This window comes from Archocentrus centrarchus, chromosome 21 (genome assembly GCF_007364275.1).
Source record: "Archocentrus centrarchus isolate MPI-CPG fArcCen1 chromosome 21, fArcCen1, whole genome shotgun sequence".
Lineage (NCBI taxonomy): Eukaryota > Metazoa > Chordata > Actinopteri > Cichliformes > Cichlidae > Archocentrus > Archocentrus centrarchus.
The window spans coordinates 2,729,099-2,801,187 of record NC_044366.1 but is presented as its reverse complement, the minus strand read 5'-3'; the positions used below and the strand labels follow the sequence as shown (position 1 = coordinate 2,801,187).

Genomic DNA, 72,089 nt, shown 5'->3' with positions numbered 1-72,089 from the left:
CACCGCCTCTGTACTCCCTGCAGGCGAGCATGTGGTTTGTTTAGGTTTGGTTCGGGGTTTGATTTTCTTTCTTTTAAAGATTTAAAGTTACTGTGTATTTATTCTGAGTTGAATTAAATACATTTTGGTCGTGGTAAACACAATCATCTGTGTGGTCTCCCAGTTTTGTCTGAACTTTGTCTTTTGTCTGGCGCGGATGCAGGAGTCTGCAGTAAGATGCATGATGGGAAGAAAAAAAAGGCAGAAACATGAAAATGTAACTGATTTTGTTCTGGGAGGATTTTTTTTATGCTTTTTGTGTGTGCGCATTTTTATGCTGGATAAATGAAAGTTTGGAGAAAAACGTGTGTGGATGTAAAACAGAAAAACCCTGTAAGCACAGTTTGAGTGTAACTTTATGAGCCTGGGTTCATATACAGCAGCAGCACCATTGTGCTAATCTTCCTCAGTGGTCACTTGTGGTTTTGCCCAAAGCCCCAAAAGTAGTTTCCTCTCAGACCGTCATTATAAAAGCGCTCAGAGGGGACTTCCTGCTGCAAACAGGGCGGGTCTGAAACCGTTCATACTTGTGAAAGCGCCTCAGTGACGGGAAAAGCCTGATTTATGTTCGAGACGTAATTGCAGCAGAGAATTTAACATTACAGCGCTCTTTCACAAGTGGAGACAAGTGACACAGCCGGCACATAAACTCTTTAATCATTAAAGTCCATTTGTCATGTGTAAATAATTTCAAAGCCTTATTCCTCTCGCTGCTTGTGGGGGGGCTCTCACAACATCCATGAAATGATCTTTGTGAAAACCACACGTTAGATCACGGAGAAAAATGGACGTCAGAAGGCTGAAATGAGCCTGAAGTGTCTTTAACCACATATACACAGTTTTTCCCTCATGTGTTATAGTTATAGTTATAATGTAGAAGCCAGAAAAATGTGGCTGCCGTGCGGCTGAAGATGCAGAGCGGCCCGATGGCGCGGATGCATTCACTCGGTAACTCGTGCGTCTTTATTCTTTTGCTTTAAACCAAACTTGGAGCAGCAGCTCCAAAGAGCGGCACCACCTCCTGAAAAAGATTTCCCCTCACTGACCTCATGACAGACAACAATAATTAGAGCCAATTAAACGCTGTGAGTGGCATTTTAATCACACCCCACACATTTGTTACACTCCTCCGGCCGCTTGAGGTGGAAAATATTGCTCTTGTCTTCCATCCCCACTGCAACTAATGCAGTTTTAATTAAAGTTTTTCTTTCCACAGAAGCTCGCTCTGCTTTGTCCTTGGAAGGTAACAAGTCCAGGCGTGTACTGTAGGTATCGCATGAAGCTGCCAACATGGTAACAAACAGCTCTGCGGTGATCGTGACTCAGCCAGCAGTTATCTCTGGTATCCACTTAACTGCAACGGCAAACAAGTAGCAAACCACAAACTATGTTGCTCACTTATGAAAGTCGGTGTTTAGATTGCGCGACACACCCAGAGCTGCTTTGAATGCGGGGGGGGGGGGGGGGGGGGGGGGGGGGGGGGGGTGTTAATTTAGTGAGGAATGTGTTTCTGTAAGATCACTGCTGCTTCGTCACGCCGATCGCATCCCCATGTGAACACAGACGGGTTTATCTCAGTGCCTATAAGGTGTCACGGAGCAGATGTCAGTCACTGAGCTTACAGTAAATCTCAGTGATTCACTTCACATGTGTCACAGCAGACGGCTCTCCGGGGCTCGCCTCAATAACACGAAACACATTTTGACCCGTTTGGTTTTTACGTGAAAGCTTCGGCCTGCGGCCTCCATCGGGCTCTGACCTCATGTGAGGGCCACATGTTGGTGTTTGGCACCGAAAAAGTTTGAAAACGGGTCTTAATGAAGTGTTTCTTTAGATGGGAGAAGATGCAGCAGCAAAATACCTTTAGAGTTTGGCCAAACTGCTGCTACCTCACACCTGCTCGGCCTCACCTGCACGAGCAAGGAAGCGGTTAGCCAAACAAAGATTTTGGCAGTTTTTTGCTGATATGCACCTGAAATATGTGCACATACGAAATATACACTGTATATCCTCATCTTAGACTGCACGCCTGCAGAAAACCCGCCTTCTATCCCCTCACAGCCGAGGACGCACTCGTGTAAACCAGTTTTTGCTGTCCTTGTTAGCGATTAGCTCACTCATGCTTCTAAACAAAGAGCAGCAGCAGTGTGGGAAAGTTTTTTGGGTTTCAATCATACAGCAGACGCTAAAAATACTCAACAGTTGTCTTAAAGACTTCTCCCATTGATTACTGGCAGGAAGAGCTCGATATGAGCCATGAATTCTGCCTGCATATTTTTAAAATGCCACTAATACTTTGCTTGAGAGCAGCTTGGGTTTGGCTGCATATTAAACACAAAGGGTTAGAGCCGCTGAAAGAAAACGTCTGTTCATTTATTTTGATTTGCTCACATATTTCTCTCACTGATTTTTAGACCTATTTTTGCAGGATGTTTGAAATAAAATAATTATTCATACCTAGGTCCTCCAGATCTGCCTCCACAGTGCAGGTGCAGAAAAATCTTACCCACATTCACAAAGATACACACTGCCCACTGTCCTGCTCCCTGGACGCCTGGTGCAGCAGCTTTGGGCTTGTTTTTATCCCACGTCACAACAAAAGCTCCTCAGCAGCTGCTCCATGATTACAGCAAAGAGCTCAGACCACCGACACCAAACTCCTCACGTCACAGCTGACTCAGACCCCAACCTGCATCCCAGCAGCCCCAAACATCTGGTTTACTGTCTCCCATTCATTTATTTAAGCAGTTTTAGGTTTAATAATAGAAACATTAATAACCATCATGGTTATAAAATGTTTAATATGGACTTATTTTGATTTGATGGATGAAGCTGTGTCAGTGTTGTGAGCAGTTATTTTTCCCCTTTTTGTCCTCGTTGAGCTTTTTCACCTTGTTTTGTGTCATTTTATTATTGTTGCATATTTATTTACTTTGTACATATTTTCATAAACTTGCCGTTTCCTCCTTGCAGGTCTTTACTGCAGCTGCTGCTTGTTTGTGTGTCTCTGCCTTCGGTAACCTGCTCTCACAGGTCGAGGTCAGGTGACTCAGCCAATTTCTACTGATTAGCTCACCTTGTTATTCCTTTGCCTTTAATCTCAGAGTTTAACTGAGTGCTACACCTTTTACTTAAGGCAGCATATTTAAATCTAACTGTACATAAAGGTAAAATGTGATCAACCAGCAGCTCCTTCGTGGCTCAGGTGGCAGAGGAGATTTATTCTGGCCCTCGTGAAAGTCGCTGCACAACAGATGATGTCATAGCTGCTGCTGCAGGTTGCGCCCCGCTCAACTTTTGTACCCTCCCTCACACAGGTTGAAGACAGCGTGCAGGACTCAGTGTTGACCACCATGTTAATGATCCATCAGCGCAGAAGCTCAGAGATTCATGGACTGTACAGAGGGAGGTGCTGCCACGGCCTGATGCTGATGTGGAGTTTTTGTCTGATTGGCGACACCTATGATGCTGCACCGTTTTTACACACTTGCCTAAAAAGCAAAAAAAGTCCCCAGTTCAAGACCAGGAGGACACACACAGTTCCCACTGTGGCTGTCAGGGTCTGCTGTGGCAGCCCACTGTGAAAAAAGCAGCTTTACTTTGTACATTTTGGTCTTTTTCGTTCCTTTTTTGCATCCCCATTCTTTCACTTTGTCATCTGAAAGGTTTATACTTACACCCAATTAACCAAACTTTATATTTTACACTATACAAGTACCCAAGGTAAATATACCATCTGACAGGGATTTAACTGCTGTGGTTCAAGAGAAAGCTGCCAGAATGAGTCAGGGTGGGTCTCGTGTTTGTAGCGTGCACTGCAGTTCTTCTAGTGTTATTTAGACTTCATCCACCAGTGACAGGCCTTGCACGGTTTATTCTTACTTCAGCAGAAAGGTCAGTGACTAATGAGATGAAAGTTTCTGCAGGATCTGTGCGAACTCATACAACAAGGTGCCCTTCAGCATAACTGCTGCAGGGACGCTGTGCTGAGAGGAGAGGTAAAAAAAGAAATGGTTATTGGCCATGGAAGTCCTGTTAGTTTGAGTAATGTCATATTAATAATGTATCTGCACAGCCTCAGCACCAGAGCTGGTATTCATAAAATACTTTGCTCTTTAAGAACTGATCAAGGATCAGTTACATAACCGCACAGGACGAACTTCGCGGTGTCTCAGAGGAGCAGGAAATAATAGCTCAGGTTATATTAAGTAATTCAACCTTTATTTGTGCAGGGACGTGTTTGCGGAGCGAGCGTGCTCTTTTGGAACGAGGCGCTGCTTGACATTCACACCTGGGAGCTACCTGGTACAGATAGAGGAGTCTGGGCTCTGACCGAGATAGACGTTTGTTTTTTTTGAAGGTTGTTACTTCTGCTGGAATAAATGTTCTGGAAAATCCTCCTGATGGTTTTATCACCACTTAAAAACGTGTGATCTTTACAGGATACGAATGCAGCCTGGCTCGAAAAGGTTTGAGGGCTTCGGGTGTTACAGAAACTGTTTCAGCGTTCTCGCTCTGCTTGGCGCAGCATGCACTCAGACCAATGGGAAAAGCCGTCTTTACCACCAGCTTGATGAGATGATTGGATCATGGCCTAAAGGGATGATAGGTTTCCTCATTGTCTGAGTATCTTCAAACATTAAAGCTTTAACCAGCAGCTCCATAAGGCTCGCCAAATTAATGGTTGACTCATTTTGGGTTCTGAAGCTCTGAACTGTTGAATAAAAGTCTGAGTTTATTATTTCTGTCAGCTTCTGCAAGGACATAACCTGCAGTTAAAGTAAAACTCTCCTAACCTCACATGTTTAACTCTGGTCTCTCCTCAGTGAAGCTTCGAAACCACAGACGGCATCAAACATGGACGCAGCTTCGAGGTCTGAAATGTGAAGCCAATTTATTCCTTAAAAAAAAAAGATAAAAATCAATAAAGCAAATAAAATACTTCCACCAGATGAGGAGTGAATCACATGACTGTACTGTGGGGCCAGGGTAACAGCACATGGCTGATTAGCATTAGATGAGGCACCTCACCAAAGCTGTGACTCATCTGATATTCATCATTTCCTTTGAAAGCGTGGCCTCTAAACTCACATCCAGTTTCCCTGTTATGGAGTGTTTCTCCTCAGCATCCATCTGTAGGATGTGATCCCTGCTCTGAGTTTTCACTGTGGGGAGCGATGAGGTCAGAGCCTGAAAACCAGGTACACATTTCTACCTTCACTTAATCTATTCCACGTGCGCTGAGCGCCCGAACCACCTCTTCCACAGCGAGATAAGATGGATTAGGGCTTTCCTGCAGCATTAAAGGACACACACCCATACAATTAAAAGCGAACACAGGCTCATACATGCACACCCGCTGAGCATCTAATGGCCGCAGGCAGGAGCTGCATCATGCACGATCTGGCATCCGATTTCTGATAAGAAGTTTCAAAGAGGACGACGAGAGCTGAGAGGCCGTCTGCGTGCGGGAAATCAAAGGCAGGTAATCTGACTTGCAGAGGAACAGCTGAGGTGAAACGAGCTGCGGTGGCGGTCTCTGATCTTATAAAGTGACGGATATCTGCCACCCACTGAGTCCACGTCGGTCCGACTGCAAAGAGATATCCCTCCCGGTGAAATCCACCATCTAAGAGTTCCTCGGCAGCTCTTCCCTGTCTGGATTTCAGTAACACACGTTTGCTCTCATTTGAAGGTAACACACAAACCACCTAAGACAATGTTTCAGTAGCACAACCCGTTCCCAAAACCAGCAGACCTTATGGAGATGGATTGGTATTTCTCCAGTCTTACTGACTACTCAAACAACTTTCTGTTTTATTCGATACACTCGAAGCACTTTGTCTGCCCCACATCCACGGCCAGTTTAGACTCCCCAGTTAAATGGACTGGTTTTTATACAGCGCTCATTCACCCATTCACACCAGCCCTGTTTATCAAGCCAAGTGCTTTCTAACATTCACACACCAATGAAAGCATCGGAGAGCAACCTCAGGTTTAGTATCTTGCCCACGGGTACTTTGGCATGCTGATTGGAACAGCCAAGAATTGAACCACCAACCTTATTAGTAGATTGCTTCTCTACTTCCTGAGCTACAGCCACCCAAAGACGTGCATGTTAACTGAGCAGGCACGTCTCTGGGCTGTAGGAAGCTGGAGTACCTGGAGAGAACCCATCAGGCAAAGAGAGAACATGCAAGCTCCACACAGAGAGGCCTCAGTGGCCAGTGGATTCAAACCAGGAACCTTAGAAGGCTAGTCGGTAACTCAGCTAACTGGAGTCCCTGAAGTGGACCTCTGGACTGTGTTTGTGCTGTTGGAGCATTTTTAATGCAATTATCTGACCAATAACATGACTGCTGTGGCTTCACTGGACTAACAGACCATCCAAGAAGGCGGAGCTCCAGTTTTGGTTATTTAGCAGCTAACTGCATCTGTGTTGCTTTCATATGCTCCATGGATGCAGCTTGCAAACTAAGCTAGCTCCTGCTGATAACTCATAACGCCATCCTGTCATAGAAATGTAGAAACTTCTGCCTCAAAAACAAACATTAACAAACAATGTTAAAGCTTCAAAATACAGATTAGAAAAGCAAAGTGTGGCTGCGTGCGTTTTACACCATCTGTAGGTGTGTGCGTCATCCACACCCACTGAGGATGTAGGACCAAGAAAGGTTCCTCTGGGTCAAAGTCAGCTTACAGCTACCTCATCTGTCAGACTGCCTCTGTGCACTGATGCTTAGCTCAGTGACGCAGGTTTCTTGTTAATAAATTAAGTTCCATTATTTTCAGCTTCAAGCGCTCTCTGGTTACAGCTTTTTACCAGCTTTGTAATAACTTGCATAATGAATTTGTTAGTGATGGAGAACCTTGCTGCACTGGCTCAGCTCCCAAACTTCATTCTGCGATGCATGAGAGCATCCTGAGTACGTCTGCAGGGGCTCTACTTCAGTCTGCGATAACTGGTTATATGTGTCCACTTGGGGGCAGGAGAAACATGCCAGGACAACTTTAGGGTTATATGTGTTTATTTACACATCCGGCAGTTATGGACTAAATTAGCATTCATTTGGAGTCGTGTGTCTCTCTCTTTCAGGCAGTTTGGTGGATCTAAGTTCAATATTCACTCTCTTTTATCTCTGCTTTTAGTTTCCACCAGCTCCTGAGGGAAATCTCTGACTCTGGCTGCTGAATGCTTTCTTTCACCAGCTAATCGCTAACTATCTCTGTCTGCTGTGCAGTGCTGTGCAGGTAATGTGCAGTGGCGTTTTAGACTTTTAGGGGTCTGTAATGTCAGAAAACAAGACTGAGTACGTGTGTTTAAACTGCAGGGCTGAAGGTTTGACAGGTAAACAACAAGCTGAAAAACACCATAAAGCTCCATGAAGCTAAGCAGCTAATAACTGCTGTAACTGCAATCTCATCTCTGAGTCATCTTCTTCTGATAGCCTCTTCTTTCAAATATATCAATAATTTGGATTCAACTGCAGATTTAATTAGACAGCGGTAACAAAAAGGAGCCTCTGCTGCTGCTTCAGTGCTCGATGATGGGTGAGTCTGATGTTTTGAGGGTATCTTGGTTGGATCAGTCATCAGAACAACCAAGAACTGAGCATTTAGCCTGTGACTGACTTTATTCACGTACCGCAGGGTGATTATTCACCAAAATCTCTTCTTTCACAGACTGGCAGCTGCGCTGGATCACACAAATAACCACAGTTAGATTGGCTTAAGTTTAGGTTTTCAGTACAGCAAACAGCCCGTCCAGCTCAGTGAGCATGGCGCACAGACGTGCACAGGCAGCCTTACTCTCTAAAGGAGCATCTCTAAAGGAAGCAGTTAGCAGGGATGTGGCAGCCAGAGACCTGAGAAAGAACATTCAGTGATTACGGGCGAAATTATCGCTGGCGACACAAAGCGGGCGGGTTAAACTTTCCTTAGCGTCGAGGCGAGCGACTGAAGTGACTGCCAGTGATGGCAAAGGACTGACACGTGAAACGGCGGTAAATACACGAGAGGGTTACCGAGGCGTCCAGAGCCGGGAATGTCAGCGACATCCCAGAACTAGCACCAACGCAATAACCATAGAAACCCCAGAAACCGTACAGCGTGAATAAAAATGGCAAAATGACTGCTGTATATAAACTTTGAGGCAACTGATTGAAGCAACTACCAACTGGAACAACAGATGCTACTTATTGATGCTGCAGCAGGGTTACCGAGGCATCCAGAGCCTTCAGCGTTCACTGGCGTCAGCGTACGTATGAATGGAGCTTTAGTCACAGGAGCATCTGAAAATGATGCTTTTTAAAGGACGATGTCTCCAGAACATCAAGAGGGCAAAGACGACACCTGCACGGTTTTCTTTTTTCACCACTGAGAACAGCTGAGTGACCTCCACCCACCCCTCTGTTATCTGCTGTTGATGTAACAGGACCAGTACAGCACACTTTGGTATCAGTTCATCTCTGCAGAGCTGAGTGTTGCCTGTTTTCTTTCTCTCACTGAGATGTTTCCCAGCTTCCTCCTGGTCATAACTCATTTTCCCCAGGCTGAAACTACCCTTTGCAAACTAAAGCTAAAGCCATTCCCTTCACTCTATCGTCTTCTTAAGTTTGTCCCAAACATTTAGCTGAAGTCATCGTCTGCAGGCTGTCTTGGCAGTCTGCCCGGCACTCTCCTTTTATATTTTACAGTGGAGACACGTATACACACCCCAGTGGCAATGTGAATAATGAGAACATGTACTTGGGATGAGAAGAACAAATGGAGAACCAGCAGAGATAGAAAACAGGATAAAATAAAGATGACCTCCTGATGGTTTAAAGCTACCCACTCAGAAATAGAAAAGTCGGTTTCTGTCCCTGCATGTAAAATCTCCACAGAGCAACCTGCCACGACTCAGAGTTTCTTCTAGATTTGAAGCTGCAATATCAGGAGATCATCTGTGTTTGATCATCTATAAAAATAAATGAGGTGAAATATAATTTCTGCTCTTAGATATTAAGTTGATCGTGTTTCCTTCTTACTTTTCAGAAGAAACAAAAAATGTTCTGGTTCCTCCTCCTCCTCCTTCAGATCCTCCAGTTTCCTCCTACAGTCCAAATGTCAGATGGATAAAGTGTGGCAGGAGTTTATAAAGCATTGCTCTTATTTCCAATCAAATGAATAATAAAAACATCTAAAGGAAATTATTCTGGTACCAAATTTTGCATCTTTTTTAACCTCTAAACATCCAGCAGGTCACCAGCAACCCACTTTAGGGTTAGGGGGTAGGATCTGGGATCGGTTAAAATCAAACCCTTCTAATGAATTTTAGCCTTGCTTGGAAAAAAGGAAAAACTAATTCACCTCTGTGGGGACCAAAGCTTCTCCCAGCTGTTGTAGAGCAAGAGATGGGGTACACCCTGGGCAGGTCGCCAGTCTGGAAATACAGAATAAATACATGACATTTAATTTGAAAGGTAACATCTTCTACTACCTGTTTATTTACCTGTTTGGAATGTGGCTAAAATGAAATAAATCATCTTTAACACAAAATCCAGCTTAGGAATACCAGCTGTGAGTTTGCAGAAAGACTCCAGCGTGGACCCACCATCACTGTAACTGGGCTGCGGGTGACCCGGTGCAGGTTAGGAAGTTAAAGCTACCACAGGAGGCTGAAGATCGGCCTCTGTGAGGAACACACCAGCAGCAGTACCTTAGATGGTATCACCCTGCTGAAGGCAGCAGTGTAGATGTGCGTGTTCTCACAGACGACGGGGTTTATATTTACAAGTTCAGCCGAACTGCTTCATCCACTCACTGAGCCGTTCAGCTGAGGCGCGGGTGGCCCGCGGACCACGAGGGAAATTACAATTACCATTAGAAGTGGTGTAATGAGTGTTTGTGTAGGTGGGTGGGTATTGTATCTGCTTCCATTTGTGTCCTTTTCACCATCAGTAGCTGAGTAAGCAGAAGGTCCTTCCAGACCCTTCGGCAGAGGGATTCCTCGGGCTGACTGACAGGCCCGCACCGCCTCATTACCATCCAACACAGAGATAAGAACCGATTACAAACAACATGAAAAAGGCTGCATCAGGACTAATTAATCAGACTGCACAGACCCACTCTCACACACATGCCAGGAGAAAGACAAACCCTGTCCAAACTCATTTCAAACAGGCCTTTTATGTGTACTCTTAATTGGTCAGCACTATTGGTAACGCAAGCCACCCTCAGCCACATGCTTTGTTAGCGTGCCAGCATGGACGCAGGGCTCGCGGTGCCCATAATCAGCAGGCCGCTCTTTGAGGATCCACATAATAGAGGACCTTCTCTCCATGAGCTGCAATCAGCGGTTCAGTGTATGTTTATTTTCTGCAAAGACGGGACAGAATATAATACTTTGTCCCGCTCGGCGTCTCTGCTCCGAGGACTGATTGGGAGAAACCCCCCCATCCCTGAAGGAACTGAGCTATGAAATTGATATCCTTTGTTTAATTGTGTGGGTCGCTCGAGATGCAGAAGCCCCCTCAGGACTCATCCTCAAACACCGGAAAGGCCCAGAAATAATTCACGAATTCCAGAGTTTTTCCTGGAGCGCCGCAGCCGCCGCACGCTTTGTGCTGAGTAAACAGCAGCGGTTGCGCCGCGGCCACAGGAGCGAGGCAGTCCGCCATTTTGTTGGTCCTGTAGGCCGGCGCCGTTACGAGGAAGCGTGGTGACAAACAGCACAGCTCAGCGGCTCGACTAACAGAAGGATTCACAGTGAGGGTCCCCTCGTCCTACACGACGCCTCGGTATCATTTTTTGGTTCATTTTGTGTGTTTTGAATTCTCCTGCAGACAATTCGAGCCAGGCAACCTTGTCATCACTGCCATGCGCCCAACCCCAGTCCTTTTAAACAAACCCTTGGCTGCTGTTAGCTGCAGGGGTGGAAGCTTGCAATATTCTGCCCAGTTGTTGCGTTTACACAGAGGAGGCACGGGAATTGTGTGCCTCTCTCCTGTGTACTTAAGGCAATGCCACCCAATCCCAACGAAAATCATAATATCCATGGTCAGAAAAGGGTAAATACACAGAGGGAAATCTGTTAGGCGTGATCGGGGTAAAGATAACAAGGAAGGAGCAAACATCATGGGGCTGACTGCTGCATGCATAAACAGTCTGATAATGACTCCAATGGCCTGTTTGATACACGTGGAGCGTGCTGTAAAAATAAGACTCAGGGAAATGTTAGGAATAGATGAAATTGTCCATGACTGTCACTCAACATGCTGCTGGAGCTGCGACGCCTCTCGTTTCCCCTCTAATCCATTATACTAACAGCTTTTCTCCATCCTCACTTCCTTTGTGTACCTTTAATCTTCACTCCAACACCTCCACTCACCCAAGTTGTGTTTTTGCACATACAGTATCCCGGCGTTCTCCGACAGCAGAAGCGTTTTCCCAGTGTGTTTTCTCACCTATCCCCACTCTTTTTTCTTGCATCCACCTCTCAGCTTCTCTTTCATTATGCACTTTTCATGAGCTTTTATTTCCTCCAGCTGAGAATAGGATTCTTTGCATATTTGTGATCTTTCAATGCAGTTTTTTTTGTTTGTTTGTTTGAAACTGAATGATGCAGCTTCTGTCTAAATGTGCACACTTCCCCTGAGTCAAAGCTCGGGCAGTCCACAGTTCAGGCCCAGTGGCTCTAAACTAATGATATCATCTATATCTGCATAACTTGCCTGAATAAAAGAAAGTGCCCTTTAATGTGAGGTGTTCCCTTACATTCGAGCTCAGTTAAAGTGGAGCTATTCCTTCTTTCCCATCATGCATCTCCTGTCCCACCCGCGGATGTTTATAGCAAATAATAAGGCCACTGTATGCAGAGTCAATAGCTCAGGGAGTTTTTTCTACTCTTGGATCCGTATGATGTCATCCACAGCAGATGAGTGAAGTGAGAGGAGCTTGTTTCAGACAGGATGGACTGAAGTTTCAGATAAAGAGGGATTATTTTGATCTGTAAATTGTGCAGAGCTACTTTATTGGAGCCCTCGAATGAAAATGTGCAGCTGGAAATGAGTGGGATCAGTTCACTTTGAATAAAAGGCAACAAAATAAAGAAAACATTAAAAATTTCTACTTTGAATACTTAGAAAAACTGTCCTCGGAGACGTACAGTCAGCCCTAAAACAAAATATGACTGTTCTAAAGCGTCACAAACCCTCATAAAATTACACAGAGTACAAAACAGTACAGCGAGCTGAGCTGTTAAATGAGCTTATTAAACATTAACTTTTAAAACTGAGATCTATTAGAAATAATCTACATTCAGCCTGACATGCCTGGGCTCTTTCTGAAGTGCCCTTTTCTAACCTTCTGCCCCTTTTCTCTGCACATTATCCTCCTCTTCAGACCACTTTTAGCCGCACTGACAGTGTAGCTCGAGGCAGTGTCGGCCCTCCACTTTGACCCATGCTGAAATATCTCGGGGACTAATAAACTGCCATCGAGTTTCATTCAGACTTCCACTGTTCTCTCTGCTGACAACTTTGTGATCTCCTGACTTTTCATTTAGCACCAACCAAGATTCAAACCGCATCCACGGCCTTAAACCTTCACACAGTGCATCACCTCTGCCTGCACCACACAGAAAACCACCAGATGTGACAAACTGACTTCAGGGAGGTCTTATCTGCTGCAGCACCTTCAGGGCGACATCTGTACTTTCAGGTCAAATGTCTCAACAGCTTAACGTAGACTGGGATGGAGTGCTAAGCCATCAACTCCACAGTACTAATTATCTGTCTGAATTACAGCCACACAGTGCTCAGTAACATCTAGATCAGGGGTCTCAAACTCCAGGCCTCGAGGGCCGGTGTCCTGCAGGTTTTAGATGTGTCCCTGATCCAACACACCTGAATCAAATGGCTGAATTACCTCCTCAGTATCCAGTCAAGTTCTCCAGAGTCCTGCTAATGACTTCTGTATTTGACTCAGGTGTGCTGAAGCAGAGACACATCTAAAACCTGCAGGATAGCGGCCCTCGAGGCCTGGAGTTTGAGACCCCTGATCTAGACCAAATCAAACACTGGAGCTCTGCCTTCTTGGACAGTCTGTTAGTACAGCAGCCGCATTATTGGCCAGATAACTGCATTCAAAATGCTTCAACAGGTGTGCAGAAACACAGAGAACCTACAAAATGTGTCTGTACATGAAAACGGCATCACATTAACACTGTGTGTGTGTGTGTGTGTGTGTGTGTGTAAGAAGCCAGCAGCTGTGACCAAACGTGAGGATTTGGAATTCCTACTTCCGCTGCATACGGTCAGATTAAAGTCTCAAACCCTCAGAGACGTGAGCTGGTTTTAGCAACTACACTTTAAATGACAGACATAAAACTGCTTTACCAGCGTCCACGCAGGGACGCCCTAATAACACCTTCATATGCCGAATATAATTCCTGCTTTTTTGAGACGGAGCTCAGTTCTACAGCAAACTAAAGCGGCATCCAGACAGGAAGTGATCAGCAGCAGCGTGGTGACCCGAGATCGATTCAGCTGGCGATGTGACGTGGTCGGGAGTCGAGGTGGAGGTAAGTGATTGCAGCAACAACCAATGAGAATGAAGGATATTGTTGACTGACACGTGACGGATGACGGGGTGCATTAGAGAGTTACCTGGGTGACCCGAGCCTTGACTGACCTTAACCGTCAGCTCCAAACATGCACTTTGGTAACACTTTGGCAAACTCTGCAGACTCAAACCCTGCAAAGTGTCGCATTTCGCCGGCAAACCTGCGACGATGGTGACATTAGGATTAATTAGGATTCAGCTGAAATAATTACTGAGCCTCAGCTCGTGCTCTCAGAGCCGCGGCCTCGTTCTCTTTCAGTCCGTCTGCTTTTCTGAAGCTGGAACTTCACACAGCTCGGCTTTCATTTCTGTCCGGCTCTCCTTCACATCTCAAACTTCTGTCCCTGTTTCATCCCTCTCAGGCTCCTCTCCTATGCAGTTTCTAGTGAAAGATTCCCTCCTGGACACGCTCTCTGTACAGTTGGAGATACTGAGGCCCGTCCCCGCAGAATACTAATGCCCATTGATCTGCTGCAGACATAACATTTCAATCACAGGGATAGCATCCTCCGAGCCTCCAAATTTATGACGATCAATGTGCAATAACCATAAAAGCTATCGAGCTGAGGGTCGGGTGGGCGGGCGGGCGGGGGGCCGGGATTAACAATCCTGTACATTTAAATCAAAGGTTAGCACTCAGCAGCGTCGCCCGGTCACGGAGCCGAACTCGGCCGGTTCATTTCAGAGAGGAAACATGTTGTGTTCATCAGTGGGAGACAAAGGCTGCAAAACTTATTTCTCGCCGTCTCTGAGAGGAGAGCGGGAGTTAATTAAAGCGTGAGACACCTCTCTGAATATCTTTAGCACTGTTTCCAAGCAGGCTTTCCAACACCCAGGAGTAAAAGAAGGGATGGAGAGAGACCGAAACAGAGAGAGAAATGAGTTGGGGGGCGGCAGACGCAGCGCTATTTCAGCACGCAGATCTGACTCGACAGGCTGAAGCTGCAAATTGCTTTTAGCACTCAATTTCTCACCTTAATTAAAAGAGGAGAGAGCTCCAGTTACAGGCTACCTCACTTTCAGCATCTGCTTTCCATGACAAAAGTGGGACAATGGAAGGTGGTTTTTCCCCCCCCCCCTCTTGCTTTCTTTCTGCCTGCAGTCTTCTGCTGATAAAGCCCTGAGTGGTGTTGAGTCGGGTCAAACACTGATGCTTAACCTGCGGTGTCAGAGGCTTGAATGCCAATTAATTGTGCTTTTACCGGCTCGTCCTGTGAATAACACCACGCCGCACTTCTCTCTCCTCTTTCTTTGTTTATTCAGACATACAGCGGCTCCGCGGCTGCAGCAGCCATTGGTGGCCCGGTTAATTAAACTGGCAAATCATCCGTGTGGTTTTTTTCCTTTGATGTACGACTGAGTCCTTTTGTCCACACTGATTGCAGCTGGATAATGATGGCTTATAATGAATGCAGCAGGAGGTACTTCTACAATAACGATTAAATAAATATATCTTGTCACTCCGCAGCTTTTATCTGCTGCTCGATGTGACTTTAACGATGTTACACAAATGACTGCGTGCATATTCCAGGCTGTCGGTGCCTTTGTGATTTGTTATCTTACAAGGTTTAAAAATAATGCATGCACAGCAGAGGCAGAAGAAGGTGTGACAGAACCTCACAAATGTTGATGAGACCTTTAAATTAGTTTAAAACTTACTAAAGCAGCAGAAGTTGAGCAGGTAGTCAGCGCAAGCGTTCCTGGCACATCTGAACCCGTTTCCATTATCTGCTTGCTGATCATTAGACCACAGACCATATTTAACAATCTCAGCCAGTTTGCATTCCCAAGGCTTCAATTACTGCTGTATTTGCCACATTTATGCATACATTATGGTGCTGGCAGGCCTGCCGTGTGCTGGTGTGGGTGTCCCGGTGCTCTCCCCTTGACTCAGGTGACACCCCCTTTTTCCCCTGCTGCCACAGAACAGCTGACTCCAATTAGCAATTTGCCCTAAAGCAGCGGTTCTCAAACTTTTCACAATGAGTACCACCTCAGAAAATATTTGGCTATCCAAGCACCACCCTCATGACCGGTGCTGTGCCAGAAAACGATTCTTAAACTGTTGAAAATGACTTGTTGACCTATAATCTGTGAAACGTGACAAAAATATCTCATAAATTATATTAATTCATTTTGAGGGAGAAACAACATTCCTGCCACAGCTGGAAGCTGCAGCCACTTTTGGGCAAAGTGACTTTTATTTATTTATCAGGGTAAAAACTGTAACAATGTCTTTTTAAAGTGAAATCTGGACAAGAGGGAAATCACAGTAAATATAACATTAGTTAGATTTGAAATCTTTAATGTTTTGTTGTTGTAAGGTGCCAACAAATAGTTCATCATTATTACCCCACCTACCGACAGGTGGAGGGAGGTCATGTTTCCACCCTTTTGTTTGTGTGTCAGTAATAAATAACTCAAAATTATTGAAGCAAAATTGATTAAACTTTATGGAAATATTCCTTAGAGTATGTGGACGTATGTGCTCTGCTGAGTGTCCTCATAGCTATAATAATAATAATAACTTCATCATCACGGTTTAGATGTCTTCTTGAGGTTCTTGTTGTAAGTGTCCTTTTGCATTAACTCCCCAAATTTTGGAAGGTATTTATCGATGATGAGAAGTAACCCCACCCTTCACCTCTTCTGTCAGATTCTGCTAGCACACGGTCGGGGTCAGAGGGCTGACGGCCTCAGACATGGACAGACAGTCCACCTGAAGGGGTTCGTTACAGCGGGGTGTCCTTTGGATGAGACAACAAATTGCTCAGTGCTCAGACCCTAAAATGCTCACAGATGTGGATGACTGTATGAATTACAGACCCTCAAAGTGTTTTAATCTGAAGCCAAAAATCTTCTCACTGTGTTGTTATTTCTATAACTTTGAGCATTAATATCATATTTGGGATATTTTATATTTTCAATAAACTGCACCGATGTGATGTCGTAGCATTGGTACTCTGATCTGTTTTTACTGGAGAAATCTTTAAAGGATTATATCAGCGTGTGGGAAAGGTTAGTGCATATGAAAGGTCTCCTTTTTACTCATGTTTGGATACCAGACTCATCTTCTAGCTGCGATTCCCTCAGAATAAATATTTTATATAACCATATCTCAACCCTGAACATTTCATGTGGATATTTTTTCAGGTCTTATGAAGTTATGAGGGATCAAAAAATTCTGGAAAAATAATGCATATTTAAAAATTGGCAGATTTGGACCCACCCCTCACTACCTCAAGGGCCTGTAACTGAAAATACTCATAGTATGAAGGTAAAACTTTGCATGTCTTCATTAAAATGCACTGAAGTTATTGTGCCAACAAACCGTGACTCTGGGGGGGTCAGGTGGGAGGTGCTGATTGGTTTTCTTCGAACGATGATGCCGTTTTGTTGCGGTGTGAAGCGGTGATCTGTGGACCTCTTGGTGGGATCTGCGCTCACAGTTAAAAGCCTCGGAGGAAACGTCAGAGTCACCGTTACTGATAGAATCATTAACACAATCTCATAATTCCCACACAGATCAGGAGGTAATTTGACCGTACCCATAATCAGCAACTTAATCAAGTGGAGCCAGCGTCTGACAGCCGAGCATGATGGGAGAAAAGGAAGTTTCCCTGTTGGCAGCTGAGAAACAACATGGATGAATGTCAAAGGGAAACAGTCAATTATCCTAAGCGGGTTTACACAAGTGATTGCCCTGCTGATGGGGCGGGAGCGGGGGAGGGGCTGGAGGTCCGTTTGATTTGATGGGATTCGTTCTGATGGGCCCGGTTGACTTTTTCCTCTTCGTGGTGACGGTTAAGGAGGGCTCAACAAATTACTCCTTGTTGGCAGAGGCCAGTGTGGAAATCTGATGAGGGGAAATTACACGTCACATCTGCCCTCGTTTGGGGCAAAACGTGCTTAAATCCGAATTCGTCCAGCTTAACGACCCCCCCCCCCCAAAAAAAGCTGAATAAGTGCCTTTGTGAAGACGTTAGCGTACGTACTGTACGGCCTTCAGCCAGCTGTCCAGCGGCCATCGCTGATCAGCCCAACTGGATTATGGGAAGAGGGGACGCATTCCAGTCGTGCTCTCAGCTAATTAGGCAGTTTGTTCTTGCCCCATTTCCAGAGTCCAAGTAAATTGGGCGATCAAACTGTTTAAACCCCTGACCTTGGGCTGATTATTTCTGGGCAGGGGGAGAGGTGAGTTTAGAGGCTGACATGTGGCCGACGTCTGAAGGCTGCGGTTCAGCAGGAGGAGGTGAAGGAGAACGTGGAGGCCGGAGGGCAGAAAGTCTCCTGACGTCTCAGTTTCAGAGTGAAGGTCTGCGTCTGGAGGCTCGCTCCAGAGTTTAAACCGAAAAACAAAAGAAATAAAAAAGGTTTGCTGAGCCGTGCCGCTTAAGATTTGCAGCTTGATCTTGTTCCACCTCTGGAAGCATGTGAAACACTGAGGTGCTCCTTTGACTGCTGCATGCTGAACATCCTGTAGAGCGTAAGGTGCTGGCTCCAAGAGCCGCCGACCTTTAGCTCGATTACCATTTGAAAGGAAGGTTACACAGCTGCTGGGCACCGGTGGATATGCATCACATTCTGCAGGCAAACTGTCTTTGACCTCATGGATGGGAGTCAGCATTAATAATTTACAATCAAACAGAAACCGGGTTCCATGTCGACGCTGCATGCATTTTATGTGTTTCCCTTCATACCTGTGCCACAGATCATAAAACCAGACCGAGCACTGACAGCACCTGGGAGGAAGACACGGCGGCCAGAAAGGCTCCATAAAAGTGTGCCTGTGGGTTACCTTTAAAAGTCTTTAAAAATGGTTTATTGTTAGTTGATGTCAACTTGTTTTTGATTACATCCAGAAAGCCTGAGGCAGGAAACGGCAACCTTTACGACAAAAGAGCCACTTTCAGGTTTCCAGAGAGGGCGATACAGCCTGTTAGGACCGACATTACCAACAGGTGTAAACATGAATAATTACTTTCCCATTCAAATCATCACATTTATCACACGTGACTGCTGTGAGCTGTTTATGATAATCTCCTGTTGTTGCATTGATGGACTTATGGTGCCTCTACTCAATCTGAGCACACAAACCACTTTCTTACTACAAGTGTCACCCACACAACCTCCTAAGGGCTTTGTATACAACACACACACACACACACACACACACACACACACACACACACACACACACACACACACACACACAGTCTGATGGTTGCATGGAGGGCAACTTGGGGTTCACTATCTTGCCCAAGGATGCTACATTTACTTTATCTCCACACCCACTTCAGAGTCACCGTTGAAGCTCTCTGGACTACATGCAGACTTCACACAGGAAGAACCGACTGGGGTTCAGACCAGGAACCTTCTTGCTGCGAGGCATCAGTACTAACCACTGCAGCACCGTGTCACCTGATGGTAGCTCCGTCTACACCCACAGGCCTAACTAGTACCTCGTGTATCTGTGAGGGTTACATCCCAAACATTTCACACATGCTTTCGGCCGCCTGATGGCTTCACCTTCAGCCACCACAGCCAGCTGCTCTACACACATGGAGGTTTCAGCCCTAACGTCTGTTAGAGTTACAGTTTGGAAACGGGCACCACGAGGGAGGAAATCCTTATCTGACCAATCAGCACACAGAAGGGAATGTGAGAGTTTCATGAGCAGAATCAGCTTGACTGTAAGAAAAATGAAATAAATTTACTGATGTTGTATTTGTGAATCCTAAACAACAGTCTGGGTATTTTTTTTTCAAGCCCTGAGCGCTCTGAGAACAGCCTCAGGAGCGCCCCCTGCAGCCAGTTCCTGTACAGCGGGGTTAACAGGAAGCTGAAAGGCTCTTCTGGGTTGTACAACACAGAAACCACATTTTTTTTTCCATAGTGGCTACATTTGAGTTATTGACTTTGTTCCTTTTCCAGCTGTCAGTCTTTATTTCCTTCACTTGTCCTCATTTGACATCTTCATGTTGATTCTGCAGAAAAGTCAAAATGCAGAAACAGACGAAAACCAGGCAGAGCCACAACAAGCGAAGCACAAACGAAGACGGGAGGAGGACAGATAGATGACTGAATAGGCAGAGACACATGCAGCAGAAAGCAGGGCTTTAAAAGAATGTGGTGAAAAATCGGCCGGCGGGCAGATCAAACGGGCAGCGTGAGCCCACAGAGCAGCGAAAGGAAGTAAAACAGAGATAAGCTGAAGGAGAACACAATGAGAGATAAAGAGATGTGAAAATAAACTGGTCCTGTAGGTCAGCGCAGAGATATCACAGTGAGGGAGGTTTGAGAAGATACAGATGTAGAGAAATAGGCAAATAAAATGAGAGAGCAACAGCAGCAGTTCAGAAAGGCTCACAGAGAGTTTCTGAGAGTAAAAAAAAACTTTATTTAGACTATGGAACAGATTTAAAATAGAGGTCAGAGAAGATAGAAACAACCTTGGGCTCTACTGGAACAGCTTTGGTGAGTCACAGTTCAAAATAATCTTTATTGCAGCCCCCCCCACCCCACCCCAAAAACAAATTTCCTCTGGTTAAAGAAAACTTTGTTTAGACCAGCTGTTTTTAAACTTGGTTATAAATAAATATGACTTTGACTAAAAAACAAGAATGCACAGGAAAGAGGCTGAAGGCCTCGAGGGAAACATAAAGACGAGCAAAGACACCGATTACATAATGAGGCTCAGGTGGGTACAGGTGGAGTCAACAGGTGAAGACAAAAAAGGTGGAGCAGATAATAACAAAAACAGGAAGTAAAAACTGAAAAGATACAGGAAAAAAACAACTTTCAAAGTAAAACAGGAGAAAAGAGAAGAACAGTTCCTCCAACAGAGACAGTAACAAACAAAACAGGAAATAAAATTAAATACTATTTAACTGTAATTCATGCATTTATTACTTCTAGGCTGGACTATTGTAATTCATTATTATCAGCTGACTCTGAACCCTCCCTTAGTTATGCTGCTACAGGCCTGGGCTGCTGGGGGGTTCCCATGATGCACTGAGTGTTTCTTTTCATTCACCTCTTTTTACTTTGTTTATACTCCACTCTGTTTAATCATTAGTTATCATTAATCTCTGTCTCTCCCCCCTCAGCAGATGACCCCCCCTCCCTGAGCCTGGTTCTGCTGGAGGTTTCTTCCTGTTAAAGGGAGTTTTTCCTTCCCACTGTCACCAAGTGCTGCTCATAGGGGGTCGTTTTGACTGTTGGGTTTTCTCTGTATTATTGTAGGGTCTTTACCCACAATACAAAGCGCCTTGAGGCGACTGTTTGTTGTGATTTGGTGCTATATAAATAAAATTGAACTGAATTAAGCAAGAACTCGGGATTGTGGCAGAGCAGCAGATTTTTACTACATCATCATCTGGACCTTTGAGCATGTTTAACATGAATATCCACTAACTGTGGATGTGATGTGAAAAAGATCTTTATGTGAATTATTTTTTCACACAGGGCGATGAAGATTTGATAATTAAATCCTCATTTAAAAACTGCATTTTGTATTTACTTAGGTTATTTTTGTCTAATATTAAAATGTGTTTGATCTGAAGCATAAAAGTGTGACAAATACACAAAAACCTAAGAAATCAGGGAGGAGGCAGACACTTTTTTACTGCACTGTAAATGACAGGAAATAAAGCAGAGCAGGGTCAGTTTACAGTATGAGACTCAGAGGGCATCATGCAGGGGTTTGGTGTGTAAATGAGTCTGAAAACACGTTCCTGTGGGAACTTCTCTTTATTAATAGTCTCATTTTGGCCTCATGGCTCTCATACAGTTTGTTTCCTTTCCTAATTTCTCCCGGTTTTCCTCCCTTCTCTTTGTGTCCCACTCCTATTCCTCCCTGTAATGCCAGGATGTGAGACCTGTGTGGGTCTGCTGGGAGCTAAAAGATTGTGCCAGCTCTTTAGCCAAAGGCCTCGCTCTGGTTTTGTCACTCTGCCCAGCCTGCAGCAGGGCTGGAGGGGTTGGACGGGCACACGGGGTCCTCAGAGAGGATGGAGGTCTGGCTGGAGGGCACGTGGCAGAAAGAAGAGGGAAGGTGAGGGCGGAGGTGGAGGGTGGGGGGTTGGAACTGAAACATGGGTTTGGCTGAGCAGCGTGGAGAGAAGCCAGAGCGGCAACCTGCATCAGAGGTCACCCCGCCTCCACCCTCTGCCACGGCCAACCACAACCCCAAATCGTCCACCGGAGAGTCCGGAGCGACCCTGCGCCGCATCGGAGCGTTCAGCTGGCAGGAAAACGGTGGCACGCAGGCAGCAGAAATCCTGTTTTCGGTTTTATTCCCTCCAAACTTTGGAGTCTGTGTTTATCAAGCAGCTCAGAGTCACTCAAAGGAATCACTCTGAAAGTTAACCTAAGGCTACAAACACTCGAGCAGAATTTGAGGCTTTTATGAAGTTTCCAACAGTGGTGGGAGAGAAAGCGTTTGAACACTCACAGCCACAGATGGCAGGTTTTCAGCAGCTCAGTCGCTGCCACATTTTTCTGAAATACCTCCACAACTGTGCGCTTTAACCATCACCCCTTCAGCCTCTGCAGACTCCACCGTCCATGTGTATTTATAAAAACAAACATTATTTCCATCTGCAGTCATTTATGCGTGGTGGCATGCTCTGATCTGTGACCTGCTCATAAATGAAAAATAAACTGCATGTTTCTGGCATGCCTGACATCACAGCCAACAGAGAAAGCTCCAACAGAACTTTAGAAACAGCCTCTCTGCTGTCTTCATCGATAAAACACGTCATGCATACGTCCGCTTTAAATGTGCCGACTGTGCAAAAACACACAGCCTCCAATATGACAGTCAGCTGTGACCCTGCAGCCTGATCCCATCACCTCATAACAGCAGCCATGATGGTGCTGCACAGCGAGTCCCTGCACTGCAGCACTCAGTGTCGTTTCCACTGCCTCGTGTTGGGAAATATAACATAATGACATGTAAATAATGTATCCTGTGCATATCTCTTATTACTCTGTGATTTACATTTTTAAAATGAACGCTTTGCGTGATTGCAGCTTGTTTTCCCAGAACTACACTCAAACCGAATTAGTCTGAATTATCTCAAAGCTGTAGTGGTGCTTAAATTATTGCCGGCTCGCCGTCATCACTGAACGTCTCTGCTGTCGATCACAGAACCACGTTCAGTCGCTTCAGGAAGTATCCAGACCCCTTCAAGCACACTTAAATCATTTATTGGGAATTTTTCACCATGAAGAACTGAAGTGACCCAGATAGAGTTTGGGTTTATATTTTTCCTGTATTTATTCGAATGGAAAAGCTTTTAACAGAGAAACTATTTGAAGGGAGCATCTTGTAGTTTTTGGGGCTTAAACAAACCTGGTCCCACCTCTAATCCTAGATGGGCTGCTGGTGACCAGGTGGATGTTAAGGGATTAAAGATCAAAAACTGAAATCTCTTCTCTTTAGAAGTTTTCCGACATTTTCCCGTGGCTGCAGACGGTGGTCAGGTGCATCCCGTTTGCTTTTATTCTCCTTGAGATGGGCAAAGAGCTCGTTTGAATCCCACCTGTGGCAAATTAAATGGACCCATCTGTGCAGCTGAGGTCCAACATTTCACCGCGCATTAAATCCAAGGATCTGTCTGCATCCCTCGGTGAGAAAACTGTGGCAATCCAGGCAGGTCAGCATGAACCAAGCAGTAAAACATCTCCGACGCTCCGAGTATTCCTGAGGGGAGAGCCGCCTCAACAACTGGGAAATGGAAGAACTTCCAGTTCCTAGAGTTTGCCCAAAACTCATGTACTACACAATTAAGTACATAAAGTACAGAGTGTACTTCATGAACGTGTACTAAGAGAAGCACATGAACAGTATGAGCTACTCAGTGAGAAGGGCCTCAGACAGGAAGGAGACAAAGTTAGCTTCTCGTCCCTGAAGCTAACTTTACTGCGCGGCAGGTGTCAGATTTCACCTCTCAGCATGCTGCAGGGCTAAAGCTGCATTTTGCTATAGTAAAATTTCACAGACTAGAAGATGTTTTCAAATCATTTTTCTCACACACACTCTCTCATGACAAAATCTCATAAAAAGGGGTCAACGTGAACCGAACCCTGACCCCAGCCGAGCTCACCAGCAGCCAGGTGGACGTCAGGAGGTTAAACAGGAAGTTTGTGTCTCCCCTAAACGGGCTACAACAATCATTGATATTAGTAAAACGTTATCAATGCGAGAAGTGATTTTTTTGTCTGCAGGCTTCACAGTGCAGACAGCATCGTTCGATCCAGTGCCTGCTCCACGCTGCGCCTGCTATGATCTCTTCTGCCCCTGCGTGGGGACCGTCGCCCGGTGGCTCCAAACACGCCCGAACACCTCGAGAGTTCTCGTGAACGTCAGAGGAGCTGAAAGGAGCTCCTCATTTTTAGCTTAAAAGCAGGTTTGAAGCTGAAAACTGACTGAAACATTTGATTGTGCTGTTTGTAAAACAATTTGATAAAATCACATCAGGTGATAATTTTATTTTTCAGCCCGAGGGTCGCCGACTCTCTGCTGCATCCTTTAACCTTCACCTGCCCTCCTCCTGACCAAACAGGCCGACTCAGCATTCAGACGACTGCGTCGCCCCAGGTCACCGGCACTTAATGAAATAAATACCATCTGCCTCAGAGTCCCTGTGACCTTTGACCTGTCAAGTAAGCAGGGGTGCGGTGGTGTTGCGTCTCTGAACTGGCCGCGCTTCCTCATAACAATCCTGAGTTCACATTCCCGCCCAGCTGATAGCATCTGCAGGCCTTCACGTCACCTGTTTGCTGCTCGATGCTGCAGCCAGCAGAGCGTCAGACGGTCGGCGTGCTGCTCGTCTGTCAGCACGCCGTGATGAGCTCTGATGAGCTCACAGCGCTCTGCTCTGCACTCATTTAGGAGGCGCTGATTGTTAAACACCACAGGCGTCACGCTCACAGATAACAGGAAGGTCTTACTCTGCTGCTTTCACCACATTTCTCAATACCCCCCCCCCCCCACCCCCCCAGACTAATACACACCTTTTTTCATGTTTGACCTCATAAAACAAAACTTTTTAATCTGATTTCATATTTTCTCTAATTTCAGACAAACGCTGCAGTCTGAATGGAAACATTTCAGATCAGCTGAAAGTTTTAAAGGCATAAAGTTTAATGAACAGATAATAATCAGATCCATTCATAATTCTCAACTTTCCGGAGCATACCTCCGCTCAGGTGTAGGAAAGCGTGCAGTAGTCTGGGCATCCTGTTACTGCAGTTAGTACACACAGAGAAAAAAATATACCTCTTTAGTTAACGGGAAATATTTCTGATATTTATTTCTGATGCAAACTGATCTCAGATCCACACCGACAATCGTCCTTTTTTCAGCGTTCGGAGCCGTTTCAGGTTCGTGCAGCTCCTCCGACTCCTTTCTCCAACGAGTCAAACTGGAAAACATTTCAGGAAGAGGTCGGAGCGACACGCCAGGAGACGAGCGGGAGAGATTTCAGAGCCGAAACGTGCTTTCTGTCCACAAGGACGAGATAATAAAAATGAACCCCAAAAGCTGAAAATAAGTCCTACAATAAATGATCCACACACATATATTAAACTCATCAGTACCAAATACTACTAATACTGCTAATACTGCTAATACTACTGTGAAGCCTGTAATGAGTGTTTGCTGTTTCACAGCTGAGGAGCATCAGTGTTACCGGCCGTCTCACCCTCAGAGCTCACATCAGATCATTTTGACCTTTTGAAGCTTTTACAGAATAAATTTTAGGATTTTTGTTTCCACGTGCAGATTTCAAACAACTCGTTTTTAAAGGTTTATTCAGATTTCTGTAAATCGTGTGTTTGGTTTTTTGAATCTGTTTATTTTTCTCTGCAGACGACTTTGGAACATTTTCCCTCTGAGAGCGGAAATATTTAAAATCTCTGCTTAAAGCATCCTTTCATTAATCTTTGATTTTAATGTTTTTGGCTCTTTTTTATTTAAGATTGTTTAAATATATTTTTCATTTTTGTGAAGCACTTTGTAACTTTGTTAAGAAAAATGCTTTATAAATAAAGTTTATGAATCATGTTTTTGTGTGTGTGTGTTTTTAGTGTGAATATTTAACACACACACACACACACACACACACACACACACACACACACACACACACACACACACACACACACACACACACACACACTCTCTAAATTTGACCTTAATTTAAAGCAAAGGTGGAATTTTTCCCTGTAATAGAAGCTTCACAGTTTAAAGCTACACAAACACACAGTACAACACTCAGTGTCCAAACATCAAATATGACAACCAGCATCTGTGAGCTGTGAGACACCATCATCATCATCATCATCATCACCATGACAGACTCAGGATCCAGTGTGCAGGCTCTGAGTACGTCTGTAAGGCTGATCAGCCTTCATGATGCTCTTTATCTTCTATTGATGTCACCGTAACAGCATCAGTGGGAGGGAGAGGCAATCAGCTCTTATTGTCTACTTAATTAAGCTTCATTTGACGGAGATGATGGTTTCTAATCAGCGCCTCAACCTGCAGTGATGTGCCAAGCACAGAGCTGCAGTTACAAATGAAACTCCCGGCTCTGGAGACGACACATCGGATGCTCATCACTTTTCATATTGATCAATTATTCCAAAACATCACAAGGAATTTTTCTACTTTTACTCCCTAACATATATCTGACACCTGAAGCAGCGGGATGAATGTTAGCCAAACCATAATTACTCAAAGGGTCGCTGCTCATATTCAGGCCACAGAGACCTCATTATCATTCACACATAAAACCTGTTACAGAGGACAAAACCACAGATTTTAGGAGTCAGGGTTAGTACCATCCATTCACACCGGCCCCCAAACAGCCCTGGTTTCCATCTGGGATGGATGGAGGGAGGGAGGGATGGAGGGATGGATGGATGGATGGATGGATGGATGGAGGGATGGATGGATGGATGGATGGATGGATGGATGGATGGAGGGAGGGAGGGAGGGATGGATGGATGGATGGATGGATGGATGGATGGATGGATGGAGGGATGGATGGATGGATGGAGGGATGGATGGATGGATGGAGGGATGGATGGATGGATGGATGGAGGGATGGATGGACTCACCTCACCATACTAACCTTGAGCAGCTGCAGCAGATCTAATAATCACATATATTGCACCAAACAGCCACAACATTAAACCCACTGAGTGGTGATCCAGGTAAAACTGATCATTACAGTAAAAGTCGTGGGGTCATGGGGGTCTGCCCATCATGAGAGCGGTACTTCAACACATCCACCTAACATTGTTTGTGACTGAGCACGACACTCCCTGACAGGGCAGGCCAAGGCTCTTTTATTCGGCCTGAAAAATCCCCACACAGCTTTTAATCAAGTGTCCACAGGACAGAAAACACCAAAGATCCACGGAGAACAAAACCTACAGATGTCACAGCTGCAAACAGACCTACACAGGGTTGTTATGGCTGACTGGTGTAATAGCTCACAAGAACACATCATCAGAATAACTAAGTTTAGATACTTTATGTTTGCTGAATGCACGTTTCCCATCAGCAGGATTTTGAACTTTGTTGTGTCGGCACTCGAGGAAACAATGTGAATATGCTTCTTCCAGCTCTGTGCAGAGCTCGTTCTTATGACTTTTCCTCTCCTGGCTGTTGGCTGCTTTGCTCTGGCTCAGCACAGCTCCATCCCTGAGTGAGGTGCGTTAGCCGACTGGTTTAACAAAGTCTCTGCTGCTTGTCCCGTCTTCTGGGAAATGACAGCAAAGGTCCACACGAACCATTCAGGGGTTCATTTTCGATGCTCTGTGGTCTGCACATCTGCGTCTGCTCCTCCACAGAATGGCCCACTTGACCGTGGATGGCGCCATATGGGAGCCATGTTTGAAGCTACTAGCATAAAACCACACAATTAATTCTGAATTAGGCCAGACAGTCTGCTGCAGGATGGCCCTAATGATAATGATGTGGATGGCTTTCTGGGTGCACAGGCCTTTGGGCACGGGGATAGTGCTCAGTCCACCATGCACACAGTTCAGCAGCCATTCAGACTGTGCATTCAGGAAGCATCTGCATGACTGCCCTAAATTTGCCCGACGTGGGCCTGAAATTGAATCTAATGTAGCACTCCCTGGAGACGGCGAGCAGCACGCATGTAAATTATTTAAAAAAGGAGCTTTGGACTGCATAATTTAACCCAAATAAAGGAGGAAGATGAGAACAGAATAGTAGCTGAAGACAAGTGTCTGTTGACTTGTAGTGTAGCTCGTTTATCACGATCAGTGTGAAGAGAGTGTGCTGGGAGAGTGTGTGTGTGTGTGTGTGTGTGTGTGTTCAGCTGACTGAAGCAGCAGATGTAGCAGCTCCTTAGAGAACAGGGAGGTGTTATGTTCATTTATATTTTGAAGGCTATTTTTGACAGCATGCTGCTATAGAAACACTAGAATATATTTCAGATGTGTTCTATCCAGATTCTTTGCATATATTAAAGTAACTTAAACTATGAGGCCTTCCCGCCCAGCTCTCTGCTGTCTGTTAAAAGCACTTATTTCTGTGGACTGGAGGATTTAATGTGAAAATCTCAAAGATATGATGCTAACGTTCACCGCTGAGCGCCTCCGTTCTGCATCCAGCATCAACAGTGACTAACATCGGCCGACATTAGCTTAGAAGTGGAGTCCACTGTCGTCACAAACAGCTGGGTCCCAGCACCACACAGACTCCAACACAAACTCCACATAAGGACAAAAACAATAACACTTATGTGGAGCTGGGAATGATGTCACTCCCGAGGTGAAGGAAAGTCGGTAAAACAGGATTTGTTTTGCTCCTTGGCAGGTAAAAGCATTCATGCATCACTAGCAGCAAAAAATTCTGCCTGGGAACTTCAAACAGAAAGCACTGTAACGTGTCTTCAGTGTCAAATACTAATTTTATCCATTAGTAAATTGTGTGCAGATCTGTGAATATCAATTACGTTCTACAGTAGCAGGTAACATGAGGGCAGTCACCAGGTCCAGTAACTTAGCTACACAGATGGTGCTAACCACGTGACTTTACCTTGTTTGCTATTTTGGATATGTGACACTGTAGGATCGCGTCAATGAGGCAGAGACGCGGTGAGTAACCCCCCTGGCAACCACTGGTTGCTAGTGGAAAATGTGCGTTCGTTGACTGGTTGGCGAAAACCTCCCTGCGATTGTTTTGGTTGCTATCACATTGTAGCGGTTGCTCGTATGAAGATGGCACATGCCGACATGTCTGCAGACATTTGCCAGCTACTCTCCGAGCAGCAAACTGTGAAAGTGCAGCACAAACCGGAAATGGAAATCACTGCAGCTTTTACTTTAAATCCAGGCTTTTACTTTGAAGGCAAACCTTCTCCATTTCCACTTATTTGCTACTTCACAGTCAGATCTTCATCACATCTGTTTTTGAACCCGAGATGGTGACGGTGTAAGCGCTAACCTCGAGGCTTCAAAACAGGACTTCAGAAACTGGTGGACGACGACACTGACAGCAGCTCTGTCACCATCATGCTGATGCTCAGATATACGTTAGATTAGTGCATATGACAGAGCAACATCTTATGTTTGTTGCTTTGCCTGATTTTCAGCTCACACATTGAGTCTGAGTGCAAACACTGAGCTCACTTAGCGGCCGCTGGTGTCAGTAACACTGGTAATAAAGGCAGAGCTCCTTTAAAGGCAGCTCTTATGCTGCCTGCACATAAACATCAGCTAACATAATCTGCATTCACATTAAAAGACCTTCGACAAACATTAGCATCACAGCTAATAAGCCTCTTCCTTCCTCTGCCTGGTTGAAACAGCTGAGTATCTGCCTCCCTTCATGCCACATGTACGTGCAGCAGCACTTTGCAGTTTGATGGATCTGACAGGAATACACAGGAGCAGCCTCGTGTACGGTGCCAGCTACTGTAGCTTGCTTTAATTCCCCACCTTATTTCTCATCCACAAATCAGACGGGCTCCAGTGCCCTCGCGGCTCGTCTGCATCTGCAGCCTGGGACTTTGGTTATTGCGGCCTCCCTTCAGTGCTCGGCCCGAGCGGACCTTCAATTATTTATTAAGCTCTTTTGCTTTTTTCTTTTCTGAAAATCTGAACGCGGTGGCATGTGAGGTAGAGGGGACGCTGCCATGCCTCTGCTCTTCCATGGACGCTCGCTGCCCTAATAATGGAGCTCTGCTGCAGAACAACAGCAAGTGACATTGAGAGGAAATAACTTTGAAGCATTAAAGGAGATATGTTTCCATTTTAAGGGAGATTAAATTAATCTGTTACCGAGTGCCTTAATACATTCAGTGAGTCCCTCAACGCAACCTAATTATATCAGTTGTGGGGCAAGAAAAGGAAAAGAAGACGAATGTTAATCTGCTGAAGGTAAGACTGATGTGCTCTCATTTATCTCATCTGGATGGGACGAGGTTACCTGATAAGAAGGTCACAGCGGTGTGTTATCTTTATTAAAAGGCAGTTCAAAGGATGCTTGTAATGATGATCCATTCAATTCAGTGCATTACAACCTCTTTGATGGGTTAAATGTCTAACATATGTGCAGGCGCCTTACATGTGCTCCCACCAGCTGCGCCGCTATCACTTGCCTTGGTAGTTCACTGCTGTGACCCACTGTGTGTTTTCCTGTGGGGCGCACTGAGCCGAGCTTCCTCCGACACTCACCGTAAACCCCTATAGAAGCTCTGGTTCTGTATGGGAACACGAGGCCCGGCTCGCTGCAGTCCAACTGAATGATATCTCTGTTTTTGAGTTTAGCGTGAACATCTGGCAGACACCATGAAATCGTATCTTTCAGAACCCGCCGGGGCTGAGTTATGTCCACCAGCCAGCAGCGGGGTCAGAGTTGAAGCTGGGTAACAGCTGGCCACAGCAAAGGGTTTGAGGATGGATCAAGGTTGTGAGTGGAGATGAGGCATATGCAGCAGCAGCAACTGTGTGCAAGAAGACAGTCCTGTTAGGGATAAAATCTGTGCCCTTCGACCTCTGAGCAGTCTAAGGGAGGGTCAGGGCTGCGTGTCAAATACAGGACTCAGAAGACAAAGACTTGAACTCAGAACAGCTTTAATGCCGCAATCCTTCAAGATACACATGCAAACAAGAACCAGGGCCGTAGTCCAGGAAGCATCTCAGTTAGGCACGTGCACGATGCCTAAAAAAAGCCATCATCAACAGAGTGCCGACTCACCATGGCAACCAGACCAAAAAAATGCTCGACTTACTTGAAATGGACGATCTGCTGCTGCATGTGGAGAGTATGAACATAATTTAAGGGAAAAAAGCAATCCAGCTGCAGCAGCGAAGGAGGAGGAAGTGGTGTGGGAGAGAACTGCAGTGCGTATGTTTAAAAAGTAAACAACACTGAACCACATTTACAGACAAAAGCTTTATCATTTTCCTGTATCTGCAAACCCACAGACAGAGGAAAATGAGACATAAAAACACAGTCCAACCAGGTAAGGTCCACTTTTGTGCCTCAGTTTGGTTTTCTTTGTGTTTTATAAATATACAGTATGAGTAAATAAAATTATGTAAAAAAACAAAAAAATCCACAAGTGGCTACATTAAAACAAACAAAACAAAGAACATATAGAAGCCGTTCCACCTGTGAGTGAGCCTCTGAGTGCTCTGAGATTTATGTAAAATACTCCAATAATACTTCTCTTCATCACAGAAAGATGATGATGATGATACAGTCTGCTACAGAGATTCAGATAGGCCTGCAGAGGTATCGAATCATAACAATATGTGACAGTGACTTCGCTGTTATATCTGAAATGACCGCAGATCAGCCGGCTCCTTTCAGTGTGGAGGAGCAGAACTCTGAACTCTTCCTGAGTGACGGAGGTCCTCGGCCTGCCTGAGCCCAGACACCCCTCAGAGGACGCTCTTTCTTTCAGGCGCTACATTTTAACACCCGCGTTTAGTTTAACTTTAAATAACCTTGGATGAGTTACCGATCATCTGGCAGATGTTAATGGGTTAAAATGATAAAATCGTTCAATAAGAACCTCAAAAAAAATCCAACAGCAGTCTGTGAACCTTCTGATAAGCTGACATTACAGCTGTTTACAGTTCCATAAAGGAGCACTGTGCTGGAATTAATCTATTTATAGTGCCCTATGAACTCACAAAGTCAAATCATAATTGATTTCAGTGGGACCACACCTGTCCCCACACCTGAGCTAGCTGCCATCCCTCAAGTGTCTGAAACTCGGGTCTCTTATTCAGCATTTCTTTCATGTGTCCTTACAGAAGCGGCACGTGTTTGTATGATGATACAGATACACTGAAACCTTTGTGATGCTGGGTGTGGGTCTGCATTGCTGACCCAGCGTTTAGCATTCAGTCTTCTTTCCCAACACGTCTGAATGAGGTCCCCGCACTCTGTCATGAATGAAATAAGCTCACAAACCTTTAGGCCTCATGAGAAATCTATTCATGTCTGAATTCAACTGCAGTGAAAGATTTTGCATAATAAACAATCTTATATAAATAAAAGTGGATCTTTTCTCATTTCTAACTCGGCATTTTTATTCAGTTTCAATTAATGTTATTCAATTATTAGTTTATCAATTTTAATCTTGGACTCTAGAGCAGCTTTACATGATTCATAGTTCAAAATAATCCTTCTTTAGCTTAAAGTGTCCCTTTGTGGAGCCTCTCTGGCTGCAAACATCCAACTTTCCTCTGGTGTAAATGATCAGAGCAGGTTTTGGTTCCTCTGATGACCATATTTGGAATATTTCCTCTATGACAGGGCTCTCAAACTCAATCATGGGACGGGCCAAAATTGAAGGCACAGTCTGAGTCGTGGGCCGAACAGGATTAAAAATAATAATTTTAATCAGTAACATAAATGGTCAGAATACAGCAACTTAAACTTAACACATTAAATAAAATATAAAATTATATTTTTCTTCAACAACAACACCAGGAAAAATTAGAATATTTCAAGATGATGAAAATTTGCACATTTTTCAGGTAAAAACTGTGATGTGAATTTCTGCGCCTGACAGTCAGAAAAACGCTGCTGTGCAGTGTGTGCAGCAAAAAGCGCAGCTGCAGACACAGCAGTGGAGAAAATAATCTGATCTGATTTTTTTTGGACAATCGTGATCACGCGGTCCCGTCCCCGAAGCTGCAGGTTTAATGTAGATGCTTCGTTATGTCGCAGAGAAAGCCGACTCACACAGACACCTTTCACCCCGGAGCCCTGCTGAGATTCTCCTTTACTTCTCATGAACTTGGCAGATTTCCTCAGGTAGCTCGCCCTTTAAGTTACTTTTTTGACATTTCACCTTCCCCTCCAATTGAGAGGGTTAAGCAAAATGTCAAAAAGTAACTTAAAGGGCCAAATTGTGTGTTATTTTGACATCAATTCCTGGACCGGAAGTAGGGGCAGGGCTGGAAGCGGCCTATGGCCCGGGAGTTTGGGCACCCCTGCACTAAACTGAGTGGCAAAATTAAACAGGAAATGACACGTCAGAAATGCAGAGTTGACAGAGAACACAGGGAAGGCACGATAACAGAAACAAGGAATTAAATACAGCTGAGCCATAACCCTGAAGAGAACTGTAACAAAGGTACAAAACACTGCAAAAGCAACAATACACTAAGAATCAAATCTAAAATCACAGAATCTGAAAGTCCAGAACAGAAAACGCTGAGTCACAGAACCACGATCATGACACAGCAGTGTTAGGCTTCCTGCAGTCTGAAGAGCTGCAGTCGCACACATTTCTGTTACTCCGGGCAACAAATCTTAACCCTGTAAAATCTTTAAAGAGGTCAGAAGTGTAACTGCTAAGTGCAATGTTCATGAAACTGTTCATTTATGATTATTTAATGAATTTTGAGCTAACTGAGCATATGGATGCACACAGCTGGTTACAGATTCAGTTTTATGCATCAAACTGGAAGAAGAAAAATGAGCACCACGCTGCTTCAGTGTGACTTTGATGGGCAGCGGTGCAAAACACGAGGCTGAACAGGACCATCGAGGGGCCGGAAATAGTCGGCGAGTGATGTCACCCCGGTGCCATGGCGTTTACCCTACACGATTAAGAGCTGTTCCATTCACTGTTGCACTTTCTAACATAATCCATCTGTGTCACCATCCAGGTCCCAATGCAGGACCTAATCTAGGCTAAATGCAACTCTAATCCAATTAATCTGTCATTGCACAGGCCCGCCGATGATATTTTTACTTTCTGCTGACACGTCCCATTTCCCTCTTGGCAAAATAATGAGGAGGGATAACTTAATTTGGATAACAGAGTGCAATAATGAAAGACAGTTAACACAGCAAAGAGGGAGCAGGTCTGAGGGATGGAAAGAGCAAAGAGGGGAAGTCTTCAGCTTTATAACGAGCTGCATTCGCTGGATCCAAACTTCTGTTTACTCGCCGTCTCCTGAATGACGAGCAAGCTCGGCTCACACGTCCAACACGGTCACGCGTCACTGTGCAGGTGTGTCTCCATGCTGTTAATTTCATTTACACCTCAGCTGCCATAAGGACAGGTAATTGGGAAAGTGTTTCAGCATCAACTCCTGACAGTCTACAGTGTTGCAAAGTGCTGATAAACTGCTGACGATCGCTGCTGATTACCTTTGTTCAGTCTGTGATGTACAAACATTAGATATATTATCAGTCCAGATGGGAGTCTCATAACCACTGAGGCAAAGAGCACTTTGGGGCAACTTCTGCTGTTTCAAAATGTGCTTTATAAATAAAACCGACTTGACTTTTGCAGCTCTATCTGCTGTGGTTAGGTCAGGGTTAATATAGCTACCACATTAATGCTACGTCTGCAGTCCTGTCTTTTTATAATGAACTAAGCAGCAACATACAGGCACAGAAGGCCAAAATTATGGCAAAAATGAAGAACAATAAAAAAATGCTACTTTAACACAGTTTGGCGCTGAAGGAGTCGGCTAAACTGAATGCTGCTCAAAAATAACAAACTAGGGCGCCTGGGTGGCTTAGTGGTGGGGCCGGCGACCACATGCATGTGCGGCGTTGCGGTGCGGGCGGCGCAGGTTTGCGTCCCGGCCTGTCGCCGGTTTGCCTGCGTGTCTTCCCCTGTGTGTGTCCCACATGAAAGAGAACAGTAACTAAACTTAATATCCTCTGTCCTAAACAGCAGGGGGCTCAGTCCCTTTGTTTGGTTTCACCCATCACAGTTGAAGAGGAGAAAATGGCCCCAAAATAACTTCTTTATGTGTATCAGGCATAAAATGTTAGTTTATTTAAGATTGTGGTTACAACACAGGAAAAAAACACCTCACATACTGACTCACATGTTTCTGAACATTTAACTTTTTGGGACGTCACCACCCGTCTGCCTTCACACACACATGATCCTGAGTAACGTCCATTCTTAATCCAGAGGCTTTAATATGATGTGGGTCCACCCTTTGCAGCTATAACAGCTTCAGCTCTTCTGGGAAGTCTTTCCACAGGTTTAGGAGTGTTTATGGGAATTTCTGACCATTCTTCCAGAAGCTCATCTGTGAGGTCAGACACTGATCTTGGAGAGAAGGCCTGGTTCACAGTCTCCGCTCTAATTCATCCCAAAGGTGTTCTATCAGGCTGAGGTCAGGACTCTGTGTAGGCCAGTCAGGTTCTTCCACACCAAACTGGCTCATCCATGTCTTTATGGAGCTGCTTTGTGCACTGGTGTGCAGTCATGTTGGAACAGGAAGGGGCCATCCCCAAACTGTTCCTACAACGTTGGAGCATCAAACTGTCCCAAATGTCTTGCTATGCTGAAACATTAAGGGGCTGAGCCCAACTCCTGAAAAACACCCCCACACCATAACCCCCCCTCTACCAAACTTTACACAATGGCCCTCTGTGCACTATGACCCTCAGCATCCACTGACCCCACTCTGATTTTACGTGGCCTACCACTTCATGGCTGAGCTGCTGTCGTTCCCAATCGCTTCCACTTTGTTATAATCCCACTAACAGCTGACTGTGGAATATTTAGTAGTGACTGGACTTGTTGCACAGGTATCATCCTATCACGGTACCACGCTGGGATTCACTGAGCTCCTGAGAGCGACCCATTCTTTCACTGATGTTGTTAGAAGCAGTCTGCATGCCTAGGTGCTGGTTTATACACCTGTGGCCACGGAAGTGACTGGAACACCTGAATTAAATGATCTGGATAGTGAGTGAATACTTTTGCCAGTATAGTGTATGCAGACTTTTGAAGCAAAGCTTTTACCTTTGCATGTAAAAAAAAATGGAGCCATATTGTTTCTTTGTATGAGGGCAGTGCAGCATTATAGCAGCAGGACCCCTTCCCAGCTAGCAGACATATTTGGGTCTAATCTGAACTATTTTGGCACTAATGACGGTTTTTCACAGGACACCTGACATCCTCGCCAAAATAAGGTGGACCCGTGACTGACCTGCAGCAGCCAGAGTCACCCTGAGTCAGCACAGATACTGACACGTGCCAAGTGTTTATTGCTGTATCAGATTGGAGGGCTTGAGCAAGTACCATTCATATTAACGTGAATGCAGTGTTCGGATTGTCTCGTGTGATAACTTTGCATTTGTTTGAGACCAGATTTGTCATCTGTGCACACTGTTATGCAGAGTTTGGGAATCTGATAAGCATTTAAAGCTCAAGGATTCCCTAAGATCCGAATCCCTGCTTTCTTTGCATGAAGAGCACAATACCTCCTGGCTCTGGGTGGAAATCAGAGGCCACAAAATCACCCAGTATGGCAAAAACTCCAATAACACTGAGCTGCCTGAAAGTCTGAAGGCTCACGAGTGTCTGTCACCTGTTGTAATGTAATTTCCTTCACCAATTTGAGACGGAGCTTGTGGTGTGCATTGCTGGGATTTTAAAAATTGTTGTGTGAAATCGGGATTGCAGCGAGTGAATGCAATGAAGAAGCGGGAACATATCGCCCAAATATCTGAGGAACGGCTCTTTATCACACCTGCTTATCAGCACACTGTGCGAGAACAGTGGAAATGAACATTCCCAACACAGCGTCTCCTCACAGACGCTTTGTGTTTAAACTGAAATGTCAGTGCTTCAGATAACCAGCTGCTGCGCTTTCAAAAGTCAAATGGCAGAGTGGAGCTTGCAATGATGGGCATAATCTACCTGCATCTGCACAATTTAGTACAATTCACACAGAAATGAGGGTTTTTATTGAACAATTGGTGACTTTTTAAATAAGCAGTGATCATTTTAAATGTCTGTATTTCAGTGATGGTGGTATTTACCGGTATTACCAGTATTAGCAGCAACATAGTTGTGGCGCACATCCTGCTCCCCACAGTCAGAAAAATGAACATTATAAGGAGGTGGATAATTAGCTCCCCGGTTACCACAATCATTTTTCATAGTTTGTTAAATAGCCTGAAGATGAGGATGATAAATTCCTCTCCTCTAAATTCAAAACCATTTTAATGGTCCAGAATCTGCAGGAAAGACAAACTTGTAGCTGCAATGATACAAATGGACCCAAATTAATGCAATAAATACTCAGACAGGTGAGGCACAGAAAACGAGACTGTGGAAAACGCTGGACATGATTTTCAGCCCTGTGGTGGATAATTTGGTGCCAGCCTCTCACTATTAGAGGAAACCTAATAAAATGTTTAGTAGGTATTTGAGGGGTGGCATCTGCATCACACTCTAGTGCATTCACATGATGTCTTTCCTTATCTCCAAGCAGCTGGGCTGAAGGGCCATGCTGTCATGAGCCAGCTGTGCGGCAGGCAGAGTTGGACCAATATGGAAACAGGATATGGACTCAAGAACAGCTTTATTGCCGGAGTTTTTCAAAATAGAAACAAACTAAGACACAAACAGGACTGGGACCAGGCATACAAGCCAAGGATCTAAAGAAACATACAGAAGTAGGGATCACACAGCATGAGGGACAACTCAACAAAGGAAGTAAATACACACCAGGATAACGAGAGGCTGGCTAGCAGGTGGGAACACAGCTGGGGATCATTACTAAAGACAAGATGAGGGAAGTACAACTGAATACGAAACATAAGAGACAAGAGACCTACAAAATAAAGCAGGAAGTAACTCGATGTGGGAACAGGAACACAGGAAGGCAGACACACTGAGGGAAGCTAACCAACACAGACACATGAATGAGCTTAACACAGGAGACTAGACACAAGAGGGAGAAATAAACTCTAAAGCCACTGAAAACTAGGAAAAAAGAAACATTAGAAACACACAAACCAAATATGACTTTAAACATCTCAGAAATCACAAAGAACAATTGAAAAAAAACACAAAGTCCAAAAACTGCTTGGTGTCAAACCCACAACAGCATCTGTTTCCTCCTGTGTCCTGCCCTCACCTGTGTCCTGTATTCCAGTCTCCTGTGTATATATAGTCCTGTCTCCCTGCTGCTTAATCCGTGGATCTTTTTCATGGATTAGCCCCCCTGCCTGGTTCACTCTGGATTTTCTGCCTTTTGGTCCTCTCTTTGGATTTTGGATGTTTGGACTGTTGCTCTCACCTGTAAAGGTAATCACTGCTTTACTTTGCAACCTGTTTCTGCCTCCTGCATTACACTTTATGATGTGGTGCCCTGCGCACAGCAGTTCTGAATAAAACATGGTGAAACAGATACTTATAATCCTGCTAAAGTAATATGAGTTAATTTAAATATTAGTTTTAGCATAAAACAAAGTAAAATAACAGACACATTTATCAGTAGAGAAACAGCTGCGTGCCTTTCAGTCGTCTTTGTTCCAGTTTAGCGACGATGGCTCGGGGTGTTTTGTTTAGATCCAAGATGGTGAACTCGGAGAAAAATAACCTGCTTTACAGTTTCTGCTGGAAGTTTTAGCCGAGTTTTCATGAAGTCGAGGGTCAGTGCCTCAGGGACACTGTGTGAACTTTCAGGAACACCGGAGAAAATCAGGCCGGTCTGAATGTCCACGTCCAACTCATGGTTTGAGTGTTTTAACCCTGGTCTGAGGGAGCTAGTTGGTATGAAAGCTTGTTTCCACTAAAAAAATAAAATAAAATAAAACTGCCATCCATAACTCAAAATTTATAGTTATTGATATTTACTTATCCTGATAGTGCGCGTGCGTTGGTGTGATCTGCTTCTGGGTAACAAGGAAATGACCTCTTTCACGGAGCTTCATGATTCTCAGAACTGACTCAAAATTTTGACTTATTTAGGCAAAATTTCAAGTTAATAAGTCTAAATTTTGAGTTATGGGTAGGCCCGTCGCGGTAAACAATAAATCAATTAATCGCACGATAACTTAAAATGAGGTTGACAGTTTTTATTTATCGGCTTTATTGTTTCTTTGTGTCTCTGTCTCTCTTTCTACTGAAGACACTGAATGGCAAAAAGCTTAACTCTGGTTCTCTCCACTGACCCCTCCCTTTCTCATTTCTTAGCGTAACAGGGGGAGTGAACTATCGCTTCAGGTAGCCAGCTGGGGCGCATCATCTTATACGTTTGCAGCATTAGAGCCCCGTGAGGAGTTAGCAAACTAAAGAAACGCTATTTGATATATGGGGAGAAAACCCAAAATGAAATTGGTTTCAAAGTCGAACGCAACAGCAACAGTGTGGGAGCACGTCGGATTTAAACCAAATGACCGAGGCGAACCGCTGAACCTTTGCGAGCCGGTGTGTCGCATTTGTCATAAAACGGTAGCGACTAAGAGCAGCAATACAACAAACTTGCACCTGCACCTAAAGCACATCATCCAAAGCAGTTTTCCCAGCTGGGGAAAAAAACTACAACCGGTGGGCCGTCTCCGTCTTCAAGTTCCCGACAGTCCACCAACACTGGAGAATTTAATTGACGGTGTACAAAAAGGATAGTGCGAAATGGTGCGTGCTCACAGACAGCATAGTTCGCTTAATCGTTAGAGATGCTGTCCTTTAATTTAATCCTTTAATCGTTGAAAAGCCGGCATTTTGCTAGTTTGCACTTTTTGTTTATAAAACTGTCAGTTTTGCCCATCTTCTCTATTTAAAACGAATGATTATTATTTTTTGAAGGGCAATTTAGTTTACAGACTTAATCCATACTGTTCTGGTTGAATGTAGTTTTTATTTCGAGTTTGGTTTTTTGTTGTGTTTAGTTTTTATTCAAGTGCATTTTTGTTAACGGAGACTGAGAGTCCATTTTTTTTTTTTTTAGTTTTATTTTGTGTTCCAGTTCCAGTGTAAATGTTCTTTGGAAATCAAAGTTTTTGATCTTTGAGAGGATGTACTAGCATTATTATGTCATTATCATTACTAGTTTAAAAGGGTCTCCAAACAATATTATTGTTTATCGCAATAATTTCTGAGACAATTAATCGGCCAGCAAAATTTGTTATCGTGACAGGCCTAGTTATGGGTAGCAAAAACAAGCTTCCATAATTTGGCTGTTTAAGCTTTGTCGTGTAACTGGGTGAATTCCAGGCTCGGGACATCCTGTTCGGGGTTTCTTGCTGAGTTGTCGTGTTCGTGCCCGGTCAGTAGTGATTGTAGCAGTAACCTCTGTTTTCACAGTATCTCAATGAATGTTCTGGTGGATGTCAGCAGGATTTGATGTAGTAGAGTCCGGTATTTACCTGTTGAACTGCGGTTAGCGGAGTTTTCTTTCAGAGACGGGAAGCTGCCACGATGAATTTCCCACTCAGTCTAACATCTCAGAGCAGGGACTGATTTAAATTTAAAAATAAAGCTTTCAGATAAACAGTGTGGAGTGTAAATTACATTATTAGCAGAAAGCAGCATTAAATGTACTCAGTTACATTCTACCTCTGCTCCTGTCCATGCTCTTAGTGGCTTATTAGTGATTATTGTAAGATTAATAGGACTCTAATACAAAGTGCTTGTAAAGCTGACGTCATCAGAAACGAAACAAACGTGAGCCGAGAGAACGTCTGCGACGCTCCATCCGCAGCTCGAGGTTAATGATCGAAGCACATCAGGGATGCTGGACCTGCAGGTCTGCTGTGTGTCTGCAGAGCTGCATTTAATATGTATTTGCAAGAGTGTAAACAAGCCGTCCTTTGAGCTCACATCTTGTTGTGCTGCAGTGCAAACTATTAATAAAACATACAGCAGCCGCCATCTGCATTCATACAATATAATCAGATTACCGTGTTCACCTCGGGCTGTGTTAGAATTTCAAATCTCACCTGCGTACTCGTTTCAGCTCCTCAAATATTTGGCCTCATGTTTCATCATCTCTTCATTTTTAAGCACGCAGCTCATCCAATTAACACACAGTGATTTTTTTAAGTGGGCTGAAATGAATATTCTTCCTCCAGGTCCGAAGAATGGTAGTTTTCCTGAGGACTTTTGATTCACATTAATTTTCAATTATGACTTATTGCTTTTAATTGTTCAGCAGCTATTCCCCCTCTGATTGATCAGTGAATGTCTCAGGATCAAACATTTTGTAATGCTGGTTATCACTAAAACTAATTTTGGAGAATCAATTTCAGCCTTCAAGTTTCAAAGGTAAAAGCAGACAAACGCAGTGAAATATGAGCGCAGATACATTTTTGTGAGCATCAGACATCATTTCCTCTATTCTGTCTGTGCCGCATTCTTCATCGATTTATGGTGCAAACATCTTCAGTGTGTAAAGAAATCCCAAACAACAGGCACGAGGTAATGGTTCAATAGAGGATGATAACGCACTGAGGCTCCTTCATTCTGTGCTGCTTTCAAATACATATTCTCAGCTTTTCTAATTTAAAATGATCCCTGCTGGGAGAACACAGGTCTGATTCACTCTCCTGCCTGTTTCCACACTGAGCGAAGAGCAGTCAGCTCTGCCCGGCGTCGGGCTGCAAACGTTTCTTTTGTCTGAAGAAGTGACTCGTTAGGTGGGTCGCACGAGTCTGGGGCATGAATGCGGGACGTGGAGGGAAATGAATAACAAAAAGTGAGCCTTTGTAATCTAATGGAAAAAATAAGGTAACAAAAAGTCCGAAAAGAAAAGGAGCAGAACGAGGAACATGAAGAAACACACGGGTCAATCTGACAGGAGGGAACACACCGAGCACTGAGAGGACACAGGTGGAACCAATCAGGTGGACGAAGAAACAAAAACCAGAAGTAAAACCGAAACAAGACACATGCAATGAGAAAGGAAAATGGGAAATAACCAAAAGAGAAATAACATGAACATAATAACAGAGACGGGAACGGGACAAAGAGCGAGTACGAAGAAACCACAGGGGCCAAACGACATCAGATACTTACAGATGAATTTATTAGAATTTATCAAACACCTCAAATATGATTCAGTGAGATTTCTGACCACGTCCAAAACTTTCCACACCACGCTCCGTGGCTTTTGAGGGAAAAAAGTCCATGTTTTCAGTTTCTTCATCCGTGGTTACAAACCTGCCTGGATTTACACGGCTGTGGGCTGACACCACTGACGATGCAGGAAAATAAAGCTTTTCCACAAAAGACTCAGTGGTGGTATGAATTTCTAATTCAGACTTTGGGAGTAAAAGACCACGTGTCAAAGAAAAAAAAGACTCAGTGGATAACATCAGAATGATATGGCTGTGCTTCCAGCATGTTGCCATTGGTCGGGACTGCTGCACATGTTCTGTTAATCTGATTACGTTCAAACAAGCAACTACGTGAAGTCTGTTTAGCTCGTGTTTCCCTGTTTGGGCTCAAAGGCTTCGCTGCACCTGCAGGAAAAAATGATCTGATTCTTGTGTTGATGTGAGACGCGTTTCATGAGGTCGTGGACCGTTCTGTGCATTAGTATAATGCTATTAAACGTGCCTCATTATCATTAAATGAGATTAAAATGACAGGTACAGTGTGACAGAGTTTTCACCCCCCTGTCAGACTGATGGATGATGAGGTTTCCGATGTGTCCTCTGACTGTGACGGATTTCTGTTTGTACCACAATGTTGAAATTCTGGGCAGGAACCACCAAAAGGTAAAATCTACTCAGAGCTGTGTTTCGGTTGTGAGTCGCCTTCTGTAAAATATTCAAATACTCCGAGTCTTTGACTTTCCCACAGGTGTGTCGGGCAGCCCCGGGAAAAGCAGCATTTATACCTGTAACAGCAGCAAGTCACAGGCTAACATTCAGCATGAGAGGAAGAGGGTTATGAATGCTAATCAGTACAGAGTGAGGAAGAGTCTGATGGGGCCAGCTGCGTGAGGCTGTCCCGACGGTTACCTGAAGATTGACACACCACAGCACTCACACGATGGAAGCAATAAATCGAGCTGGCCTGTTTGTTTTAACCGCCTGTTGTCCTAATTACTGCGCTCAGTATCACACATGGACTCAAACTCATGTACATACTGTATAAATAGAGATTATCACACATCATCCCACAGCTCACGCTGGCTCAGAGTAGAGCTGGTGCTCCTCCATGTCTTTCAGACAAGAACACCTCCTGGACCCTCCAAGGTGGGGTGTTTCCAGCATGCCAGACTGGGAAGAAGTCCCAGGGTAGACCCAGGACATCCTGGGAATTCGTTGGTTTCCCCAATAAGAGACAAAGGATCTTAGATCTTTGCTGCCTCCATAACCTGAACCCAGTAAGTGGTAGAAAATGGACGAGTAGATGTCTCAAACAGGTGAAAATCCATATGAAGGGGTAGATTTATAAAGGTTTTATCGATCCAGTCCAGTCCATAGAAAGGGGTAAACCGAACTCTCAGCAGTGACATGATGGATGCTAGGACAAAGTTATACAGCCATAAACATCACAATATTGACTTCCAGTAAGTATCAGCCAGTAAAGCTGTTATACTGTTAGGCATGCTGTGGCTATACTGGACTTCATATTGCTCCTGATGCATCCATGTGAGTGCGTGCTTGAAGGAAAAGTGCATAGAAACAAAGTGCTGCACGAATGTGGGTGAATGTGGCTCGTAGCGTGGAAGCACACTGAGTGCAGCATTTAGGGGCTGCTTTAAGCATATTACAGTTAAGCAGTTGGAATCTAGCATTCAGCATTTGGGTTCAAACTCTGGGAACTTTATTGGAAAGAACAAATAACCAGCATGTCTGTAACGGCCTAATAAGCCCACTAAAAGATGCCATAAAACTCTCTGTAATCATGATGCAGATTCTCTGTAGATTCGCTTTTCCACGTTGCACATCGGGAATATAAAAAGATCAATGAGAGCAGCCCTCAGCATATGCACACGCAGTGATTACAGATAACAGGATGAACACACCCACCCCACCGCCTTCCCCCAAAACAAACTAACTAAAAACACAGATTCACTCCTCCACCCAGAAAATTGCTCCAGCATGCTCAGAGCCCACCTCTTTAAGCCAACACTTATTTCATTATGCATTGTTGTCTTAAATATAGCTATATCACTTTCAGCTGCCTGAGACTGAGATGTGCCTGTTAGCCGAAACCACTTCTTTATATTTATTGCCTCAGCCTTCCCGCCCCCAAAAAGTGCTAATGATTTTCAGACCTTTCTGCCTAATTCATCCAGCAGCTGAACTAGCAGCTGGATGCCCGCAGAGAGTCCATCAGTGCTGCATTCTTCTCCTCTCTGTTCACTTCTTTCAGCCTATGTTTCTCCTTTAGTTTTATGCCTATTGGCTCGAGTCAACATTCCTTTCTGTCTCTTCTCTTCATCATTTTTGCTCTTTTGAGCAGAAATGTTATCTGTACATGGTCTCAGAGTGCCCGAGCAGCATAGAGGAGATTATTTATTACAATGATTAATCAGAAACTTACTGAGACCAGTGCCATATTGCATATGATGCTAAAACAAGTCCTAAAGCTTAGTTTTGTGTATGTTAATATATATTAAATTGGTTAATTTATCAAAAACTGCCACAAATATAATTTTCACCTCAGGCAGGACCTTAAATAACAGCAAGTGCCAAAAACTGCAGCTCCTCTGATGTTTACTGCAGGCCGGCTTATTATTTTTTAAAGAAAAACGTGCCTCCAACACTGCAGTAACACTCAGGAGAGCTCGCAGCCTCACTGCCTTTTAAAACAGCTGCTTCAAGGACTGAGACGAGCTCTGCAACCACTCAGCCAGCTGCCATCCTCGAAGCAAGACTGCGATCAAACGCGTCAGTCTGTGACTGAATGGAGTCAAGTTGGCGATTCATTTCATTTCAGTGTTATTTGCACGGCGCCAAATCACAACAGTCACCTCTAGGTGCTTCTGTTTGTGATAATATGGTAATTAATTGTGATAATTCAGCGTAAATTGCAAATCTGTTGCTGTCTGCATGCAATGAAATCAGTCAGACAGAACCTCGAAGATCTGAAACACAAATTCCTCCACACACACACACACACACACACACACTGACGCAGCTGCTGCAGGACAGCGATTTAACTGCAGCGTGACAGACACGTGGTAGCCTTGATATTAAATAGGAATATAACCAGAATACAACCAGCTGGCAACCAGTCGAGTTGAGTGAGACCTGAGAAACAGGTGAGTCGAGCTCATCAGCTCAGATTCACTTATTGACTGCAGTGTGTTGTAATCTGGGTGTTTATAAATTAGATGGTGATTACTTGCAAACCTTCAGCAATCTGTCTGAGAGTGATTGCAGCCTCTGTTTGGAGACCGGTTGCTTCCACCAGGTGACCCCCGAGTTCACGTGAAAACATTAAGTGCAACTGCCGGTCAACCAATTATTATATTTTTAGATGCAGGGAGGTTGCTGTCCTGTTTTTACTGTAGTCTGAGCCGTAGCAGCACTGCCTGCAGTTTTTATTACTTTTTTAAGCAGATGGCAGAATCCGGTACAAAAGCGGAGGCTTGGTTATGAAATCAAAGTGGAGCGCAGCACTCAGCAGGCGGAGCAACGAATCCAGGAGGCTGATCTAATACAACGAGCCGGCGTCAAAACGAGGAACCTCCAACTAGAATACAACAGCTCGTCCTTCCACTACAACAGGATGCGCTAAAACACATCAAAGGCTTCTGCGGCTCGACTGTTTTTCACTCTCACCTCAAAGACGTTCGTAGTTTTTGCAGCAAAGGGAATTGTTTGACCAAAAATATCACCATATAATAATACTACAAAGAAAGAAAATCATCATAAAGGGAGAATAAACACACAATAAACACACAGCTCTTTGTTCAAAAATCAAACTCCCTACATGTGAGAAATCCAGATTTTCCCGGGAAAAGGGTGCACGATATTCCTGGGAGGCAGCCATTTTTAAACATCGGGAAGCCCTTCAGCCCCGGGTGCACGTGTGAGCGGCCGCGGGGCCGTTCCCACAGAGTCCTCGGATCATTTGGACGTGGTCTGAAGTGGATGTCTGGAATGTAAATCTCACCCCTGGCTGATTTCTGTATTGGGGGGGGGCATGTGTCTGAATGTGCAGCTGAGGGCAATTTCCTCACAATCACTCTGAGTGGATTTCTTGCTCGTTAATTAATCCGAACTGTGAGAATACACACTCTTTCTCGTTGCAGGTGGACACTTACAAACCCACACAGACACAGTGTAGAAAATCAAACCCACTCTGAGTGTGTGCCTGCAATCAGCCTCTCCACCCAAACCGCTGCTGCTGCTGCTCCCCCCTCTCTTTCTGGGAGAAAATATTTGTGGCCGGTTGCTCTGGCCCAAGAATCTCTTTAAGTGGTGGTGGGCAGCAGATTCTCAGAAGGAGGTAAGATTTTGGGTGGAGGAAGAGCAATTACTCCACGGGGAGCTCTGGAAGCAATTATTCCACCGTCCAAATGCCCCTGAAACAATTCACCAACCGCCATCAAACACACACAAACTGTTCTGCCACCTATGTACTGAGTCACCACATCATTGCTCGGAGAATTGTATTAACCTCATTTGCCGTGCATACGCCCACACAAAGCAACTGAGCTAGAAATAACAGTTGGCCGGCTCAGATAATACCTGCTGAGACAGTTATGCAGAAAAGGTGGTGTATGAAAACACTTGGAGAGTGAAGCGGGGACGGTATGAGGGTAACCAGGTCTACCTCCAGTACGCACCCCGAGGATCCATCTGATTACACTTTGAAAACACACAGAGCTTACTCAGGTCCCACACGTACACTCACACACACGTACACAACGTTTCACACGCCAAGAGAAAAGCTGTTTTTCAGACATGTCTTTAAGCCTCTTCAAATCTGACTGATATCTACTTCTCAGTCAGGGAACCCCTCAGACTGCAGTATGAACTGTTGTTTCTCAGTGTTTGAATATCTGCATATATCAGTGAATCTTTCTCCCTCTTTTATGCTCTCTGGGTTTTTTCAGTCAACTAAGTAAAAATAGGAAGGAAACCTTGTGACTAGAAAAAAAAACTCATCAGTGACTGCACTGAATTTTTTGCTGTTCAAGAGGTTGCTGCAAAACACCATGAACCTCTGGGTGACCACTTTCGATTTGCAGGTCAGTTGTTCGGGTCACCTGGTGGGAGGCGACCTGTTTTTAAGCGGCGACTCAGACTGACGGTATTCAGTCTCAGACAGATGGGAGAAGGGTTTCCTAATAAGTCATAAATGCAGACAGATTGCAAACATGTTGCAGCCAGTCTGAGTCAGTCTGTGCTGAAGAGCGCAACTCATGCCGATGTGACTCTTTGCAATAGGGGACTCCACTCAGCTGGTTACCAGCTGGTTTGTATTCTGATCATATTCCCATATAACCACAACGCTGCAGAGCACTTGTGTTTTGGGCAGTGAATTGTTTGTCCACTATTTGTTTCAGACCTGTGAGGTTCTGGACTCTGAGTCTAAGGACGTTAGTGGGAATTTCAGGTTGGTCGTATCAATGCTGTATTTGTGAAAATGAAATAGAAGCGGTTTTTGTTTTTCAGTCTAGAAGTAAGCGTGAAACTTAGCAGTTGCCTCATATTCATTAAGGACTACCTGTTTAGCGCCCCCTGCTGTGCGCTCTGCTGATTTGGATCCAATTTCTGCACACTGGGATTAACAGGAAGTGGAACAGCTGTGTTTCCAAAGTAGTGACTCTATGATTTCCCTACATCCAACCAACAGCTAATAAATGAGTTCAGTGGAATCAAAGGATTATACCGAATCTTCAGTTATTTTATTTATTGTTGTTATTTATTATTGTTTTTTGTTTTGGAACCACCAAAGAGTTGTTTTGATAATCTGTTGCTTAGCTACAGCCCACGTTCTCACTCTGCTGGAACAGATGACTGCATTTCCAATAACCTCTAAAATAATCTAGGCTTAAGGTCAGGGATTAAGGTTAGAAAACAATCCGCCCCTTTTTATAACATCTTCCACCGTTTGGCGCACCCCAAAATTGAAACACTGTGATGCCAAAATTGAACGACTGAGTCTTTATTTGAAAGGTCACGTCTTCCACTTTCTGAGAATTGGCCTGTTTGGCATGAGGCTAAAAAAGGCTCTTGATGCCTAACCCCAAACCCTCGGTGTACCATTATCTTCCCCCTGAGTCTGTATTGATCCTTAACTATAGATCTTCATGCTTAACCCAACATTAAGGTTACATTTTAGCACTGTTCCTGACCCTGTAGTTTACTGTAACTTTAAACCCTGGAGTTTCGGTGTAGGTGTGAGTTACAGATGCTTAAACAGAAGAAAAATAAAGTCACGAGGAGGATGCATGAGAGCGCTGTGCTCCACCATTGGTCGATGCATTGGAGTCATCGAGAAAGCTGAAACTTCCCAACCCCACATGTGTCACTGGTGACCTGATGGATGCAAAGAAGTTAAACCAGAGATAACCTCCATTTACCCTTCTGGGGTAATTAAGCCTCCTGGCTGTGCTGTATAATGTTCATTATTTTTAATTTCTGTAATAACTAGGATGAAGTATTTAAGTTATCCTACTCTGTTATTATTTGTCTGTCAGCATATCTTTCTCTCCCCTCGTCTGCTTTCTTTCTACAAATAAATGGACCCACCTGTAATAAAGATAATTACGCCTTTGTATTTTGTTAGGAACACAGTCCGAGACATTTCGCAGCACCGGCGTATCCAACGTTTGGCCCCCTTAAAAAATATACATCGTCTGTAATGAAACCGAATCTGGCCGATCTGAAAGCACTTAACCCTCAACAGGCCGCCTCGCTGTACGTCCACGCCGCGTGTGGCGGCAGCTCCGCATGTGTTTGTGTGCAGGAATCAGAATGAAGCAGGCACTGCTGTGTGAGTCATCCCTGCATTTTTAAACTCTCCAATTATCCCGGCAGGCTGCATGTCATGTCAATCGCAGCCACACCCCCTTCTCCTCCTCCTCCTCCTCCCCGTCCACCTCCCTGCTCAAAAGGAAGCTGATGCTGCCACAGGAGTAACCCCCCAACGTCTCACAGAGTGGAGCAATTCCAGCCCTCGGATGCGGACACATGGAAGCGGTTTGGGCTGAGGAGAGTGTCAAGTGGGTGAACGGCGCTGCTGGATGATCAGTGATGCATCTCCCTGTACTCCCCCCTCCCAGAGCCCGCTCTCTGCTAAGTCTGAGCCAAGAGATGCCTGGTGGGGTTTTTTAAGTAGGGAAGAGAGACGTTAGATCAGATTAACTCACTGAACGGGCCTAATGAGCTGTTACACAGGTCTGACACACACCATTACCCACCCATTTACACCTCACAGGTGCAGAAAAAGTCCAGATTGTATGTATTTGTGTGCGTGTGAGAGAAACAGAGGCGGCAACAGCGACACAAAGATGCAGCAATAAGGGGTGCAATAAGCGCTCTTGAACTGGATGGGTGGGCGCGCTGAGGTAAAAAGCAGACTTTATTGGATAATTAAGAGGAAGTGAGTTACTCCTCATTACCGCCGCCCGCCGCCTCCCTCCCTCGTTGGCCGCGGATGCTGACAGAGCCGACTCAAACAAAGGAAACACCGCTCTGCCACAGTGTGTCGGGCCGGCTCGCTCACTTCCTGAACTAAGACCCCCCTTCCTCTTTGGATCGTAAACATTGTCCCGCTCAGTATCGCTGCTGAGCAGAGCTGTCCACAGCGGGCCGCGGCCTCACCCCCCCGCGGCCTTCCAAGTTGCTTTGCAGTTTTAGCGTTCCTCCTCACCGCGGATGGATGGAGTGCACTGTATGGCTGATTTAAGCATGCAGCTGTGCAGCCACAGAGGATCCCACATGTACAGTAAACCTCTGCAGCATCTAAGAAAAGACAGAAGTTATCTCTGAAGCTACGAGCGACAATCCTGCAGCAGTGCTGCTCCACGGGCTGCGTGTATTTGAGGAAAAAGGGAGAACATGAAAGGCAGGAAAAGGAAAAACGTGAACGAGAGAGCAAGCCGGACGGTGTGTCTGTGTCCACTTGCAGGGTGGCAGCTGGATTGTGTTAGGCCGTCAGAGCGCGTTATCGCGGGGATACAACACAAAGCAGGCCCAACAAGTATTCTCCTCCCTGCTAACCACCACGCCTTTACGTTAAAGACCAGCTTTGGCGTCTTAGCCATGAACCGTGGGCCCTCGGGGACCAAACACAGGCTGACAGAGCAGCTACAGACAATCCCGAGTTTGTCGTGTCCCGCTGACTCGCACTGGCCCGCTGGAAACAGCACGCCTGGGATTTGTCAGATCATAAGGCGGCCGTATGGAGATGAAATCAATACTGTTGAATAAGAGAGGCACTCGAGCTAAAAGGCTTCTTAAATACATGTAAAGGGACAGAATAAAAGACTTACTGATGAGCTGAGGAAATGAATCCAGTTAGGACAATAAGCAATGTGGATCATAGGCTTTAAGTCCTGATAAAAAGGACAGATTGCAGAAAAGCCATCAGCAAGCACAACTGGACCATTATGTTTGCAGTGTGTTTCCAAAGAACTGCAGTTTTCATCAGTTGATCTGGAGACTACAGTACATTATATTATATATATAATATATATATATATATATATATATATATATATATATATATAATATATATATATACACAAATCACAGATTTAAAACAGTCGCAGGAAAAAGCCGAGCACGTGGAAAAAAAACGCTGAGGCTGGAATCACTTATTCACGCTCAGCTCGACAGAATTTCAAGGGTTTCTCGCCTTTCTGCTTTTAACACCACGATTTTCATAATTCATTCACACCATAACTTTCCCTCACACAAAAGTTCGGATTGCACCTGTGAGCTGAGAAGTTTTTTCACGACCTGCATGCGGCGGGAAACTAAAATGGGCTAAAGTTCCCGAGGCGTGTCAAAAGAAGAAAAATTTAAGTGAAAGGGTGGAAGGCAGGACCCCATTAGCATTTCATTATGCAGTCCACATTGTGATCAAACGCTTACGTAATGACGGCGCTTCACTCCTTCCACCTGAGCTTTTCTTCTGTGACACTTAATGACAGATTTCCACCCCCGTTTGATGGTCATTTACCTCCCTGGCAGAAACTGCTCGGACAATAGAGAGCAGCACAATGCCGACTGATTAAACGCTCGGGCTGATTATTCCTGCAGCACGGTGATTGTGAAGCTGAATGGAATTCGTTCCACTTCGCACAATCACAGGCGAATATTTCGATTACAGGTTGCAGAGCTCGGCGTATTGTCCCGATCAGAGGGTTACACAATGAACAGAGAGCTGTCAAAGGTGCAAGGTGGATAAATGCAGCTTTTTATATACAAAAGGTACTGTTCTTAGTTTTTTTTTTTTTGGGGGGGGGGGGGGGGGGGGGGGGGGGGGGGGGGGGGGGGGGGGGGGGGGGGGGGGGGGGGGGGGGTGGGGGGGGGGGGGGGGGGGGGGGGGGGGGGGGGGGGGGGGGGGGGGGGGGGGGGGGGGGGGGTGACTATCAGGACTGGAAGTCCTCAGAGGTGAGTTTTGGATTAAGCTCACAAGGAAATGCTTTCAGTAAATGCAGAAGCCAGTTTCTCTCCAGACACCTATAATTTATAAACGTTAATGTCAATCACTTCATTTCACACGTTATTTAAAACCGGTTTTTTAGATAAATAGTTTTCTCCAATAATATGAACCATGAATGCAAAGGGCTAGAACATTTTTGCAACTATTTCATTTCTGGAAACAGCAGATGAACATAAAGTTAGTGTTATGTTTAAACTGGCAGCAAAAATACAGACAGAGCAGAAAAACTGGACCAGACCCGCTAATGTTCATTATAATATGTAAAAATAAGAGCAGGTAGATAAAATATTTAATAATGTACAGTAAGGCGCTGGCTCACACTGTCAGACTGCATTTATTTTTCTCTTTCAACCACATCTGTTTGGAGTTAGTTGGAGGGAAAGGCTGCCGAGGGAAACACTGTAGAGACGAGCAAAGAGGGAAGCACAAAAGATCTATTTATCCATCTATGACACACACTGAGGATCCTGCATCGTTCTCAGGCAATACTGTACTTGAAGATGAAGATATGTGGAGGATGATGATAGATGGATGGCTGCTCCGGAGACAGCTGTCCACTTCACTGTCTGTTTATGACGGGAAACTCGGATAAGAAGGGAGGGGAAAAATATCCAGCTCAGTATCCATCCATCCGTTCTCTTCCACTTATCCAGTGCAGGGCTGTGGGGGTGAGAACATGCAAACTCCACAGGACCTTCAAACCCAGGACCTTCTTGCTGTGAGGCAGCAGTGCTAGCCAGTATGTGAATAATAATTCATTCAATAAATTGTTTGGCTACAGTACAGTTCAAGTATAACTAATAGGATTACAAATCCACAAATATATTTGCATACAAGTTTAGACCATATATGAGAAATTTGGGGGACACCATCAATGTAATCTAGCAGGAAATGTTTGGACAGAGGATTTGGAACTAAAAGGAAAACTACTATGAGGTTTGTATCGCTCCATTTTAGAAACCTACAGCGTCCACATCAGCAGGTTGAAGGGTGGTGGTGCTACAGGTTGCAGGTTTATCAGACAGGAGACCACGGTCGGTGTCCCACTTGGACCTTTGGGTTCTGCACCAGCTAGTTTTTACTTTCCGGTTCAGTTTAGGAACTCAGAGGGACTTGATCAGGGTTAAGAAAATATGGCGGATGGTTTGGGGTAAAATAGGCCGCTTCATCACAGTTTCCCTTCACATTCAAAGAGTTGGAAATGATGGCCTACCTTTAATGCCTTAATCTGATACATTGAGCATCACTGACACTGAGCAGTGAGCAGCTGTGATAAAAAAAAGGATGACTCTGCAGCCCACGAATATGATCAGTCTCTCTGAAAGTTGATTTTCACACTGAAACTCCTCCACAGTGTAAAAACTTTTAAACCTCTGAGGTCAAAGTCTGCACAGATGCTAAAGACTAACACTATAATCTGGAGAAAGACAAAAAACAAAAAACAGTTGTAGAGTTTGGTACAATGACTTTTTTTGTATGTTCACTGGTTCCAAAGACTTAGAGGTCAGGGTTACAGTTGGACTTATGGTTGGGGTCATTATGACGACATACCCAGGAGGGTTACTGGGATACAAGCTGATCATTTGCAGCTTATGTTCTGAGACGTCTCGGGACATCACAGCAGAACTCAGTGTGAACAGGCTGATCACGGGGAATGAGGTTGTGGTTCATGAGCCCGTGGACATCCTGTCTTCAGGCCGGGATGCTGTGGACTGTGACTGTGTCCAAATTCAGGGGCCGCATCCTTCGAAGGCTGCGTTTGTTTGTAGGCCGATTACATCACAGCGAGGTGACGAAGGCTGTCCAAATTCCAAGACTCCACCAAATGTGGTCGACGAATGCGTCCTTCGTTTCTCGAATTTGAAGGATGGTCGAGTGTATCCTTCATGGCCTACCATATCCCATGATTCATTGCGTATCAAACCTTAAACACAACAATGGCGGAAGATAGCGGCCAAAAAGTTTGAAATATGACTGTTTCTGTGACAAAAAATAAACTTACTTAAGATGTTTTCAGGCGAGAATGTAAATTAAGCAATATCTTGTTTTATCAAGATATCACTTAATTGCAAAAAGTGCTCTGACGTTTTCGGAGATGTCTGTTGCTCGCCTCACTAGCTGTGAGCTGACCAGGCTATTGAGGCTCGCTATAACCGGAGAGAAGGCCTGACTCCGAGCACATCCTTTTCAAACCCCCGCTGGCTTTCGCTGCTGAGTGGAAGTTAAACACAGATATAACTCTGATTCTGATTCTGATTCTGAACTCACTCAGATGATCTCTGACGGCTGACGTGTGGTTTATTTCAGTGTTTCTTTTGTTCCTGAGCAAATCGGTTTGGCTGAGATTAAAGTTAAGCATCATAACTGGATAGTTTTATAGAGTGGTAATATATTTGGAAATTAATCATTCACTCAACTATATTTCTTGATGTTGAAATGTGTTCTGCTTGTTTTAACAGCTTATTTTGAATTAAAGAATTAAAATTAAACCACAAAAAAGAGCAAAAGTTCATCTCCATTGTGACAGCTGCTTTTCCACAGCTGTGCTGCGCACTGTCACGGTCACTAGGTGACTTGAGCTGCACTGATATGAAGGGTAGACCGTCCAATTTCACAGCCGCTCACTTCCGGCCTCTGCGGTCTTCGTGGGCTGCGAAGGACCCGGTCTACGTAGGACGGGTCCTTTGAAGGATGCGGCCCCTGAATTTGGACACAGCCTGTGTTTGGACACTGAGTCATAGCTGCAGGCCCGGTTCTCATCACAATGATGATGGATGACATGAAGACAGAAGTGGATGTTTATCTGTTTAAAAAGGCAAATCCAAACATGCAAGTGGTCAGAGCAGGACTTCCTAAAAATAAGAGAAGTGCTGAAGTGGCTGAATTTATATCAATAATTGTCTCCAATAAAAGCTGAGCTGATCAAATTATCTTAAAAAAGTAACCAGTCCCATAAATTCAAAGACTGAAGTCATTATTGAACTCCAGCATTTGTGCTTTTTCCATCTTTGTTGCTGTTTAGAGGCTGTCAGTTAAACACTTTCTGCAGCTCCTTCACATCAGAAGCCTCTCAGGAAACGAAGGAATTAAAAGCGTTTGTGAGTCTGAGCGACTGTGCTGCCTGTCGTAAATAAGTGAAACTGATTTCTGTTACAGAGGTGTAAGTCTGAGGATGAAAGAAATACAACAGGTACCTTACATTTCTTCATATTTTATATATATATATATATATATATATATATATATATATATATATATATATATATATATATATAAAAATTAAATGGCTGATCTAACAGCTCTGTGGGATTGGAGTTTCAGAGTTTCTGTTTCAGCTGCACTTCTTCGGTGTGCGTCACACGTGTGGTTTGGTCCGTATATAACGGGACTTTTTTAACCTAACGATGCGCGTGTTGCCTGACCTGCTTGCTATAGATAAAATAAGATAGTGTTTATTCGTCACATGCACAGTTATACACAGTACAATGCACAGTGAAATGTATTTTGTACCTGCAACCATATATACACACACATATAAATAATAAAAATAAAAATAAGTAATTCTTTTTACTTATTACTTATCTAATTGCAGACTCCTCATGAGTGTACAGTCATGAGATGATGGGAGGAGATTGCAGATTGGTATTTGCTGATATTGCATGAAGTCTTTCCCATAAGCTACCAGTGACATACATACAGGAAGTCCTGTGGTCAGAAGGCCATTCTCATGATTCACTTCAGGGAGAGACAGATGTTGCATCTGCACTGACACTGAGCGGGTTTGTGGTTATAAGGCAGACGTGTTCGGGAACAAACTCCTCATCTGAGGAGGCGAGATGACGATAAGGAAGCAAAAAAAAAAAGGAAGGAAACTTTAAGCAACGCTCTCGACCGCAGCTGTTTGTCTGATCACGGGGCGTCAAACTCAGATCAGCTTTAAGGCGACATGAATCCCAATTTGATCCCAAGTGGGCCAGACCGCTAAAACTATTGCTTGTTAACATTTGTGTGTGTGTTTATGTATACACCTCTGAATGTCTTATTTTACTCTAAACAAAGTTTAAGATTTTAAAACTTTTGCATTTAATTTGATGAACAGAGACGTCTTCAGAGAAATTAGCATCAATTCAACATCTCAGAAAGTCCATTTACAGAGAACTGCAGCTGTAGTAACAAACAGTAAGGCTTTTTGGGTTTTCACTTTAAAAAATAAATTACACAAAATACTTTTTCCTGGACTTAAATTTTTAAATTACTGTTAATTTACAGAAATTATTGAGTTTTTCTTCTTTTTTACTGTAAACCAACTGTAGATGACTCCCACTGGTCGTCTGCATCTCTGTCTTAACTTTATTTCTTTATCACCTTTACTTCAGTTTTCATTACTCAGGCTAGGTAAACTCTATCCCTGTAAATCCCAACAATTTAAATATTACATTTTTATTTTCAGCTGAGCTGTTTATTTAACCTTTTCACAGAATAATAATGCAAAAAAAATAAAGTCTGTTTTAAAGGCCATATATTAACTTTTGACTCAAACCTTTAGACAATCAACTTATTTTTAAATGAAAAAATGCATGTATTCATTTTTTAAAATCTAATATTGTAATATTGTAATACTACATCACCATCATCATCATTATTACAGAAGAACCACTGCCATATATTACTAGATACTGTGTTATATGCTGTATAATACGGAGAATATAAAAGTTTGTAGTTTTTTGGGTTTTTTTGTTTTTTCCACCGTCTTTTGGAGTAAGAGGTTTGAAACCCGGCCAGGGCCTGCATCCAGTAAGGGTCCCCAGGCTAGACCCCTCATGCTACCCAAGCCTACCTCAGAATATGAGGGAGAGATACATGACTGAAGCCATACCGGCTCAGACGTCGCCCACATTAACAATGTCTGTGTCAGGTGTTGAGGAACCAGGGCATACTGACGATAGTGGAACAAGGATACGACATAAATTAACACGAGAAGTACAAATGTAATCCCAGTGATAGGGGTTACATGAAGAGGCTGTGGGACTTGGGATTCTTCAACACCCAACACCCAAAATGACATCGAAACAACTCGTAGCTCAGACTTCCAACATACGAAAGAAGCAACTGTTATCGCAACTAGAGATTGATGAGGTACAACACAAATGCTACAACAAGGGGGAGCCAGAATGACAGGTCAGGGGGAGATATCATCATCCCCACACTCCGAGATTAGGTACCAAGCCCGATGAGATCATGGCTAAGTTACCTGGACCCCTCGAAGCGGATTACCAAGACAACGTGAAGTACCCTCTGAAAGTCTACTTGTGATCCTTGAGATGCTTGGCGATAAGATGAACAGCCACAAGGAGCAGTACCCTCCATGGAAATGATGACTAGAGGCCAATATCAAGGCAGCACAGAGGGAAGTTAGCCAGGTAACAGAGCTGCAGAAAGGTGTGATGAAGAGAGGAGTGTCTAAGAAGCACAACAGGCTGTCCATACCAGAGGCCTTAGAGACTGCCAAGCAAAGACTCACAGCCGTGGCTAAACCGCCTGAAGAGATATACCAGAGAGACAGAAGCCAGGAGAATAACCCACTGAACAGGGGATCAATAGAAAAGCACCCCCACCATGGCTGGAGAGCATTCGGAAAAAGTCTGCAGTCTTTTATTTGACAAAATCCCAAATCAAAAACTTTACTTTTCACAGCTTTTTGCTCCATGAACTCTCTGAGGTGTAAGTCCTCGTCAATGGTACCCCAACACAACACTAAAAATGTATTCTTGTGATATCAAAATATGTGATTTCTATCTTTTGAAAACATAGTTAGAGTTACTTCTTATTATCCACAAGAACTTACATGCTAGAGGGTTCAACTTCACTTAAATCCAAGAAATGGATTGATGTGCTCTCATGTAACAAGCTTTTCTTTCATAAGGATAACTGATGCACCAAATATCTGTTTTCCACTCAGAGTGTTGAAGCTCTCCCCATGAATCCGACCGCCTGCTCTACACTAGTCTGAGATATTTTCATTGGCTACGTTGAGCGGTTGTACAGGAAGCTGCTTTTGGCTCGTGCGAGCGCTGGTGCTGGCTCCGAGCTCGTCACCCAGTCATTTTCATCCCAGCTTCCAATCAGTCCCCATCATCTGCCCATCTGTCACTGTTGATGTTCTTCCATATTGTGGCCTGTACGCAGCAGATTTTAATCTCGTACTTCTGAACAGGCACACTCTGTGCTGCCGACGCTCGGATCTCACATCCCGTCTAAAATGGCTGACCGGTGATGAATTACCAACCAATTAGCCCCGAGAAACCAGATGGAGGGCGCTGACTCAACTTCTGCCTCACGTTAAACTCATAGAAACTTTGGTCTGTTTAAAGAGGTAACTGCTATGATTGGTGTAGAGACTTGGAAAGGAGCTACAAGCAGCTACAAACTGATATTTGCTTTGAATATTAAGCCCTTTTTGTTTGTGAAAAATAGAAATGGGAAGTAAATGGAATATTTAAGGGCTTATTTTCCTCTTGAAACCTCATGAATTTTACAGATTTCATAATGGGAGGCCAAGCTTAAAACTGCCTCGTAGAGACTGTGGTAGACAGTGAATGTTAGCACTCACTGCTGAAGTGTTTTGATGTTCTCACAGCTGAATGTGTGATTGTACACAGAACAAAACTCACATGGTTTTAACCCAGTAACAGCCACTGAGCAGCTCAGCTGCATGTTAGCCACATGCTAACAAGACCAGCTTCAGAAATTACAAGGTGGTACCTTTGAATGCATTTGGCCTCCTGTCATAAAATGGTGCTCCATGTACGTACGTCCAAAACTGCAAATGTAACTGGGAGCAGGCATGCTCCACACATGCACAAAGGTTATATAAGATGATGCCAGCATCCAACAATAAGCAGAGCTCCTTTGATTATTGTATTTGGCTGAACAACATGTAGAAAAGTCCAAAGAAAATGTACCAGTGTGTGAGACTGAAAGCAGTGCAGGAGGAGTGAGACCGGTTTCTTCTTCTTGCATTGCAGTCAAGCATTAATCTGTTGACGGCTGGTTGCTCGGGCAGTTCACCATTTCTTCGAGACTAAAATACCTCAACAAATCCTGTGAGGATTTCTGTGAAAGGCACTGCACATTATGCACTGACACACATGGCAGAGAATGAATCCTAAAGACTTTAGTTTTCCGAGATCAGATCAAAACTTGTCCGAAGCTTTTGTGTGCAAAATACCTGCAAAATTCAGCCTCTGTCTGGAAACCCGGAGATCACGGCTGTATCCAGGCTGCTGCGAAAACAACACAAACTGCCATTACTCAAGCTTTCAGCGCAGAGGCCACCCAGCACTGCTGTGATTAAAAAGGGCATAGCATTCGACTCTTACATCAAGTCTGGTGCAGCTGCAGTTGAGAATTTTTAATAGTTTTAATAACACCAGTGCTGACCTTTATTATACTTCCTCTGTTTTCTCTAATTTACAGTTTGGATTCAGCTGAACTTTCAGACTATAAACAACAGTCTCATAAAAGTAGAGCCTAACGTTGCTCAGTTCAGCCTCACAGCTGTTCTTGTCTGAATTATGTGTTGATTTTTTTTAAGGTGGAAATGAGAAAAAGAATCTTGTGCTAAGAGGGTTTAGTATCTTCTTAAAGAGCGGCAGGCAATCCTGTAGCATCCCAGTGCAGTTCATCAGAATACAAAGTACAAGTACCAGGTGGGTATTTCACAAAATGACAAAAATGTGGTCAAAGAGACTCGTCAGCTGTACTCCATCTGTCCAGCAGCAGAGAATATCTCCCCACTATTCATGAGCTAAATGAAATTAACATCTATTTATGACCTTCATAAGTCAAACGAGACGCCAGAAACAAAATTTCCCACTTGGATTTGCTTTGATGACTCAACGCGGCTCAACTGATTTTGATGGATTTGGATGGATAAATTGAATTGCTTATGCTGTTACTGATGATTGAGTCTCTTGGTGCTTTCTGCAGACGCCGTCCCCTGCTGAGCTGGCTTTTAGACTTGAACACTCTCACACACACCTTGATATTCCACAGTGCTCAGAATACTGCTTCCAATCTAATTTCTGCAGATGTAGTGACCCATGAAATGATGCCAAGTCACTCTCTTCTCCTCAGCGGTATGTAAAAGCTGCAGATTGCCTCATTCAGCCTCCAATATTAACCCTTCGGCCACCTCTTAATACCTGCCACAATACCCCTGGCTGAGCTGAAAACAGGCCTTGTCCACAGACGGGCTGTGCAAGCGTATGAATGCCGGTGTTTGAAGTTTGTGAAAGAAATTTTGTGCCAGGTGTGTGTCTGTATGTGTGTGTGTGTGTGTGCACCTGAGAGAAAAACAGGTGGCCCATTGGAGTGTGTGCGTGCATGTGTGCACGGCCAGGTTTAGTTCAAAGATAAGTGCTACACTGAGAAAGAGATAATCCTCTATAGAGGGTTCGGTGGAACTCTCACTCCACCAGCTGAGGAGAAAACTTTGTTAATGTTGTCATCTCCAGAGAAAGGAAAAACTAAATTTTCTTTAGTGAAACTGGAGCCTATCTCACCTGTCACTGGAGGAAGCACAGTCTGGGAGATAAAGGGATTAGAGGATAGAGCGGATACTTGAAAAGATGTGAGTTGTATAAATGTGGATTTCAACAATCAACAAGGTTTTTTTGTGCTAGGCGGGGTTTTCTAAGGTAACATTAGTATCTAAGTATCAGAACAATTCATCCTGCATCCTTAACCAATCAGGCATGACTTCACATAATCAATAACATCATGAAAGGCACACAGCAGACAGTAACAAAGGTACCTGGTGAGCAGAATCTTACTTGCAGTGCTGGACAAGTTACTAGAAAAATAGTAACTTTTTGGTTTTAGTATGTCTGCAGATACTGAGTGTGGCAGATTTTGGGGGGGTTAACCCCTCTACTTGGTGACGTCTCACTACATAATAAGAACAAAGTCTGGTCTCAGTGGTCTCAGTTAGGAATCTGATGATCTGCTGATGTTCTGGCTTCACGATGGGCTGCAAAATTACTGCATAGACATAATGTCTTCCAATGTATCTGCAGAATCTGCAGATTTCATCTAGCAGAAGCATTTTCTGAAAATGCAATCTCAAACCAACTGACTATAGTCTGACAACAATAAGTCTGGATGGCTACACCAGAGGAACTGAACAAAGCGGTGCCCCCACAGGATACGTCATGAGACTGGCTGATCCATTCTTAGTACTAAACCGAGCTTGACTGAAGTAGTGAAATCATTTGTACTGAAAAAGGAGACATTGTCACTACTGAACCATCAGCAGCTGCAGTGACAGGAAACCAAGGGTCTCAATGTTCACAAACTCTTAAGTGCCAGACTGTTGTTGGAGCGTCATGAGCAGAACCACCTACAGTACATCTGCCTCTCAAGAAGCTGGAACACCTCAACTTCTCCAGAGGTACCTGAAGACTAATTACTCTGACGAAGTTTTCCTGGATCCTGCTGGACCACATTTCTATTGCATGTCAGTCGGTTCCCCTCCACTCTAAAGCCAGTTTGATTTAAGGGGGGCCATCTGGTAACCAAACATGTTTTTAAGAAGTCCAAAGACCTCAAATACTCTCTGCATTGAGCCTAAGAAACATTTGCAAACAGGTGGAGGCCAGAGACACCGATCACCCACACCACTCACCACTACTGATCACTAAAGCGAATAACATTCATCATCTCATTACAATCCAACGTCCCACTGGTAAACTTTAGTTTTCTGGCATTCACGTAGATTTTACTTTGACATGTAAGTATTGTTGAAGACTGAACACACCCCACAACGGTGCTCCCCGATGGAGACTGCCCCTCCCATTCAGATAATCATCCTGCCATGCAATCTGATCAGGAACATCATAAGAAACATGACAAAGAGCCCAAATTGTTGACTCAGATTCAAACTACCTGGAACACACTGGAACAAGCCCGATCCAAAGAGGGCCCACTCTGCAGCCCACAACATTCAAAGGATCTGCTGCCAGATCCTTTAGTGCTGGTTCCAGATATCACAGCACACCCCCAGAGGTCCTTTGTCCACCGCATCAGGTAGGTGGTTTGAACTGCACCAAACCAATCAGCCAGCACATTAAGATATTAAAACAGCAACATAACACAGATGAAGTATTGCATACATACTAAAATTGGGTCCTTATGATCATTAGGCATGCTTCTCTTTCCAATATTGTACCTGGCATATAGGATGTTGGCAGATTAATGAAGAGAAAATTGTGGCACAGAACTCTCAAACCCGTGCTTGAGCTTCAAGTTTTGTCCATGTTTGGTTGGAAAGAGAAACAACTTGAAACAACCAGAGAAGGCAAACCCTGCTTCTAACTGCACAGCCGTGCCACCAAAGCATGTGGGAATGATGAATGTCCAGAGACTCATCCAAATGAAGCTCACCATGCAAGTCACGATGAGGGAAACCGATGAGAAACACGAGTTCTGTGTAGATAATTTGCATTTTTCTATTTAAAGTTTGTCGTCAGGTGTGTGGCTCTCTGATCACAACCAAGTAAAATCAACTGCATTAAAAGAAAACAAAGAAGGTGCATCTGCCAAACAGTTAGATGTGATTTGTGAGTCTCCTGAACGTTTGAACCGAGCTGATTTTTGCCTCGATGGCTGAGCAGTGTGCAGAGCTCTGTTAGTGCTCTAATCAACAGAAAATTGCTCAGTGAGTAAACATGAAATGAGGGTGAAGTTAAGTCTCTGTAACGGCCTAAAAAGACGACCTTTCACCTTTCAATCAAATTTAGACATAAAAGGGATTTCACTCTGAAAACAGCATCAGCTGCTGTTTGGGGTGGTGGGGGGTTAGCTTGCAGTAATTACGCTGCAGTGATAACTTTCCAGACTTATAAAACCCTGAGTCAGAGTACTATAAACTGCTGGGAACTGTTTTAAGCCTGAGAATCCTTCAGTCTGGACTCCCCAGGTTTAATTTCCATTTCTCGGTTTGCCTGAAGCATCATACCCCCCACTAACATGACCCCCCACACTGTTAAATGCACAGCGGATTTCGAGCTGAGGTAGAAAATCTTGATTTCCTGTACACTCCCAAAAGCAGTACATCAGGGTTCACTGTGATCCTTCCTGCGTGCAGTCGGTCTCAGATCTCCTGAGCAGAGCCGCATGCCTGGTAAGAGTCCAAAAGCACCAAAAATCAGCTTCACAAGGCTTCATTTTGTCAGAATCGTGGATGGAGCTGCTGATACCAAAGACTGTTGGTGTCTAACTGGTGGGGATGTTAAACAGCGTCCTGAATTTTTGATTTTTCAGAGACAAAAGCACAGATGGCACATATGTTTGTAGCAACAAAGGCCTCCTTCAAGTGAACAGGAAGTGGATGGAGGCCTGTTCTGTTTAGTGGAGAGCTTTGATGTCCAAGGAGATAAGGGCTTCAAAAGGGAACATGTTGTGAATATTGCTGAAAGAAGAAAAAACAATTACGCAGCACAATAAGAAACATGAACTGAAAGCAGCACGCTTCATCTGCTGCCTGTACGCCGTGTGTTCCAGCTGAAGTGCTTTCATGGCCTCCAGCTTTCATTTTAATCATGTTTCAGTTACATTAGAGTCCCTGCAGATGTAGTTTGCTCCGTGAAGCAGGCTGGACAACCAGCGCTTAAATGATAAACCAGCAGCACCCTCACTCTAATGTGATGATTGCTTTGGAGAATTATTTCTTGGCTCGCCCCCTTTGAGGAAGGTCATTACTTCACAGTGAGGCTGCAAAACAGCCAATAAAGTGATGGGATAATAGTCAAGGAAATTGCTAATTAATAGGAACTAAACATTAATGGCAGCATGAACAAATGCTTTGATGAAGAGAGGTGCTAATGAAAGAGTGTGGTGGAGGAAGGCGAGGCAGAGAGAGAAGCAGCATAACCCCCTCCCAACAAATGCAGCAAACAAAGGCAGATGGAGGCAGAAGATGGAATGACGGAAGAGCGGAGAGAACAGATGCTGATGGATGCCTGAGCTCCTGCAGCTTCTGGAGTCTTGGCTTACTGCTTCCTGCCTCGAGTCGCACCACCGCCGGAGCAGCACTTTCCCTCAAAACAGCATCACGGCGACAGCAACAACATGTGGCTGTCCAGACGCCGTTTCCGGGACGCACCACAGTTTCACTGTAATCTAAGTGTGTGATGTTTATCAAAAACAAGGAAAGTCTGTTCTCTCCTGCACAGGAAGTGAACTTTTTACTCTTCCATCAGCAGCAATAAGTGCGACACATCACCGAGAAACTCCAGTCTGAAGACCCACAACACCACCGCGCCCAGATTTACCCCAAAATCATCATATCTGTCTCACAGTCTCCTACTTTGATACATTTGTAACTAAATAAGCAAATATTACTCAAATAATCAAAATACGCCACAACTTAGAATTAGGGGTGGGACTCGATTAAAAAAATTAATCGAATTAATTACAAGCTTTGTAATTAATTAATCGAAATTAATCGCATTTTAATCGCATTTCAATATTTGACATGATAAATATTAATTTTAGTTGATGAATAAATCAATATACATAAGCTTAAACTTCAAAATGTTGTTTATTTTCCCACCAATGAAGGGTGGAAGTGCTCCTGTGATAAGCAAACTCCTGAATTAAAGTTAAGCATCATAACTGGATAGTTTTATTCAACATTAATGTCTCACTTGTTATATTTGGAAATTAATCATTCTCTCAGCTGTATTCCTTGATGTTGAAATGTGTTATGCTTGTTTTAACAGCTTATTTTCAATAAAAAACTTAAATTAAACCACAAAAAGGAGAAAAAGTTCGTTCTCCGTTTAACAGCTGCTTTACACAGCTGTGCTTCACACTCACGGTTGCTAGGCGACATGAGCTACGCAGAGGTGACAGCAGCTGATATGAAGGCTAGCCGCTCACTTCCGGCCTTTGTGGTGTTCCTGGGCTGTGAAAGGCGTGGGCCGGGTCCTTCGCAGGATGCGGCCCCTAATTTGGACATTGTGCGTCGATATAATCTGTATGCCGGGAACTCGTGCACTGAGAAACGTTCCACGGTGCAAAGTGCGATTAAAATGCTATAAACATGAAAAGTCACAGTAATTAATAATGATTGGGCGACAATTTTTGAGAAGTCGACTGTTTCAGAGACTGAATCTGATGGATTTTGATGAGCTGAATCCAAATATTACTATTAAAATAAATGACTGGTTTCTAAGATATGTAACTGTTACACTGCATACCTCTGTACTCAGTTTGGATGAGTTTTTAATCATAAATTGTAATTTTTTTTAAAGCCTGTCATGTCCAGCAGACTTGTACTCTTCCAAGATGAGCTCCATAGATTCTCTACAGGCTCTTCTTGTTAATGTTTGTCCTTTTATTTTAGTTATTTATTTGTGTTATTTTTCCCCATACATATACATGTGTCCTAATAATGCCAGAGTTGACAGGCTGAGAAAAAAAATGTAATTAAATAATTTAATTAATAAATTGTAATCTTCTGTTTTCTTCATGTGATAATATTTCACCTGTTTTAACCCTGGATTCCTGCACGAGGAGAACGAACAGGTGAGCAGCAGCAAACGCTCTGACAGAACGAGACAACCTCACTGTGTGCACAGCAAACCAGACGATTACCAACAGGTGACTTTATTAATCACAGGTGTGGGACACACAGGCAGGGTGGGAGCAGAGGTAGGACCCGCCCCTGAAACACAAGGTGTGTTTCACTCAAACACACACACACACACACACACACACACACACACAGAGGCAGAGGAGAAGCTGAAGAGCAGAGAGAGAGTGACTGGGTGAGCCAGCACAGGAGGACTGGAGGGCCGTGACACCGAATACGAAACATAACCACAACAAGGTTATTCCACCTTAATTCCCCCCAGTCACGATGTTTCATCAGGTATCCAGAACACTGTGACACGTAAATATGCTGCTTTCTGTCTTATTTCATTATTTCATGGTGCAACAATGTTGAACACCAACAGAGGACTAACACAAAGACAGGAGGCTGAGCTGAAGGTGTTCAGATCTTCATTTGGGAGCGAGCAGGATGGACAGGATTAGAAATGAGTCCATCAGAGTACAGCAGCATTCAGAGTTTGGAGTAAATAACATGAAAGCATGGATCCATCCTGCCTGGTCTCAGCAGTTCAGGCTGCTGGAGCTGTGATGATGTGGGAGATATTTTCTTGGCCCACTTTGGGCCCCTCAGTACCACCTGAGCATCGTTTAAACTCCACAGCTTCCCTGAGTATTGTTGCTGACCATGTCCATCCTTTTATGACCACAGTGTTCCCATTTCCTGATGGCTGCTTCCAGCAGGAGAAAGCTCAGCTCATCTCAAACTGGTTTGAGTTCACTGCACTCAGACGGCCTCCACAGTCACAGATCTCAGTCCAACAGAGCACCTTTGGGATGCGGTGGAACGGCAGATTCAAATCATGGATGCGGCCGACACATCTGCAGCAGCTGTGTGATGATGTCATAAATATCCAAAATATCCGAGGAATTTTTCCTGCATCACACTGAATCTGTGCCATGAAGAGGTCCAACCTGGTACTTACACTTCATACACAGTAAAGCAGCTGTGCATCGGTCCCAGCTGTGCAGCACGTTAGCACATCAAGTCAGATAATCAGTTATTTAGTTACTTTTTCAAATAAACAATTTAAAAGTAACTAATCACTGCTTTTAAATTAAATGACTTTTTACAGATTATCTTGTGTATATTGAGCATTAATTGTTCTAATTGGTAATAATTTCCAGAAAAATGAGGAAAAGTGGACAAACATTTACAGCCCTTACTGATAATAACTCAGCCAAAGCCCAGCTCTGATAATAAGTTTGTCTTCATCCTCTTATTAATATCCCCCATTTGCACTAAACACCATCATTGTTTGACTCCAATCCGACCAACAGGCGCAGATACGTATTTACAAACATGCCACATCACTGATCTGACAATAAAGACAAATGTCAGTTTTCCTGCGCGCTTCAGCCAAAATAAAAAAAGGGCACGTTTTATTTGAGCTCAGAGGCAGCAGCCAAACACACTCCAGTAAGCGCTGAATACATCACTGCGAGCCTCTTTGTGCACATGTCTCCTGATTAGAGAATCCAGCCTGGGGTTGAAAATCCTTTTTGTAGAAAGCAGACTGTTTAATTGGTCACAGCATGATTTTTTTGGGGGGGTGGGTAGGGAGGGACGAGGAAACTGTGAAAATTCATGCTACGAACAGTAAGTAGGTGTTAATTAAGCATAGGCTGCCATGCTTTAATTAAATTGTTGTTATATCGGGGAAAAAATCAGTTGACAGCAGCCGTGTGATGGGCTGCAGACGGGTCCAGCATGCTTCCTCCTCATGTGTGCCGGGATGGCGTCCAGCAGCCCCGCGTGACCCTGAAGATGAGCAAGCAGAAAGAAATCCAGTCCACTAAAAAAAAAAAAAAAATCCTTGTATCTGTAAGGCTTTATTTTCAGTTTGCTAACCTCTTCTCCAGTTCTGGAAGTTTTTTTTTTCCCTTCACAGAAACATGTAATTTTCAGAGTCCACTGAGAGAAATGCAGCCTTGAGTGAAGCTTAAAAAAAAAATTCAAATATAGGTGGGAAAAAAAAATTGGGAGTTATTTGATTTTCACGTCTGACACGGTGAAGAAAATGTGTGGGGTTTCTGACGTGGCATTTTCACTCGAAAGGTCACTTTGTAGACTCAACTTTTATAACTACTGCGGTTCAGTTCGCTCCTCTCTTCTTCCTCACTTCCGCTCTGCTCTCTCATTTGACCCGGGAAAGGAGCAGAAACATCACCGTTACAGCCGTACCACTTCCTGACAGATAAAAGGTTATTAAGGGCAAATTGTTTTAGCTGTGTAACAATCTTCGTCTCGCAACTTCAAAGGAGGGAATACAATTACAGGCTTAGGAGGATTGGATGCAGCTGCACGTCTCAGATCTGATCTGTGCTTTGCTTTACATGGTCATTAGGCTGCAGGGATGTAAACAAATGCAAATACGATTTCCTGATATGAGCAGTTAATGCGCGCTCAACACAAAGAAATGACAAGTATGCATGCACACAGCATACACAACTCCAATCACTGCAGGTCTGTGAGAGCAGAGGCATCCGTGAGCAGCTTTTCTTCCTGCAGGAGGGTGCACAGAGACACTTTAATAGACGCACCTGTTGAATCTAAAGCACCACAATAAATACAGGTGCTCAGCCGTGAACTTGACCTTTACAGAGATGATAATCATCAGTTTTGAGCTGTTCAAATATTATGTGTTAATTGGCAAGGCTCTAGTTTACAAGATGGACATCTCGATAAGAGCCTGGAGTGCTAAGTAATCAGCTAATGACAGTTAGCTTTGTTAGCGAGCTGCAGCCACATGTGCAGTGCGCGGATACGGATATCTGCTCAGTAACAGCCTCAGAAAATCCTGCTTTCACTCACCAGAAGTGGAGTGCAGATATCCTGGATGATCTTTGTTCCACGGCAGTCCATAAAAAGGCTCCAACAGCACCAACACGGTCCAGAGGTCCAGTTCAGGGACTCCAGTTAGCTGAGGGAAAGCTAGCAGACAGCTAGCAGCTACAGCCGCCTGCGTCAGGGCATCTTTCAGTCACACCTACACTCATATCCAGATACAGGAGGTTAAAGAAAGATAAATTAATATAAATCTCACCCATGTGCGGGTGTCATAAAGGTGGAAAATATCCAAAGAGGCCCAAACCGTTTTTTGTTTCTGCTGTAAACTCGGACGTATTAACGTGGGTCACTGCAGCAGCCTGCCTCTAGTGGACATTAGAGGAACTGTGGCTTTTGTGATTTGGGGACTGTAGGTGTAAAGCGTTACTATGTAACACTTTACACCTGGGTCTCTCCACCATCTCCACCATTTGGTTTGAGAACTGAAGAAGCCTTTTGGATCAGGGTAGAAACGTCTTCCGGTCGCCTTTTTTCAAGCTGCAGAGACTACCATGACCTGGATGACTGAGAACCTACACAGACATGTCACAAAGTAACCCACTACTATTCAGAATACAACAGCATAACACAGAAGTATTTAAAATTCAAGTAATCATTTATTTGGTAACTTTTTCAGTCGGTTTCACTGTGACAAACGAATAAAGAAAGAAGGAGATTTCTGATGTCTTTGCAGTGTTTCTGTCTCTGACCTCTCAGCACACAGCTGCATACTAATGGAAGGTATCAATCCTCACCTGTCAGTCAGGTCAGTCAGTGTGATGGCAGAGTCTTCACATCAGGCTGTCAGCTGCTAAGGAGTCTACTTCACATTCCTCGTGGACTCAGTGAAGAAGGAATGCAGCCTCCTGTTTTAAATGGGTAATCAGTAAACCCAGCTGATTACCCATTCACCAGACTTCTAATTAAAAGAAGAAAATATCTTTATAATATTTAAAACATCACCAACTGAAGGATGATGACATTTAAAAACTTTTCATTTAGTTATTAAGTTAGTTATAACCTTTAACTATATTTCCAACTGAATATAAGCTACATCATTTAGGAACAGGCTGCTTTCTAACTGGACTTGAGTTTTTAGTTTCAGCAGCGCATGTTTAAGTCTGAGTGACGATCAGGATACAGTATCAGAGCCTGGTCTCTGGTTCAGTGCCACACCAGCAGGAGATCCCATCTCAAACTTACTATAACAGCTCACTTTCTTTTTAAATTCATCCTTTAAATCAACTTTATTTTTAACTGGACTTCCTCACATTTCATGCAATAAGGCCTCAGAAGCTTTGAGCCAATAATTTCCAATCAGTGTCCAATATTAATTAATTTACATTCATCCAGGATGCTTCACACTTTATACTCAATGTCCAGGAGAAAAAAGCCAGTATCACAAAAATGCATTTTTGACTTTTGATCTTCAGTTTGTCCGTGTTGGAGCAGGCTCAGAGTATTCCAGATCCTTTCCCCAGCAAAGTATTCCAGTTCTTCCTGGAGGATCTTTGTGAGACATATAGTTATAAATTTATAGATACATGCTCTCCGGTCAGTTCTGGGGCTATGCCGGAGTCTCCTCTGAGTCAGGCATGCATAGAAACCATCCAAAGAGAGGCATCCTGGGAGCATCCTGATCACATGGCCGAACCAGCTCCACCTGCTCCTTCCAGAGGAACATGTGACCTCACTGAGTCACTATCCAGTAGTGTTGTAGTCAAGACCACCTAACCCGAGACCGAGACAAGACCAAGACTTTTAGGGTCCAAGACCAGTCAAGACCAGTCGAGGGAGAGCGAGACCGAGACAAGACCAAGACCAGTGCCTGACGCTACATGACACAATAAAATGTGAAACATGATCAAAATCACTTCTCAAATTGATCTGAAAGATCCACATTCCCATAAAATCATCCTGATATTAAACACTCACAGCTCAAATAAATGTAACCATCTTTATTTAATCCTCCTGGGTGACTTCCATCATTTATCACAGAATGTAAAACAATTATTCATAGTTCATCACAATAGTCTTAACTTTTCTCTGCCTTTCATAAACAATGCATAAAGTTGTGTTGTTTTTAAACCAACAACCTTTGTAAAAATGGATGCTTTTTCAAAACATAGCTAAATGTGTAAAACTGAAAAAATGGCAAACATTCATCAACAGTAAGAACTAAAGCCTTTAATCTTATACAGATTAAAGCTGCAGGATGTAACTTTTATAAAAAATCTGGTTTTTACATATTTGTTAAAACTGTCACCATGTCAGACAGTATGAGACCGAGGGTCTTAGCACTGTCAATCACTCCTCGTGTATGCTGCTCAATGTAGTTGTGTGCGATACTTCAAGATTTGGTATCGATCCTATGCCAAGTAAACGCAGGGCCATTATCACAGATACTGATACCAATACTTTTTAATAATTATGAAGAATTTCCATGAAGTTTAACTGGTTTGAGATCATTAATTAGTTAAAACCCAGGATAGAATTGGGCAAAGTTTATATATAAGTAGAAAATACTTTATCAAAATAAAAGTTATTGTTCTGAAACAATAGAATATTAATAAAACAATTTTCCCCATACACTGATGTCTGGAATTTTTTTTTTCCATAAATTAAGTGTACAAAATCATCACTCAAGAACAAATGCAAACTTTTTTTTCCAGGTAGATCGTTCAGAAAGTATTATAAAGAAAGTTAATAAAAAATATCCTTTCATTCACTAATTTTCTACAAATTTAAATTTAAATTTGCTTTAAATGTTTCATAGCAAAATCCTTTTTTTTTCCTAAATAAAATATGTTATGTCACATGACAGTATAACAAAACACAGTGGGGAGGGGAGGAGCAAAGTGCTCTGTGCTGTGACAGGAGACACTTAGACAGTCAGCTCGCATCTTTGATGAAACCGCAGCACTGCATACAGGAGAGAAACTGAAGCCAAAGTATCGATCTCATCACACTGATATTGATCAATACCAATACCAACGCTGGCATCCATATTATCGATATTAGGATCGATCTGCCCACCACTAGCTCAATGTACTAATGGCGGAGAAACAACTTACTTCTCTAACATTACCATTGGTGGTGGCCATGGTAACTTCAGGGTTCTAGCAAGAAATATTTCTCACCCCAGCGCTAACGCTAATGCTAATTAGTAAGCTAATGCTAACCACTAAATGCCGCTCCCACTTGTTAACTGAGTAATGGGACCTAAGATGTAACTGGAAAGCAGTAATCAGTTTTTTTGGATGTGTAGTTACATTTCTTGAGGTGCATGTCAGGTTTGCTTCAGAGAGGATTTTCAGTTATGCACAAAGGATCAATGCAGAACTCTAAATCAGGCCTTATTAGATCGATAGAATGATAATTTTTGCATATAATCCAGAAAAGTTACATTTATATATCAAGCATTTAATGTGTCCCAGAGTGCCGTTTCCTTCCACTGTGTTTGCAGAAATCACATAAAAAAACATATACAACAAAAACATAATCCAGATTCCTCAGCTGCTAAAAGCATTTCCTACATTTGAATATCAGCCACCATGTTGTGAGCATAAACTATCACGTTTTTAATGCAACAACAGGAAGTGACATCATCTTGCTGGGAACTGTAGTTACTTTATTCTTGAAGGCCTCTCACAGCTCTACTGGTGCTGAAAACTAATGTTTGACTATGGCTTTCTGAATACAAGTAGGGCTGCAACTATCAATTATTTTAGCTGTGGTCTTGACTGGTCTTGAAATAAAATCCCGAGTCCGCAATGTCCGAGTCCATGACAAGACCGAGACCATCAAAAAGCGGTCTCGAGACCAAGACCGATCTCGAGTACTACAACACTACTATCCAGAGCTGATGACCGTCAGAGAGGGTTGAACCAAGCTAATCTGCTTGGATTTAAGCACTAGAACTTCTTATTTCTGTTACACATTTCTGGGTGGAACGAACCACCAGAGGGTTGTTGATGTGTGTTGTCATCAGAATGAACGGCGTGAGAAAAACACACAAGCAAACAGCTTCCTCTTCACTTCATTTGACTCTCTAAAGCTTTATT

The 72,089-nt window shown here is 43.9% G+C and overlaps 1 long non-coding RNA gene across 1 annotated transcript; it reads right to left on the bottom strand.

Moving 5' to 3' along the window:
* Positions 1-38,073: 38,073 nt before the first annotated feature.
* Positions 38,074-68,356, bottom strand: LOC115800065 (uncharacterized). Its single transcript, XR_004021635.1, has 3 exons — positions 68,291-68,356; positions 68,011-68,185; positions 38,074-38,229 (listed from the first exon to the last, which is right to left on the bottom strand). It is a non-coding gene; the product is annotated as an uncharacterized LOC115800065 (long non-coding RNA).
* Between the last annotated feature and the right edge of the window lie 3,733 nt (positions 68,357-72,089).